The sequence below is a fragment of the Ochotona curzoniae genome, unplaced genomic scaffold (genome assembly GCF_017591425.1).
Source record: "Ochotona curzoniae isolate NIBS_2020 unplaced genomic scaffold, NIBS_Ocur_1.0 contig_2313, whole genome shotgun sequence".
In the NCBI taxonomy this organism is placed as follows: domain Eukaryota; kingdom Metazoa; phylum Chordata; class Mammalia; order Lagomorpha; family Ochotonidae; genus Ochotona; species Ochotona curzoniae.
The window spans coordinates 68,373-129,320 of record NW_024465417.1 but is presented as its reverse complement, the minus strand read 5'-3'; the positions used below and the strand labels follow the sequence as shown (position 1 = coordinate 129,320).

The 60,948-nt window shown below is 59.9% G+C and overlaps 1 protein-coding gene across 1 annotated transcript; it reads left to right on the top strand.

The window, feature by feature from the left end:
- The first annotated feature begins 2,709 nt into the window (after positions 1–2,709).
- On the top strand, positions 2,710–20,526 carry LOC121151251 (transmembrane channel-like protein 7). Its single transcript, XM_040972530.1, is given in 18 exon segments — positions 2,710–2,788; positions 4,601–4,844; positions 5,711–5,859; positions 7,502–7,666; positions 8,584–8,666; position 8,987; positions 10,286–10,430; positions 12,537–12,684; positions 14,189–14,362; positions 14,826–14,983; positions 15,924–15,961; positions 15,964–16,042; positions 16,360–16,455; positions 18,679–18,722; positions 18,725–18,787; positions 18,790–18,863; positions 19,180–19,304; positions 19,936–20,526. Coding segments are annotated over 18 exon segments (1,953 nt in total). The 5' UTR covers positions 2,710–2,781; the 3' UTR covers positions 20,096–20,526.
- Positions 20,527–60,948: the final 40,422 nt, after the last annotated feature.

Here is a 60,948-nt window from a genome sequence, read left to right as displayed (position 1 = left end):
TCCCTACCCTGAGGCACCCTCCTGCCTAAATAATGACCTTTTGATTGCTGCGATCCGGCTCCAATGGCCAAAAAGTTCTGGGCATTTCTAGATGGAGGTGTAAGCTTCCTCCCCCATTCAGATGGTCAGCAAGCAGCTGCATCCTGACCCCACAGCTTAAAGTGACTGTACTGATGGTGACAGTCCTGCTTGGACTAACTCCTTAGATGTTTAAAAAAAAAAATATTTATTTGATAGAGAGAGATCTTCCATCCACTGACTCACTCCCCAGTGGCTACAACAGCCAGGGCCGGAGCAGGCCAAAGCCCGGAGTCAGGTGCTCCGTTTGAGACTCCCACATGGGTGACAGGGTCACCTTGCCCATCCTCCACTGCCTTTCCAGGCACCTTAGCAGAGAGCTGGATGGAAAGCAGAGCAGCTGGGATTTAAACCCTGCTGTGCCGGCATGGCAAGTACCAGCTTAACCCTCTGTGCTGTAATGCCAGCCCACTGGTACACATGAGTGATCACCAGAAGATGTCTTCACTCTGCTTTAGAGATGGCAGAATCAAGACCCAGTGAGGTGGGGTAGACACACACACACGCACGCACGCATGCACACACACACACGCACACACACACACGCACAGCTTCCATCCACAAGTTCATTCTCCATGGTCACAGCCAGGGCTGAGCCTGACTGAAACCAGGAGTGAGGAATTCCACTTGGGTCTCCCAGGTGGGTGACAGGAACCCACCTACTTGGATCATCATTGCCACTTTTCTAGATTCATTAGCAGGAACTGGAGCCGGAGTGGAGGAGCCAGGACCCAAATTGGCACTCTGTTATGGAATGCTGGTGTTGTAGGTGGCGGGCAACCTGCTGTGTCACAATGCTGGCCCCTTCTGTAAATGTGAAAGCATGTTTTCTTTGTTTGGCATGGTATTAGTATTTCTGAGGGCTTCAGTGTATGCCTGTGTGGACAGAGCGTACTGTGAGATTTGGGGTCCTGAGTATTTCTGTCTCTCATCACATCACCACTTTGTGCTCATGGCCTTGAACTTCGTCTTTCAGTTACCCACAAGGCACACAACCTCTTGTAGTGGCCTGTGGTCCTCCCACTGTGCTGTGGACACCGCATTCCTTCCATGAGGCTCACTCCCTCCTTCCACACCCTTCCCGGTCTCTGCAGACTTCTAAGTCCATGGCACATTGAGTGATTTCAAAGTGCAGATTCGGATCCACTCAGGATCACTCCCTGAGAGCCAGCACTTTGTGAGGAAGCAAACTGCTTGCTCTCTCTCAATCCCAGTGTCTTAGTTGGAAAAATAAGAAATGTGTTCCCAGAGTAGTTACACATCCAGTGTGATGGATGGATGATATAAACCAAGTGCTTTGAATAGCCTGGTGCAAGATAGATAACTCCCTAAATTTTGGCCCCCCCAGGAGTATTATTTTTGAGGATTTATTTGAAAGCAGAAGTACAACAAGAGAAGGAGAAAGAGAAATCTTCCATCTGCTGGTTCACTCTCCAGGTGGTCACAACAGCTAGGCCTGGGGTCGGGCAGAAATCAGGAGCCCGGGAGCTTCATCCGGGTCTCTCACGTGGGTGCAGAGGCCCAAGCACTTGGGCCATCTTTCCCAGGTTGCATTAATAGGAGACTGGGACTCGAACCACTGCTTTGCCACAACAGTAGCCCTGATGGCAGTGTTGTGGTATGGTTTCTAAAACGTTCTGTTGTCTCTGTCACATGGATGAGGTCCTTTAGTTTCCAACCTTCCATTCCGGAAAAGATTCTGGTGCCAGGTTGACCCTCCTGTCCCGGGGGCATGGCCTGACTCCTAAGTGACAGCCAGTGTTGGAAACTGAGTCAGCCTGCAGCTGCAAGCCTGCGCCCCTGACCTCATCATCGTGGCCGAATATTCAGTAGGTCCATGCTGGTCTCTATTCAAAAGACCTTTTCTCCTGGTGCATAATAGTGTTTTGTGCTTTGAGAGGGAGGAGTGGCCTGGCTTCCACACTTGGACCCCTGGCCTCCAGGGCCCTGCCCCACTCCAGTGTTTGTGTGATGGGCCCTGCTGACTTAGCAGCAGCAGGGAGTCGTATCCTCAGGATGTGCTGGGCAGGGAAAGCGGGAGTAAGCTAGACTCACGCAGGCCGGTGGCGGCTCTTGGCCGAGCCTCGAGTGTACGCATCTGGGGTTCATCTGCACCCCACTGCTGTTCCCTCGTGTCTGAACTTAGCCATCAGCTCATCCATGTGAGGTGGAGATGATGTATGTGTGTGTCAGAGCGCCGCCTTTGCTGGCTCCCTTCCCAAGCCTCGCCTACCCACTTCTCAGGACCGCCCTGGGGCCCAGGGAGTACGGGCGGGTGCTGTGCGGATGTCTGCCACCCCGGAGCTCTGCCTCCACGGCTCATAGCTGGGCTGGCATGCTGGGTCCTGTCCTCTGCGGCGAGTCCTTAGGTGAGCCCGTTCAGGACAAGACGTGTTTGACCCAGAGCCCTTGTTGATCAACACACACACACACAGCGTGCAGTGCCCAGTCATGTTACATGTGTGCATACACACATACACACAGTCTGTGGCCACATCCCACCTCACCCCTGGCATTCTCCCGTCCCCTTTTGTTGCTGAGCAAGCTGCTTGCCCTGCAGCAGCGATCAGCTTCGGCCCGTTGATTCTGTTCTGCTGATTCTGTGCATTAGGAGTTCTGCAGGGCCCCGAGGAGACGGTCTGCGCTGCCGCCGCCTACGATGTCGGCCTGGGCCGGAGTGTGCAGGACAGCCTCTTCTCGGCGATGCCTGGTAAGCTGCCCCCCCCACTTCCCCGGGAGCTGGGGTGCACACCTGGGGCTGTGGCTCTCGCTCCCCCCATCCAGCTGGCTGCCCGAGAGCTGTCGGACTGCTTAGGCAGTAGCCCTGGGCTCTAAGGGCCACAGAGTGGAGGCTGCCCCAGGTCCTTTGAAGATGTGGAGTTGGAGCCGGCAGAACATCCCTCAGTGGCATCCTTCCCTTGAGACAGTTGATGTATTCAGCTTGGATTTAGGGCAAGGGGACCATGGAAGCGTCAGTGTGACTCCCAGGGGGCCCCAGGGAGACATCTGCCCAGACCCTTCGTTCACACCCTATCTTCTAGCCGCAGCAGTCTGTGTCCTTGTCTTTAGACAGGCCGCTGTCCCCTGTGTCCCCCTGCTCAGGATGCTTGTCTCCCGAATCCCCACTGTCCTTCCATTCATTCACCCCTAGCCGGATGGTGGAGTGACCCCACCTTAGTAAACACCATGCCGGATTCAAACCCAGGTGGCGGAGCACCCAGCAGAAAGCCAGAGCAGCTTTGCGCCCTCCACATCCCCTGCCCCCTCGTGGGACTGACGGCTGCCTCACTCCTCGTTCCCCCAAGTTTTGCCTCCATCCACATGTATCCTCCTTGTCACAAAAATCCAGGCAGGCAGAAGATCATCTTGAAGGTGGCTTCCCAGGGCCAAGCTGCAGTGGAAAGAATGTGGGTTCCCCCTGTTGCTAGCACCCCCAGTCACACGCTTGCTACAGAGTAGCGTGTTGACAGTGCCATGCGTTCACAGGACCATCTGATGGTCAGCATTTCCGGTGTGAGGACAGCAGCATAGCCCATGCCGCTCTGAGAAGTCCCAGTCTGATGGGGAAGAGGGACAAGTGGCTTGGCATGATTGCAGAAATGTGTGTTTACAGGTTGAGGGGAGGGCTGTCAGGGGCTTGCTGGGTGTGGGAATGTGTGTGACAAGGTACCTGCTGTGGTGTGGTGCCGGAAGGCCAAGGAGGAAGTGGCTGCTGAGTAGTCCATAGAGGAACAGAGTGGAGCAGGTTCATCCTAGGGAACACCTGCAGAGGTCTGGGGGAGGAGGAGCGAGCTGAACAACCACAGCAGTGTAGGAGGGGGTCTCCTGGGAGCCTGAGGAGCCACAGAGATGGAGTCAGATCATGCAGGCCTGAAGGGCTGGACATGTCATTGGGAAGCCCACCAAGGACTGTTTGGTCTTCTGTCAAAAATGGGGTGCTCACCTCGTACTGGGGAGTGTTGGGAAGGGGGCTCCGTGGACTAAAGGCTGATCTGCGATGGCCTTGGCCGGACCAGCATCCTCCAGCAGGTTAGCACGGGTTTATTCTAGCTGGCTGCAGGCAGGATGGCACCTGCAAGCCCCCTTGAGGCTGAACTCTTGGCCCTAGCACATGCATGGCCATTCAGCTAATGCCATGCTTGGCATAGAAGAAATGCCCAGGAAGTGGCTGTTGTTAGGGCCACGCATTGGCACGGTGCTTTGTGTTTTTCCTGGTTTGACTACGAGTATGATCAGGCCCTGCAGAGTGTGTAAGGCTCGCTGGAGCAGCTGCTAGCTCCACTTGACAGAGGAGACACAAACTTGGTAGACATGTTGCCCCAGATGTTGTATGTACTTGAACCACCCTGCTGAAAACACATCTCCAGCAGATGGCAGCCTTGAGCCCCATCAAGGCAGACAGAACCAGATCCAAAGGCCTTTTGTGGTTGACCCAGGCCTGTGACCCTCCTGTGCATGGTTGTTTCTTGGCTTCTAGGCTCACCAGGGTGGATGACAGGGTTTTTTTTTCCTCTCTGTTCAGAGAATCTCTCTCTGGACTCCAGCATCTTCTCCTCGCCGCCTCTGAACTTCCTTCAAGAGTTGCCGAGCTACCGCTCAGTGGCACGAAGGAGGACGAGCATCCTGGCTCGAGACAAGCAGAGTGGCACCTTGCTGAAGCCGATAGACTCCTACAGCTCCCACCTGGACGGGGGCGTTGCGGAGAGCCTCAACAGCCAGTCCATCCGGAAGTACGCCTTGAACATCTCGGAGAAGCGGAGACTCAGGTGGGCAGCCCGAGCCAGCGTGCAGGTGTACTGCGGGCAGGGTTGCACTTGACGCGTGGAGTGCATTCTTCACGGAATGAAGACTCTGTTTCTTAAGTCAAGCTGTGGGCACAAAGCCAACCCAGACATGGCAGAGCTCAGCACGTTAGAAAAGGAAGTTGTAGGTTCAGGTGTGTGGGGACTTTGCTGCCTTTTGCGGACCCAGCTTGTGGCTTTGCATCCTTCCGGCTTGAAAAGTTTTATTTGTTTTTCTTGGAAATTCAGAATTACAGAGGGGACAGAGAGGAGAGCTCTTCAGGCCGCTGAATCATTTCCCCAAGTGGCTGCAATGGCTGGGGCTGAGCCAGTCTGAAGCCAGGAGCCAGGAGCTTCTTCGGGGTCTCCCACACGAGTGCAGGGTCCAAGACCTTGGGCCGTCCTCAACTGCTTTTTCCAGGCCACAAGCAGGGAGCTGGATGGAAAGTGGAGCAGCTGGAATACTAATTGGGAACCATATGGAATCCCGGCAGATGCAAGGCCACAGGAGCCAAAAATGAATGAATGAATAAAAATAAATAAATAAAATGCCAGTCATAGCTGTGGCTGGGTCATGGTCCGAGCCAAGAGCTAAGAACCCAATACAGGTCTCCCACACAATGCGCGAGATTCGATTACTTAAGCTGATATTGTAGCCTCCCAGGTTGTGCTTTAGCAGGAAGGTGGAAATCGGAGGCAGAGCCAGCATTGGACCCCAGCTGTGTGTGTGGGATACTGATGCGGGCACTCAGTCCCTAAGCCACGCATCCCAGCCCTTGGCTGCGGTTGCAGTCGGTGCTGAAGCTTGCTGAAGCTGCTGGTGTCACGGTCACGATCATTTCATCACGCAGGGACATTCAGGAGACCCAGATGAAGTACCTGTCCGAGTGGGACCAGTGGAAGTGCTACAGCAGCAAGTCCTGGAAGAGGTTCCTGGAGAAGGCGCGCGAGATGACCACCCACCTGGAGCTGTGGCCGGACGACATCCGCAGCATAGAAGGTGCCGCCCCCCCCCCAGGCCTCCCCCGCACGGGCTGTGGGTGCAGGCGGGCTGTGTCCTTCCACTGTGAGCACCAGTGACGGCCCGCACTTGGGCTGCGTGGAGCCTGTGTCTTTGCCAGCAAGGGGAGACCTCGGCTCTTTACCTGCCCCTTCCGGTTAACAGCAGGTGTCCTAGGGTACCATGAGCAGGCATCCCTGTGATGCACTGTCACGGGGATGTTACTGCCGATGCTCACAGATGTGCTTGTTGCTGTTATATTGTATGTATTTAAGAGCATTGTATTTGAAAGATAGGAAGAGATCTCCCATCTGCTCATTTACTCTTCAAATGACCACAATGGCTGGCGCTGCACCAGGAGATGCTGTAAGCCTGGAACTCAGTTCAGGGTCTCCCATGTGGGTGTCTGCTTGTTCCAGCACCTGCTGTGCTTTCCCAAATTTGCACTGGAGGGAGGGAGAAAGAAGAAAAAACAGAGATCTTCCCATGTACTTGTTGAGCCAGCAGCTGGGGTTAGGCCAGGCTGGAGCCAGGAGCCTCAGCCAGGTCTCCCATGTTGGTCAACGGTCCAAGTACTTGGGCTGTCTGCTGCCTTTCCCGGCATACCTGGAGGAAGCTCGATTAGAAGTGGAGCAGCTGGGACTCCCCACTGGCACCTACATGAGATGCCAGCATTACAGGCAGCAAGCTTAACTCTTCACACCACGATGCCGGTTGGAGCCTCCCTTAATCTGGTAGAGAAAAAATTCTACAATTCTACAAGCAGGACCTCCCTGAGATTAAGAATGAAGCAGAAGGTGCTAGCTGTCACCCTGGATGTGCTAACCAATGTAGAGCAATGGAGTCAAATAGAATAACAAGGACCCGTGTTGTAGCACATCAGGTCAAACCCCTGCCTGCAATTCCAGTTCAAGTCCTGGCTGTTCCCACTTCTGATCCAGTTAATGTGCAGGAAAAGCAGCAGAAGACGGCCCAAGTCGCTGGGCTGTTGTTTCCACATGGGACACCTGGATGATGGTTCCGGCTCCTGTCTGTGGCCTGTCCCAGCCACGACCATTGCAGCCCTGCCGTTTGGGGAGTAAACCAAAAGATGAAACATCTGTTTCTCTGCCTTTCCCTCTCTATCGCTCTCTCTTTAAAATGAAGAAGTAAATCTTAAAAAAAAAAAAGAAAAATTTAAGAATTATAATGTAATTTTTTAGAGAACCTTATGATATATGTATGAAGTAGGAAAGACAAGCTGTTGGAAGTTAATGTATTTTTATATAGCAGTAATTAACATTTAGAAATTGATATTTTTTGGACAATCCAAGTTATAACACCCAAAATGTCAGATATACAAGCATATAGCTAAAAAAAAAAAAAAAAAAAGATTGCAGTAATTCTTCATGGGATACTATAAAATACTGTCAACAGTTGTGCCAAGATGGGAACTTCTTCTCAAAGCATCTTAATTTAAGGCTGGTTCTAGAGCGCTGTGAGGAGCTTGGAAGAGGGCATAGAAATCCAGCCGTGGGGAAATACATTTCTTCCTCTCTGCTTGCTGAGATTCCTCCACCTTCAGCTCTGCCTGGGTTATCAGTCGATACTGGGAAGTGGCCGGCTGTCCTGGTCAGTGATAGCCACATCTCTTGTTTTCCAGGGAAGTTTGGCACTGGAATTCAGTCATACTTCTCCTTGCAATTCCTGGTGTTGCTGAATATGGTGATATTTCTGATCATCTTCATGTTGGTTTTGCTGCCAGTCTTATTCACCAAATACAAAATCACCAACAGCACTTTTGTGTTCATTCCCTTCAAAGACACAGGTGAGTCCGCGGCCTGGTTTCCCACGATGATTGTTCTTTCCACTGGGAGCTCACCCGCAGTGCTGCTTTGCTAGGCAACTTTGTTCTCATCTTTGTTTGGCTGTTAGGATCAGTTATGCCACACAAATGATAACCTCCTAGAACTCTTGTTGCCTCTGAAGGTTTGTTTCTCACTCTTGTCCATCAAGGGTTGAAAGCTGTCACCCTGGATGCCAGGCTGATGGGGCAGCCTCTGTCGGGACCATTGCCAGTCCCTGTGGCCGGGGAAAAGGACTCAAGGCAGATGTGGTGCTGGCTCCCGAACCTTCTGTCCCGTCTCCTTGGCTATGAAGTCACTCTGCCACTCCTGCCTATTGTGGGCATTTGGGCAATAAACCAGCGACTATACTAGAAGATTCTTTCTCATTGTGACACTTTCAAGTAATTTTTAAAAAAGATTTATTTATATTGAAAAGGCAGATTTTTTTTTACAGAGAGAGAAGTAGAGACAGAAAGATCTTCCTTTCACTGGTTCCTTCCCCAAATGGCTGCAACAGCCAGAGCTGAGCTTATCTGAAGTCAGGAGCCAGGAGCCTCCTCCAGGTCTTCCACATGGGAGCAGGAGGCCCAGGATTGGAGCCATGCCCTGCTGCTTTCCCAGGCCATAGCGGAGAGCTGCGTGGGAAGTGGAGCAGTTGGAACAACCTGGCACCCATGTGGGAGGCTGGCACCTGCAGATGGAGGCTTCGGGTGCTATACCACTGTCAGCCCTTGGATAATTTTACAAGATAGCATGCGTTTCCCATGAACTGTTTGCAGAATTCTCACATGGATGACATGTGAATGTGTGCGCATGTGCTTATAAATACAGATTGTGGTAAGCAGAGTTAGAGCAGCGTCAGATATCCCGTCGATGTCCTTGTTATTTATTTTTACAGCTGTCCAGTGCACGTTATACCCGATCAGCAGCTCTGGGCTGATTTACCTCTACAGTTACATCATAGACCTGCTTTCCGGCACTGTAAGTCCTTCCCACGCTCCTTTGCTTGGCATCGAAGACTGCTTGGTTGAAAGCTCAGCTTCCTGCGTGTCTGCAGGAGGAACCAAGGCCAAAGTCGACCCAGGGAAAGGAGACAGACTTGTGGTTACCTGGTCAGCCTGTTTCCTGCTGTTCTGAACAGGAAATGTGCTTTATCTCCTTGTCTCTTTGCCCTTGGCCTAGTTTCCACCAACTTGGGATTGACCTGCAATAAAATACTGAGCCTCTCCCACCTGGAGGAGTGAGTGTGAGTGCAAACCGACGGAATGTGCCGTGCCGACATCGAAAAACCTCATCGTAAGGGTGAAAATTATGGCTTTTTTTTTTGTTTCAATATTGACTGATTTATTTGAGCAGACTGACACACCGAGAGAGATGCAAGTCTTGTATCTGCTAGTTTGCTCCCCAAATGGCCGTAGTGGCAGGGCAAGGACAGGAGCTTTGAGCTCCATCTGAGTCTCCAGTGTTGGGCCCAGGTACTTGGGCTGCCTGCTGCTGCTTTCCCAGGGCTGTGAGCAGGGAGCTGGATTGCAGCGGAGCTCACAGGAGATGCTGGCATTGCAGGCTGCAGTTCAACTGAGCTGAACCGAAGCCAGGAGCCAGGAGCTTCTTCCAGGTCTCCCACACTGGTGCAGGGTCCCAAGGTTTGGCCCCTCCTCGACTGCTTTCCCAGGCCATAAGCAGGGAGCTGGATAGGAAGTGGAGCAGCCAGGGTTTGAACCAGTGGTTGTACGGGATACCAGTGCCTGCAAGACAGGAATTTAGCTACTGGGCTGTTGCACCGGGCCCATTGTTCTTTTTGTTTTGGGGGGTAGGGGACAATATGGATATATATTTATTTTTCAACCACTCCAAAGGCAGAGATAGAGAAGGAGAGAGATCCATCTCCTATCCACTGGTTCCCTCCCCAAATGCCTGCAGTAGCTCGGGACTAAGCAGACTAAAGGTAGGAACCTGGAACTTTATCCAGGGCTTCCACAGGGTAGCAGGGTTGAACCTAGGCTGACATCTCTCTGGGGATGTGTTAAAACAAAGTTGGATTGGAAGCAAGCTCCACCCTCCTCCGGTTACCGTGGCAGCCATCACATGCTTGCTGCTAAACTAATGTTTATATGTGATGTGAGGTAAGGGTCCAACTTTTTTTGCATGTTGTCAGCACATTTGTTGGAAGCTTGTTTTTGTGAGAAGCAGTTTGAAATGTTTGTTGGCAGTCTGTTGAACCTACAGATGCTTGTGGACCTCCCAATCCGCGAACCTGGGATGTTCTCCTGGTCGTTTAGATTGTCTTTTGTATTTTTCAGCAATAGATTTCGGTGTGTAACATGTGCCCTTGTCCCTTTGCACTGAATTATGTTTTGTTTTGATGCTGTGCTCACAGACTTTTTAGGCTTTGGCGATTCTGCTGGGCTTCCTCGATGCTCAGGTTCTATGAGTGTCTTATTCCACAGTTAACTCATCTTTTCCCGGAAGACGCTGGTTCCCTGTCCGCGATCACCAGGGCTGAACAAGGCCACTGCAGTGGGAGGGACTGCTCCATCGTTTTCCTGTTGTGAGCAGCTGGGGCGGCCTGCTCTGACCTCACACCCTTGGCATTGTTTCAGGTTTCTTGGAGGAGACCAGCCTCTTTTATGGACATTACACCATTGATGGGGTGAAATTTCAGAACTTCACCTATGACCTGCCCCTGGCTTATTTGCTAAGCACCATTGCCTACCTGGTCCTGAGTCTTCTTTGGATAGTGAAGAGGTAAGGTTTATCCTGTCAGTGCCCCTACATGGCTGGAGTCAGTGGTATGCCCGGGTGGTGGAGGTGGGCTCTGGAAGCCATTGCCCAGGGATTGGGGGGATCTTGTGGGAGGGATTGGTGATAGTGTTGGAACTGGGGGGCCCTGGGTGCTGGAGTTGCAACCTTGGCTTCCTTATCCACTTGTCAGCGAAGGTATTAGTTGGGCTACCCAACTCCCTGGGCCTGGTGTAATAAACTTCCCTCTGGGCCTAAGCCTCTTTGGTAGAATGTGGATTTAGCTTGAAAACCTGAGATCTCCAGCTGGAGTGGCTCACCCTGCACTTCATCAAACACCGCATTCTTGAGACCCATCTGAGACCAACTGGACTTGAAATTCCAGGGCAGGAGCTTACTCATGTGGGCACCTGGATTTGGGGAAAACAGCGGAAGTGCTCTGCTGTGCCCCCGGGCAGAATAAGTTGCCAGGATTCCTTCCACTTCTGTTGTCTTCATGCCTCACTAGCGAATCCTAAAAGCAGCTTAGACTCCAGAGGCCTGTGGCTGCCAAGCACTTGGTGGTTTTTCAAATCGTTAAGTTCCAGGGTGTTTATTTTCCATGAAAGCGCGTTTAAAAGCATAAAAGTTAAAACATGTGCAACAGAATTGCATCTGGCCTAAACAGCTGTTCCCTAAATATTTCGTTTACTGCCGAAGTGATATGTTCATTGATTGAATCCATCGGTGGCATGCTGGCTATTCTGTGTTCTAGGCATTTGGGTTATGAAGTTGACAAGACAGCCAGAGTGCTGCCCTCAAGGGATTTGACGTTTCCAGCCTATTGGCTGGACAAAGATCAGTAAGCTAATCGCAGGTTGGATTCTTTGCTTTGAAAGAACCAGAAGGGACTGACTTAAAAGTGGGGATTTGTCATTTGAGCCCCAGAGGTGATGAGTTGTAGAGGGATGTGTAATTTGAGCTGGGAAGATGAGCAGTTCCGGAGGGGATCTTTGAGCTGAAGTCTGAGGGTAGGAAAGCAGCCAGCAGAATTGAGAAAAGCCATCCAAGCCGCGTGTGAAGCCCCCAGGCAGGATTGGAAGTTGTTGGAAAGGAAAGTGAGCCAGCTCAGTAATGGCAGTGTGTGGCCACTTGGGACGATGGCAGATCTGGACCTGCCGGGATTTGGATTTTATCCTGACTGTGATACAAGTTACTACATGGAAAAGGGAAATGACTTTCAACACTGAGGTGCCTGGTTAGCTGTAACAGATCACTTTTTAAAATTTTAATGTTTACTCATTTTTTAAAGATTTAGTTTTAATTTGAAAAGCAAGAGAGTTACAATGAAACAATGCTGAAATTACTGCCTTTAAAAAATATTGTTACTGGAAAGGTAGATCAGATTTACAGAGAGCAGGAAAAACAGAAAGATCTTCCATCCACTGACTCGTTCCCCAAATGGCCAGAAGCGCCAGAGCGTGGCTGATCTGATGCCAGGGTTCATATCTTTGGGTTTCCCACGTGGGTGCAGGGACCCAAGGACCCATCTTCTGCTGCTTTCCCAGGCTATTAGCAGGTGCTGGATGGAAAGTGGTGGAGCAGCCTTGACTTGAACCATTGTTCATAGGGGGATGCTGGTGCTGCAGGCAGAGGCTTAATGTGCTACACCACAGTGCTGCCCTCTAATGTTTGCTATTTATTTGAGAAGCTCAGAGATACAAAAGGCAGAATGAGAGAGCTCCTGTTCGCTGGTTCATTCCCCAAATGCCTACAATGGCCAGGGATGGGCCAGAGAGAAAGCCAGAAACTCACTCCAGGTCTCCCAGGTGGGTTGCAGGAACACAAGTACCTGAGCCATCACTGCTTCTCCCAGGGTCTACCTCCATCAGCTGGTGTCAGGGGCCAGGGATGGGGCTTGAATCAGGTATTGTGCTACGGGACACAGTGTCTCAGCAGGCATCTTAACTGCTAGGCTGCACTTCCACCCTCCCACATAGATTTACAATGATCTGAAATATGAGCTCAAAGTGCAGCTCTATCTGACTTTTTCAATTTTAGGTCAAGGGGAAACATGGACCTGTACTTCCTGGCTGTTCTTGTATAAATGGGGTATCTGTGCTTTGGGCTCAGGTCAGTGGAAGGATTCAAAATCAACCTGATCCAGAGCGAGGAGCACTTCCAGAGCTATTGCAACAAGATCTTTGCCGGCTGGGACTTCTGCATCACCAACCGCAGCACGGCGGACCTGAAGCACAGCAGCTTGCGGTACGAGCTCCGAGTGAGTGCTACGGGCCTCGCCCTGGCGGGGTCCCACCGGATGCTGCCTTGCAGGGAGGCTGCTGGGCAGCTGGCTTGGTAGCTAGGTGGGGACCAGGCTTCACAAGCTCCCTTTGTTTTGTTTCCAAGAGCTCTCTGCAGCCAGCAGGGAACTGGGGGTGATAGAGTGAACTCTAGGTGCTGCTAGTGAGCTGCAGCTGGGAAGGGAACTGGGGGGTGGTCACTTCCTGCTCCCTGATGAGAACCATTTATTTATTTATTTTTTAAATTTATTTATTGTATGGTAGACTTAGGGTGGAAGAGAGAGAGAAAGAGAAGCAGAAATGTCTTCTGTGCACTTGTTTACTCCCCAGATGGCTGCAATGGCTGGGGCGGGGCCAGGCCGAAGCCAGGAACCAGAAGTTTCTCCCCAGTCTTCCACATGGATTCAGAGGCCCTGAACCACTTTCTGTTGCTTTCCCAGGTGCATTAGCAGGAAGCCACATTGGACGTGGAGCAGCTGGGACTTGAACCAGTGCCCACATAGGATGCCGGTACCACAGGCAGTAGCTTAACTCTGCTATGCACAATGCCAGTCATGAGAGCCCTTTTATAAATAGCGCTTAAACCAGGAGAAACAGACTAAGGAGGGAGTATAAGGATGATAGGATGGAGAGGAGGGAACAGAAACAGTCTAAGAGAATTTCCAACTTCATGAGAGAGGAGTAATAAAAGAGCATCTTGAATAAACCTGCCCGAAAAAGAGAAAGAAAGAAGAAAATCAGCTTTAATAAAGGAATCAAATATGAACAGATCCAATTCTCTTCTTAAAAACAGTGACTACCAAATTGGCCTAAATTGGGCTAAATATTCAGGACTGGCACTGTGGCATAGAAGGCCAACCCTACAGCTCCAGCATCCCATATGGGTACCAGTTCATGTCCTGGCTGCTACACACACACACACACACACACACACACACACACACACACACACACACGCACGCACGCACACACACACACACACACACACACACACACACACACACACACGACCCAGGTGAAGCTCCTGGCTTTATGCTGCATGCCCATCTGGAGAGTAAACCAGCAGATGGAAAATCTCTCTCTGTCTCTCCTCTGCCCCTCTCCTTCCCTACTTCCTTCCCTCTCTGTAAGTCTTTTAAATAAATAGATAAAATCTTTCCCAACAACGAAAGACAGCTTTAAAAAAGCCTGTAGCCACTTACATGTTGAATCAATAGTATATACTAACTATAAGTGATATAAGTAGGTTATGTTTTTATGTGTATTGCAAAGCACAATTGCAGTTTAACATTGAAGAGCTTATGTTGGCTTAGACCTCTAGTAGGAAAGACAGACAAAGCACACCTTGAGTTGAGCTTAGTCTGGGAAGGTATCTTAGGGGAGGGAAATAGATGCCAGTGTGGCCAGGACTGGAGAAGGTCTCCCAGGCTCTAGCACTGAGTATCTCCTGCCTCCTCCTGATGCCTTTTCTTTGGTCCCCAGGCAGATCTGGAGGAAGAAAGAATACGGCAGAAAATAGCAGAAAGGACTTCAGAGGAAACGATACGCATTTACTCGTTGAGGCTGTTCCTGAACTGCATTGTTCTGGCTGTGTTGGCGGCGTGCTTTTACGCCATCTACATAGCAACCGTCTTCTCGCAGGAACATATGAAGAAGGTCAGTACTCCACCCGAGTCGGTCCCGTGGGCCCTCTGGTTGGACGCTATGCTAGGTGCGTGCTAAGCCCGGGAGGCAGATGCCATCGTTTCTCTGGGCAGGTGTGGATGCAAGTTGGCTTGATGTCTCAGAGAACTGAAAACAGCAAGTGTCAGTGTTGAATGAAGGGTGAGTTTGAGTTACCTGTTCCTTCTTGAGAATGCTTTAGATTGCCACTCAGAAAGTGTGGCTGATTTTCTATTTCACCTTCATAAATTCAGTGGAGCTCACGCATGGTAGCATGGTCGCGTGGCCCTGTTTGGAGACCCGAGGCGGGAGGTGGTTTATGTTCACAGTCCACAGTGAGTAAGAAGTGGTTGTGGTTGCTGTGGACAAGCACAGCCGAGTTCCCTTCAGTTCTCGGCGTTTGTGTTGCGAGTTCCCTCGCTCTGCCGCTGACCTGTAGGCTTTGCTGTCCTTTTAGGAAATTGACAAGATGGTTTTTGGAGAGGACCTCTTGATACTGTACCTGCCGTCCGTTGTGATCACGCTGGCCAACTTCATCACGCCCATGGTCTTTGCCAAGATCATCCACTGTGAGGATTATTCTCCGGGCTTCGAGATCCGCCTGACAATTCTCAGGTAATGCCAAGGTGGCAGGCATGCTCAGCGCACCGCCGCCTCGTCACTTCCTTGTCTGTGGCAGACATTGCTAATTAACGATGGCGCCTCGTCCTGCCGAGCCGAGAGTCCTCCTCACCCTGAGTCCCCACGACCGTGCAGAGTTTGTACAAACAATGACGTCTCTGACTCGAGAGCCTCATCAGTATTATGAGCATGAAACGCTACTCAGTGCTGTTCTTTTCAAGACAATAGAATGTTTAGTATGACTGCATCATCTTAGAATTTAGTTGGTTTTAATTCTTCTGTCCTTTGAACTGTTGCTCACTGGAAAGGCAGATGGTCGGAGGGACAGAGATTGGCCAGCTGCTGTTTCATCCCCCTGATGCCTGTAACATCAGGTCTGGGCAAGGTCGAAGCTGGGAGCTGAGAACTCATTCCAGGTCTCCCGTGTGGGTGGGAAGGGCCAGCTGCTTGGGCTGCCACCTGCTATCTGCTAGGGTCTGCAGGACGCTAGAGTTGGGGGTAAAGCAAGGACTTGGACCCAAGAACTGGAATGTTGGATTCAGTTGTCCCAAATGGCATCTTAACCACAGCTCCAAATGCTTGTTCTTTCCCTGCCTTTAGAAAAACGCACAGTAGAGCCTGGCGTGGTAGCCTAGCGGCTGAAGTCCTCACCTTGCATGTGCTGCAATCCCATATGGGCTCCTGTCCCAGCAGCCCTGCTATAAATCTTAGAAAAAAAAGAAAAGTAAAATGTACATGGCACATAAGGTCCCAGCTGTCACATTAAGCACACAGTGGGGTGGCACTGGGCACGTCCCCAGTGGTGTGTAACCGTCACCACCATTCAGTCTGTAGCATTTTCTTATCATCTCCAGAGGAAAATTTGTGCCCATCTGTTTTGAGAATAGAGGCCTCTGCCAGCCTGCCCCATGGGACTCCCCCGTCTCCCCTGCAGATGCGTCTTCATGCGGATGGCCACCATTTGTGTGCTGGTGTCACACTGGGCTCCAAGATCACCTCCTGTGACGGCGGCCCCTGTGAGCTCTGTGGCCACAACCAGAAGCTGTACCCGCTGAGCCACAGGGGTAGGGGGGATTGTTTTGGGCTTCCAGGCTCACGGTCAAGGAGCACAGCTGTCAAGATCACGGGCTTGCTTCCCAGTTGCTCTGCTCTCTGGCTCTGGCTGTGGAGTGGGTGTGGCTCCACAGGAGGCAATGGTCACGGGTTGGAAAGCCGAGGCCTGTGCTGTGCTGAGACGTAGCGTCAACAACATCCTTGTAGGTGGTGGTGGCAGGCTCCCGAGCAGGAAGGAGTGTTGGGAGGGGCCCTGGGTCCCGGCTTCCTGTGGCCCAAGTAGGGGCTCTCAGTTTCTCGCTTCTCTGGTTTCAGCGCTGGGAGACCCAAGTCGGGCAGGAAATGTACAAGCTAATGGTCTTCGACTTCATCATCATCTTGGCTGTGACGCTTTTTGTGGACTTTCCCAGACAGTAAGTGTGAGGGGTGCCCTTCTCCCCTGCCTCCCACCCCGGGACTGGAGGCTCCCCTCCCACCTGCTCCCCACAGAGGGCAGCCCCAACATCCACTGACGAGCGCCGGCTTGCAGGCAGTCAGCCCACAGGGCGTTAGCTGCTCCGTCTGTGGCCGCCGTGGGGAGCTTGCTGAAGCTTCTGTGAGGATGCTGTCCTGCCCTTGGCAGCCCGCAGGCCTGGTCCGTGTGGACCCCCAGGCTGTGGCGCTGCCTCTCGTTTCCCGATGGGCTCGAGTCCCGGCGCTGACATTGGCTGGTCCGGGAATTCCATCTGGGTCTCCCACGTGGTTGTCAGGGGCGCGAGTGTGGGCCGCATCCTCTGCCTTCCCAGGGAGCTGGGCCGGAGGTGAAGCAGCTGAGATTTGAACTGGCCCTCAGTTGGGGTGCTAGTGTCTGGGGTGCTCTCAGTTGGGGTGCTAGTGTCTGGGGTGCTCTCAGTTGGGGTGCTAGTGTCTCGGGGTGGCTTAAGCTGCTTTGCTGGGAGGCCGGCCCTTCACTGTTGCCATCCTGACCATTATTACCGTGTTGTTTTCTTAGATTCTTGTCACTTCCTGGAGTCTAGAGGGAACTTCTGTGTTTGCTTAAGCAGTTTTTTACTCACACACAGGCAGTCTGTGCTTAGCCCAGATGTCCAGTGAGCCCTTAAAAACAAGTGTTAAAGGAAACCACCATGGCTAACGATATCATATTCATGAGATTATTTTCATAATGATCAGTATGTACAAGTTTTCATTTATTTGTTTTTAAAACTACACACTGAGTTTTTTTTTAATATTTATTTATTGTTATTGGAAAGTCATATACAGAGAGGAGGAGATAGAGAAAGCTCTTCCATCTGCTGATTGACTCCCCAGGTGGCCACATTGGACAAAGCTGAGCTGATCTGAAGCCAGGAGCCAAGAGCTTTTTCCGGATCTCCCACGCACGTGCAGGGTCCCAAGGCTTTGGGCCATCCTCCACTGCTTTCCCAGGCCACAGGCAGGGAGCTGGATGGGAAGCAGGTCTGCCAGGACACAAACAGGCACCCATATTGGATCCCAGTGCATGCAAGGGGAGAATGTAACCACTAGGCTATTGCTCTGGGCCCTATCCTTAAAAAAGAATTATTTTTATTGCTATTGGAAAGTCAGATACACAGAGAGGGGGAGAGACAGAAAGGAAGATCTTCCATCTGATGATTCATTCCCCAAGCGGCTGCAATGGCCAGAGCTGTGCTGATTTGAAGCTGGGAGCCTGGAGCCTCTTCCTGGTCTCCCTGTCAGGGTTCCAAGGCTTTGGGCCATCCTCGACTGCTTTCTCATGCCCCAAACAGGGAGCTGCATGGGAAGCGGGGCCACTGGGATTAGAATCAGTGCCCATATGGGATCCCGGACACATGCAAGGTGAAGACTTCAGCCACTGAGCTACTGCACCAGGCCCTCCTTTTTGTGTGTGTTTTTGTAAGATTCGCTTTATTTGAAAGGCAGAGGAAGAGAGAGAAAGATGTATTTCATCTGTTGGTTCATCACCCCAATGGCAACAGTGACGTCTCAGGCTGAAGCCGAGAGCTGGAACTCCGTCTGGGTCTCCCCTGTGGGCAGCAGGAGCCCTGAGCACTCGGGCCACTTTGCTTGCTTTCCTCGGAGCAGCAGCAGGGAGCTGGATGAGAAATGGAGTGCTGGGACTCAAACTGGCTTTCATAGGGGGTGCCAGGCATTGCAGGAGATGACTTAACCCTCTGTGCCATGATGCCAACCCCTAGAATTTAGACATAGGTACAAGTCCCGTTCAGGCTGTGAGGTGAGCGAGGAACAGCTAAGTGCCTTGACACAGAAAGTGGGGGCAGTACTGGCTGTACCCCAAACTGCTAACGAGGGGCCTCTGTGGGGAAGTGACACTGAGGCATTGTGGGGACGGTGGCAGAAGAGGACTCCCTCATGAGTCCATCTTCCACTGCTTCCCCAGGAAGATCAGCAGGGAGCTGGATGGCAGCGGAGCAGCCAGGACTCAAACTGGTGCCCACCCAATGAGCAGCTTAACCTGCCGTGCCACAGCACCAGCCCCTCCGCTTAACGTTTTGTATTGATATTTTCTTCCAAGCCTGAGGACTTACCCGCTGCATGAGGAGATGCATGGACCTCGGCCTGGCTCCTGGCCTGGGCAGGTGCCAGCAGTCTGACTGCTCAGCTGTCTGGTGTTCCAGGCTCCTGGTGACCTACTGCCCGTCGTGGGAGCTGATCGAGTGCTGGGCCAGCAGGAGTTCGCCATTCCCGATAACGTCTTGGGCATCGTGTATGGACAGACCATCTGCTGGACGGGGCCTTCTTCTCTCCCCTTCTGCCCGCCATAGCCACCTTAAAGTTCATGGTCATCTTTTACGTGAAAGAGGTATGAGTGAGGACGGTGTGCGGCTAGTCTTTCTCTTTCTCTTTCTTGAAATATTTAGTGAGTTCTCAGGGAGGGAAGACTTCTACCTGCTGTCCTTAGGCTTGCAATGGCGAGGCCTGGACCAGAGCAGAAGCCGGGAGGTGAGACCCAGGTTTCCCACGTGGCTGGGTGGGACCCAGCTCCTGGAGCCCTCACCCACTTTGCCCTGCTTCACACGCGCATGGTAGCAGCAAGCTGGAATTGTCGGCGTAGCCGCAGGAAGCCTCTTAGAGGCAGTAAACTCAACACTCTTGTTTTTTTTCTTTTCTCCACCCAGCTGAGTCTGCTTTACACGTGCAGACCCTCGCCCAGGCAGTTCAGAGCGTCCAATTCTAACTTCTTCCTGTTGGTGCTGCTGATCGGATTGTTTGGCGATTATACCCCTGCAATCAGCATGACGCGGTAACTACGATGTGTTTCCTGCCACGTTTCCTCTTATTGTCCTTGTTCCTCTTCTGGGTCAGAGGGCACCATGGCTTTCCGGGCCACGAGGAGCGGCTGCTCAAGATGCTGTGTTCTCACGAACGCCTTGCGAGACGGTTTGCGCACACAGATGTGACTGCAAGCCAACAAAACTCATATATCAGGCAGTATGCTCCATGTGATAGGCATTCCCTTTTATTATTATTTTAAGCTTTATTTGAAAAGCAGAGTTCAGGAGAGAGAGAGGGGGGCGAGATCTTGTGTCCGCTGGCGCATCCCCCAGATGGCTGCGACCATACTGGCTGGAGCATAGAACTCCGTCCAGATCTCCCGTGTGGGCCGTCCTCTGCTGCTTTCCCAGGCGCATTAGCAGGGAGCCGGATGGGAAGTGGAGCGGCCAGGCATTGCAGGTGGTGACTTAACTTTCAGTGCCACAGTACCGGCCCTAGGATGAGCATTTCTGACCAGAACATTCCAGAAGGCTCAGGTGGTCAGACAGATCCCAGCAGGCCATTGTTACCAACATGTTCTGGACATGCTGGGGTGGACGGTGGGGCACACAGCCTGGGTGGCACATGGAGCCCTGAACCCCTGTGTCTCTCTTGGGCAGCATCCCTTCCTCAAAAGCCTGTGGGCCCTTCACCAACTACAATACCACTTGGGAGGTCATCCCCGCGACCATCAGCACCTTCCCCAGCTCGCTGCAGTCCTTGGTCCACGGAGTCACGTCAGAGGCCTTCGCAGTGACTTTCTTCATGATCATTTGGTGAGTGAGCAACCCCTCTGGGGCACTGGTAGGTGTGTCGTGTCTCTGAAATGGGCACAGTAGTCTCTCTGAGATCTAGACAGGTCACCCGCCTAGACAACCCAGGTTGGTACAAAGTCTCTTGCTGTTGGAAAGGAGAACAGGCTTCCGGGTGGAGGGCAGAGCAGCCGATGCAGAGCAGGTGCCTCAATGCTGATGAGCTGGGAATAAACGGGCAGACTCTGCCTTACCTGCGCTGACTCCTGACCCTCTACTACAGGCAAACCTCCCTTAGACAAGTTGGGAGCCTCTGAAACCTGCTCCTGGGGCAGCAGGTGCACCCTAGGTGCTCCATCCTTGTTGGTTGCCCAAGCTGTGGTTGGGCTGGCTCCCCCTGGTGGCCATCATGTTGACCTACTCTGACTTCACTGCCTGGAGATCATTCCTGTCCTGTGAGCATGCAAGGGCCTCCAGAGGAAAAGTGTTGATGTCAGTACTTGTAGAAACCTTGTTTCCTCATCCCTGCCTAGAGGGATTGCACAGGGATCCTCTCTCCTTCGGGGCATGGAGTTGCCTGCTGTGGTCCTCCACAGTGCTTGCCCCTCTCCCCTGTGGTCACAGGCCTTCTTTTTCTCAGATTCACACTCGGTAGGGTTTGCTCCATTGGCCCCATTTTGCAGATGCAGAAACTGAGGCCCAGGAGACATAGATCGGGCTCTGCTGCTCCTACTGAATAAAACTTGGGCTCATTCCTTCCACCTGGAAATGATGAGGGCTTTCTTATTTATTTATTTATTTATTTATTTATTGGAAAGTCAGATATACAGAGAGGAGGAGAGACAGAAAGGAAGATCTTCCATCCCATGATTCACTCCCCAAGTGAGTGCAACGGCTGATGCTATGCCGATCCGAAGCCAGGAGTCTCTTCCGGGTCTCCCACACGGGTGCAGGGTCCCAAGACTTTGGGCTTTCCCAGGCCACGGGCAGGGAGCTGGATGGGAAGTGGAGCTGCTGGGATTAGAAGCGGCGCCTATATGGGATCTTGGCGCATTCAAGGTGAGGACTTTAGCTGCTAGGCCTTGCTGCCGGGCCCAAAGCTTTGGGACCCTGCACCCACACGGGAGACCTGGAAGAGGCTCTTGGCTTCGGATTGGCATAGCATCGGCCGTTGCGCTCACTTGGGGAGTGAATCATCAGACGGAAGATCTTCTTCTCTGTCTCTCCTCTCTGTATATCTGCCTTTCCAATAAAAATAAATCTTAAAAAAAAAAGCTGAATTAAACCTTACCTAAAGAGATCATTAGCAAGCGATTCTTCCTTGGCGTGCTGAATTTGCACCTGTTGAAATGAACACACTTTCAAACGTTTGCTCAGGGGTGATATTAAGGACATGAATATCCAGGCTGACGCGTCACAGTGAGCTCTGGCCTCCCGACCATCTCCCCCTCCACAAATCATTTGTTTTCACTTCACACTGAGACTATCATTGCCCCAGTGCTTGAACAGAACAATTCTACCCGACCTGCCTTCTACAGGTGTCCAACACATATTATTAGTTTGTTGAGTTTTTAATTGATCTTTTCAGCAGAACCCTTCTACTGCATGGAATTCCAGTGCACTGACACAAGACCACTCATGAGCCTGAGATGGGGGTGCTTCCCCAGCAGCAAATGGGCTCCTTCCGTTTAGTCCCAGCTGAGCATGCTGAAGTGGCTGCTGAACTACCCCAGCCAGGCAGTACTTTTCCTGCTAAAGTCCTCAAGCTTCTAACACATTAAAACAGAAAAACCATGTGCTGAGGGCATTTCCTCAAACCCGCCTCTGATCTCTTCATTTGCCATCCAAAACCCTTCAGTGACTGAGTCTGACCCTTACAAGGTGCAAATCCCTGGAGAACCTGGCTTCCTGTCACCTTCCTAATCATATCCTGCATCTCCAGACCTGTTCTTGGGCCCATGTCTTCACATCACTTAGCTGTGGATGTTGTGGCCATTTGGAGAATGAACCAGCCGATGGAAGAACATCCTTCTCTGTCTCTCCTTCTCTCTGTAACTCTGCCTTTCAAATAAAAATAACATAAAGCCTAAAAATATGCAAAAGAAGTAGATAGCAATAAGACAGTTATGCCTTAAAGGTAGAGACCAATAAATAAGAAAAATATTTTAAAAAGCTATCACAGAGACTCTCCTAAAACGAAGCTTCAGAACTATATTCAAAAATCAGAACACTTATACAGTACTCTAGGAAAAGAAGTGGAGAACATTCGACAATGGTATATATTCTGTTTCCTACTGACTTTCAAGCTGAAGAAGGCTGACTTTCAAACACGCAAGTCATCCAGAAAGTGGAAAATTGGACTATCAAAAGGTAGAGCAGGGGAGCTGGACAGAGGCACAAACAATACCCTCTGTGTTTACAGCAGAGAGACAACAAATGACACACTTTCTGTGATGTTGGCAGGGACACCGAAGAAAACCCAAGGGGAGGATGAACTCAGCACTAAAGGGAGAAAGAAACAAACTACAAAACACAGGACAGACCACAGCATTGTGCGTGTCTCGACTCTGGCACCGGATAAAAGAAGGAAATAAAAATTTTACTGTAAGCTTCTGACTCCAAATACAATATACCTTAATGCTCCAAAAGCAAATATCACAAGAGACTGTAAACCCTAACCCCTAACCCTAACTTCTAACCTATGGCTCTTAGTTTCTTGCAGGCCCTTGCCGCAGGTCGACCAGGTGCTCCGTCGTTCCTCTGGTTTAGGACTTTGCTAAAAGCTGACCAGGTGCCCTGTGGGTCAGTGTCTCACTGGTCTTTGCCACAGGTCGACCAGATGCCCCGTTTTTCAGTCTCTCCAGTGCCTTGGCCACAGGTCGACAAGGTGTCCCGTTGCTGTTTGTCCTACTCCTTGGTTCCAGGTCGACCAGGTGCCCTGTGGCTCTTTGTCTCTAGTGGGGCTTCGCTGGAAATTGACCAGGTGCCCTGTGCCTGTTTGTTTCTTGCGGGCCTTTGCCTCAGGTCAATCATTTTCGCATTCCCACTTCATTTCTCCAGTGCCTTTGCCGCAGGTCGACCAGGTGCCCCGTGGCACTTCGTCTTTCCAGTGTCTTGGCCACTGGTCGACCAGGTGTCCTGTTGCTGTTCGTCTCTCCCACACCTTGGCTGCAGGTCAACTAAGTGCCCTGTGACTCTAGCCTCTCGCATGCCTTGGCTGCAGGTCGACCAGGTGCCCTGTGAGTCTAGTCTCGCGTCTTGGCTGCAGGTCGACTAGGTGCCTTGTGATTCTTTGTCTCTAGCGGAGCTTCGCCGCAGGTCGACCATTTGCACATTTGCACTTCATTTCTCGTATGCCTTTGCTGCAGGTCGACCAAGAGCCCCATTGCGGTTAGTCTCTCCAACGCCTTGGCTAGGGGTCGATCAGGTGCCCTGTGGCACCTGCTTGTGGGAATTTTGTCACCCCAGCTTCAGGGGCTGTTGGTCCACACTGGCCAATTTGGCCAGTGCCATCCATTCCTGGCCGGCTGTCACCATCTTCCTGTTTTTAGCATTAGCTTGGTCCTGAACATGACAGGACTTTCAGACTAATAACTGGATTGTCAGAGAGCTCAGCTGTCATTGCTTGCTCTCCAGGCTCTCAGGATAGTCTGGGCAGGAGGCAGGATGCAGCCCCTGGGGCCTGCCAGCTGTCTGGAACTGGATCAGTTGGGGGCAGTGGCTGGCAGCTTCTCCTGGCAGGTGGGGGCGGTGCACCGTGTCCGTGTTCTGGAGAGCACAGGAAGTTCTCCCAGGCTCGGGGGTCACCCCCCAGAGAGTTGCTGCTTTGTAATGGACAGAAGGGGCTGAGTGGGTGCAGCTGCCCTCTTGTGTGGTCACTTTCATGTCTGCTTGTGTCAGCTCTGCTCTCGTCCTTTGATCCACTAGTGAGAGGTGACCGAGTGGGGCAGGCAGTGCACACCGGCCTTCCTGGAGCCACTGCTCCTGCAGACTCCACGGGCTCTTGGGGCACACAGCCCCTTCGCCAGCTACGGTCTGCTGCCCGTGGCTCACATTCTAGCTCTCAGGCAGGACGGACTCCTTTGTTGCACAAGCTGCTCAGAGTGCCCAGCTCCCCCGAGAGGCCCTGCCCCCTCGCACATGATCCTGAGTCCCTCGGGCGGTGGGAAGGCAGGAGCTTGGCTGCCCCAGCCCAGGCCTCTGGCCTTCCCATAAGGGGCAGGCCCCATCCTGAGCTCCAGGCCAGAGCAGAGGCATGGTGGTGGGACCCGTCCACCTCGTTTGAGCACTTGGCCCCTCTGAGAAGGACAGGGGGATGGCAGTGGTCCAGCCCTGCTGTGACCTAGCCCTGCTGTGGTCCAGCCCTACTGGTCCAGCCCTGCCGTGGGCCAACCCTGCGGGGTCCAACCCTGCGGGGTCCAGCCCTGCCATGGTACAGCTGTCCTTCTGATGTCACAGCTGGGACGTGGCACGGGATAGAAGCAGGAATAGTCCCAGGGACAGAAGCTGGGCATGACAGCTGCTGCCCACGTCCATGGGCCCCAGGGCTCCGGTGGGTAGGAGTGGGAGTGGCCTTTGTTCTTGGAGCGGCTCCTGCTGTGTCTCCCCTGCTGCCTCACCCTGGAGGGCTCATGGTCACCTGTGGTGGGAATCTGTCTTTGCCCACCTGGCTGGCAGTCTCCTCACCGCCACCCTGTGCTCTGCCCTCATTCTGACCAGCTGCTTCCCGCTTGGACGCAGCTGTCTCCCTGCCATCCTGCCGTAGTTCAGTGGTCCTTGAGTCCCAGGCGCCTCTGGCCCTCTGCAGCACTGGCCACTGTGTTCGGGACCATTGGAGGGGCATGGTGACCCGTGTGCAGGTGATATGGCCACACTGGTGTCTAGAGGGCCTGATGGCAACCTGGGGAGGGGGTCTGTGCCCGCTTCTGTCATTTGCTCACTGCCTTGGGTACTTGGGCTCTTCTGCTGTGGCAACCACCTTGCCTACTGGCCTGCTCAGCCAGCCAGCTGTGCTGTCAGCGCCTTCATGGGGTGGGTGGTGCGGGCCTTGGGGGAACCCTGCTACCACTCACTGTGGCCACCGCACTGCAAGGCGTGGCACCCCCTTATCCCAGAGATCTGGGGGGGCCCAGCAGTAGGTTAGGGGCCACCTCTGTGAGCTCCACCCCAGCCTGAGCGGCCGGCGCTGTGTAGGGCTTCTCTGCTTCCACCCCGCAGCTGTGCCCACACTGCTGCCTTGCCTCCCTCATTTCTCTGCCCACTCCCTTGCCCGCCGCACTCCATGTTTGCTGGCTTTGCCATGGGCATCCCCAGGAGTGAGAGAAATTAGGCTGATGTGACCCAGGCCCTCTCGCGCATCAGGTGCTGCCACAGCAGAATGCTCAAGAAATCCCGGGGCACGGCAGTTTGCAGAAGAAATTGTTGAGAAACGACTCATTTGTCTCAGGTCAGATGGGGCCTCCTCGTTAGGAAATAAACAGCAGGAGGAGATACAGAAGTGGCAGGGGCAAAGGCAGCGGTGCTGTGAGCCGTGGGCCTGGGCCACGCGTACGGGCCTTGGAGGGACTGCTGAGCGCTGAGGGGTGCCACGCGCACGCATGCACTCCTGGTTTCCCGGGCTGTGCAGACATGGGCAGGGAGAGGAGCCCATGGCACCGCTGGTGTCAGCCTGCCTACGGCTGCAGGCGACATCAAGCCCAAGCCAGAGGACAGCTTGTCCCTTGGGGAGGAGCGCTGCCGGGAGACTAAAGGATGGAAATTGTGCTCCAGTTACCTTTCAGAAAGCAGGGTGTTTCTGATACATCCCACCGTGGAGAAATGCCGGTGAGTGGAGGTTTAGAGAAGCCAGCCTGAGGCTGGCATGATGGCTCAATGGGCTAATCCTCCATGGAGAAGCGTCATCATCCCATATGGACATCGGTTTGTATCCCAGCTGCTCCACATCCCTTCCAGCTCCCTGTTGGTGGCCTGGGAAAGCAGCCAACGCTGGAAAGGTGTGTCCTCTGTGGACACCTGCCCCCTGTTAGGACCAGCTCCTGTAGACACCTGCCTCTGTCACAGCTGACACCTGGGACGGTGTCTCCTTCCTGCCTGGCCCAGGGACAGTCCTGGCTTGTGTCTAGGCTCCCTGATTAGAGTTGGGTCTCCATTTTTGTTAAACTGTCTGGCATTTTCCTTGAATAAAAATTGATTCAGCAACAAACGCTTTGCTGCCTAGCTGTGATAACTGTGATAGTAACAGCTTAGCCGGGCTGACAGGCAGCACCCGCACTGTGCCCGTCACCCCCTGAGCATGTTGGGGGCACCTTGCCGTCCCACCCGCGAGGCCACGGGCTGGAGAAGCTTGAGGCCCAGAGCTGGGGGGCTGGGGTGGCATGGGTGCCCTGGGGCCCGCATGCTCCTGCACAGGCAGCTCACTGCCGCAGCGCACAGTGAGGGTTGTCGGGGTGCATCGGGGTGACTGGACCTGCGGCCTTGGCTGAGGAAACACTGCACCCCGCAGCACAGGCGACACCATCAAGGTCAAAGAGTCTCGTGGGGTTGTTGTGGAGTGGAGGCAGAGCAGGGCCCAGCGTCCCTCTGGCGACTGAATCTGTGGTGTTATTGCTGCTCTGTGCCCTTGGAACCTCTGCAGTGGGGTGCCAGCTCAGGGGAAGGGGGCGGATACGGGACTTGTGTGTGTCACCCTGACCCTGTGCGCTTCCCATGCCGGTGCACAAGGTGTGCGTCTGGGCCTCACATGAAGCTGGCAGAGCTCACCTTCCCGCCAGGGGCTGCCTGGTCGAAGGAGCTGCGCAGACCGTGGGTGTACTTGGTAGCCCAAGTGTCCTCACACAGGCGCCCTTAGAGTCGTAAATGTGGGGGTGCTGCGTGGACAGCTGCTTGCTTGCTGGTGGACGGGGGCTGTGCCTTGTGGTCTTGGCCCCGAGCCCCTGGAGTTCTGAGCTGTGCTACATTTCTCCCTGCAGTCATTGTGCGTGTGTGTGTGTGTGTGTGTGTGTGTGTGCGTGTGTGCAGGGGCATGGTCGAGGGGGGTGGAAGAGCCTGAAGCACAGAGCCAATGTGCAGAGGGTGGCAGGTGGCATTCCAGGGCCCTCTCACATCCCAGCGCAGGAGCCAGGCGCCCCTGGTACTTACCCCGGCTGATGCTGAGGCTAAGACTGCAGGAGCCATGCACTGCCAGCCCGAGTGACGTTCACATGGCACCATTGTCCCTGCACGGCCACGGCCCCCTCCACGCACCTAGCCACGGCTCCGTGACTCACGGCCCTTGAACCCACATCAGGTGGGTAGTACAGAGCAGCTCACTGCAGACACACATGCTGGGCGCCTCGGACCGCGCATAAATGAGATGAGCCTTTGAGAGAAAATGAAGTCTGTATTTAAGGATGCGTTCAGCTCGCCACAGAGGTCACATGGATAGATTTCCCCTCTCCAGCACTGAGGCTGTGCGGGGCTGGGAGGTTCTGTTCCCCTCCATCCACGGGGCCCAGGGACTAAATTAGATTCTGAAATTGAGTGTGCCATGCGGTCCTTACCTCCCCGTCACGGGAGGGCACTGCCGCTCACCTTGCTCATGGTGAGGGCTCCATAATATGAACCAAGTGGATTAAAAATAAAGCCAGAGGTATTTGTTTATGACCTGCCTGGAATTGGATTGGCATCCATGTAAGTTGCATTTAATGGTGAAAGACAGCGGATTGATGCTGATGTGTCTCTGGGGATGCACTGCCGGGAACATGTGCTCTGTGCGTTCCATTTCAAGGCCCCAAGAAAGTCCCCCCATGTACAGAGGGATGGAGCACCGCCAGGAAGACATGGCCCAGTGGGTAGCCCCAGGACTGGAGAGCACAGCCTGGACGGGGTCCCCCAGCAGCCGTGGGGCCTCGGGTCCTGAGTGCCTGCACAGTCAAGTGCTTCCCAGGTCTGCCTGCACACAGACCTTGCCGTCCTTGGCCGCAGGTGCCGGGAAGCAGGGCTCAGGTTGGACAGGGGGGACCTTGTCTGTGTGTCCTCACCAGGCAAAGTCATTCAAGTACTGACCCACGGCCCACCCTGTCACAGGCCCACCCTGCCACAGGCCCACCCTGCCACAGGCCCACCCTGCCACAGGCCCACTCTTCCACAGGCCCACCGTGTCACAGGCCCAAGCCATCTGGGAGCTGGTAAGGGGCAGCACCAGCATCCCAGGAGGGCACTGCCAACTTCCTAGATCTGGCTTCTGATGGGGCCGGGGTACAGGAGGAGGCAGCGGGTGCATGGCCTAGGCTGGGGCTGTCAGCCCCCTGAGTGACACAAGACAGGACTGGCTCTGAGCAGATGGCAACGATGATCTGGCCCCATCCTTGCCCATGAAGCCAGCCACCTCGGTCACACGGTCGGAGTCCTGCTCTGAGCACAACCCTCTGGGTGCCTTTGGCAGGTCACCAGCTGCTCTGGCTGTCTGCCAGCCCTGTGCTCAGGCTCTAGGGTCACCTGGGTCTCACCTGCCGTGCACTAAGTCATACTGCAGTTACCGAGTCACTCTCTCAGGGCATCCTATGCCTGCCCGCTGCAGCCCGGGCCAGGACAGCCCGAGGTGTCGCCTGCCCACTGCAGCCTGGGCCAGGGCAGCCTGGGGTGTCGCCTGCCCACTGCAGCCTGGGCCAGGGCAGCCTGGGGTGTCACCTGCCCGCTGCAGCCTGGGCCAGGACAGCCTGGGGTGTCACCTGCCCACTGCAGCCTGGGCCAGGGCAGCCCGAGGTGTCGCCTGCCCACTGCAGCCTGAGGTGTCGCCTGACCGCTGCAGCCCGGGGCCAGGGCAGCCTGGGGAGTCGCCTGCCCACTGCAGCCTGGGCCAGGGCAGCCTGGGGAGTCGCCTGCCCGCTGCAGCCTGGGGCCAGGACAGCATGGGGAGTCGCCTGCCCACTGCAGCCCGGGCCAGGAAAGCCCGGGGTGTCACCTGCCCACTGCAGCTTGGGCCAGGGCAGCCTGGGGTGTCACCTGACCGCTGCAGCCTAGGCCAGGACAGCCTGGGGTGTCACCTGACCGCTGCAGCCCGGGGCCAGGGCAGCCCGGGGTGTTCTAGTACCAAGGCTGTAACACAGAAATCCCCTTTCCTGAAATTTGGGAACCCAGTGACAGCTGCCAGCAGTGTGTGCCCAGCATGCTCAGCTCCCTTCTCAGCTGGCACTGGTTGTGCCACCAGGCATCTCAGGCATGTCCCTGGGGGCCAGCTGCTGACAGCCATGTTTAGGCCACTGTCAGGCCATGTTTACTGAGGAGGTGGAACCTGTCAGGCAACATTTCTACCTCAGAGCTCGGCTGCACCTGCCACAAGAAGCTGTTTTCTGGTGTTGGGCTGCTGTGGGCAGTGGGCCGGGTTGGGCCCTCAGGTGCTCCTGGGCTCCGTAACCTGGCAGGTGCCCAGGTCATGGCTGCAAGGGGAGAGTGTTGGCAGTCAGATGCTGGTGTATCTGTACACGCCTGGGAGATGCTGGGCTCTCACCTGACAGGTGCCTCCCTGACCAGCCTGTCCTCTCTCCACAGGAGCTGCTACTCTTCCTCAGAACCTGCCCACAGCCCTCTGGGATGACCAGGACGTCAGCCTGCTGTTGGCCGAGGCCTACCGCCTCAAGTTCGCCTTTGCCGATGCCCCCAATCACTGCAAGAAGTGAGCCCAGACTGCTGACAGGCGAGGCTCTGCTGGAGAGTCCTGTCCTGCCAGGACCGGCCGGGCCCAGGCCTGCTCCGGGGCGGGCAGGGAGGGAGCCACCTGCTTCTGAGATACCAAAGAGAGCCAGGGGGCAGGTCCTGGCCTCAGGGCTGAGGTGTGGCAGGTGCCACCCTCGTCCGGTCCCAGCAGTGTCCTTGCCAAATGACCGCCTCCTGGGCCTTGAGCCCAGAGGCCCCGGGCAGGGGAAGTGGCCGCCATCTCGTCCTTCCCTGGGAGTGCCAAGTTTATCTTGTTGAGTGAAAGAAAATAACATGCAGAGAGAGTGCACTTCTGGGCCCTGGCACCCCTGTGCCCACTGCCCAGGCTGAGGGCATGTCCTTGTCTGTGTTGGGCACACGCTCCTGAGGCTGTGGGGAGGAGGCCTGCTTTCCACTCTGGGGGCAGCTGGGCCTCTGTGAGCAAGCAGGTGTAGGGCATCCCACTGTGGCACCTGCACACTGGAGCTCTGCCAGGCCCTGTCCCCACAGGCTCACTGCCCCTTCCCTGTCCACCGAGCCTGCCTGATGGTGCTGGGCCCCTGGAGCTTGCCTGGTCTGAGTTTGCTACTACAGGGGCTCTGGCGCTCGCCTCACCTGTGTTCCGTGTGGTGGACACCTACACATGAGGCGGCAGCCTTGGCCTTGGCTTGAGGACCCACTGTCACCCCCATACCACCTGCCTTTGGGAGCAGCCATGCCCTGGCCACCGACCCAGGCTGTGGAGTGTGCAGGCGTGTGACGTGTGTTCCTGTTGCTATTTAAATATTCTGGGTCATTGCAGACAGCAGAGAGATTAGCACAGGATTCTTTGCTTGTCTGCTGCTCCCAGTTGGCAGGGCAGAGCGCGTCCCTGCTCTCCCACCTTGGCCCCACCCATCCCAGCACCCAGGGGACCCCTCCCTCTGCTCCTGGAGTCCATGTGCAGGGCTCCCCACCTCACTGAGCTGAGCTGTTCTCTGATGGCGGCTCTGCTGGAGGCAGCGGCCCCTCCCAGGCTCTCCCAGCTCCTGCGTGTCCCATGGGTGTGACACGAGGGGTGGACATGAGGGGTGTGGATGGCTGCCTGTGTGCTCACAGCTGCGGGAGACAGCGTGCGGGCCAAGCCCTCTGATACACCAGAAATAAAGACACAGTCATCAAGCCCGCAGCCTCAGCTTGTGATTCCAGGATCGTGCCCCTGGGGCTGGCACCTGTTGCCTGCTGATGCTCCCAAGGCATCAGAGATGAGCGCGAGGCCGGACCCAAAGCCCACAGGAACTGGCGCAGCATGGTGCTGCCGGCTGGCAGGCTCTGGGTGCCCGGGCCCCTTCGTGTGGTCACGTCTGTCCAGTGTCTGCCTGCACGAGGGCCTGGCTGGCTCCCCGTGCTGCAAGCCTCTCCTGAACACACAGAACATTCTCTCCTGACCCTGTGTCACTGAGGCAGTCCCCCAGGGCCCAGCATTTCAGGAGAGGTGTTGCACCATGCCCCTCTCCAGCAGAACTTGGCCTTCTGCTGATAGCCGATAGCCACAGGCTGTGGGCCTGCCCTGCCCCCGTGGGCAGGGGTGGCGTGGAAGTGTGGCCCAGTGCCTCTCTTGTCCCCAGGCCGGAGTGTGGAGTTGTGCAGGCTGCTGGCCTCTCTGTGGCTCTGTCGGTCACTGTCCCTCCCTCTAGGACCAGGCGAGGCTCCTGGGCAGAGCCTGTAGGTCCTTGGGCAGCTGGAGGTGCTCAGAGTCCCCAAGCACCCCACCCTACAGATGACACTAACCCTAGGGCCCCAACAAGAGCCCTGCCCAACTCACAGGAGAGGCCTGGCCTGTGGGCACCGCCGCTGCCCCCTCCCCAGTGCCCAGGGAGGCCTGTGGGGCAAGTGGGGTCCTGGCACGTGTGGGGGAGGCACCCTGGGGTGCCCTGGGCTTTGAGAAGCCCCATTTTGGAAAGGATTTGTGGGTGATTGGCAGGTCCAGGTGTGGGGACAGATTTCCCGGGAAAGGTCTGACTGCAAGCCAACCGCACCTGGGCCTGTGGGAGTGCCCATTCTGGGAGTGCCCGTTCTGGGAGTGCCCATGCTGAGGGTCCCTCTGGGAGTGCCCATTCTGGGAGTGCCCATTCTGGGAGTGCCCATTCTGGGAGTGCCCATGCTGAGGGTCCCTCTGGGAGTGCCCATTCTGGGAGTGCCCATTCTGGGAGTGCCCATTCTGGGAGTGCCCGTGCTGAGGGTCCCTCTGGCCCTGCTGTCCTGGCGGGCTGCCCTCTCACAGCTGCTAGCTGTTGTGGAGTTGGCTACAGGCAGAGGTTTGCTGGCTCTGCCCACTGGGCTTCCTGCTAGCTCGTGGGGGTCTCTGCCCAGTGCAGAGGCCTTCTCACACCACCTCAGCCCCAGGCATGGTGCCCCAGGAGAGTGGGCAGGGGCGTGCGTGGCCGTGGACACTACTGAACCCTGTTCATTTCATTGACAAGTGGCAAAAGTGAGTAGAGGCCTGTACGGTGCCAGAGGGATCCCACCCCGAGGTGGCTGGATGCTTGTGTAATTGGCATGGCAGGAGACTTCCAGAACACAGGACCCATGGCAAGAACAGAGAGGGGAGCAGGGACGGGTGCAGGGTGCTCCGTGGGAGGGGACCCGGTCCCAGCGTGGTTGCAGGGCTCCTGGGGGCGGCTGGGGGCTGTCTCAGGGGTGGCGGGACACATGGACGCCGTCGTGTCACCGGGCCTGTAAGCTGCGGTTCTCATCTTCAAGCCATGGAGGGCAGTGCTCACAGATGAGGGCATGACTGAACAGGGACCTGGTGGGTGCAGTGGCCTGCCCCGCTGCCGACAGACACCGGCCCTGTAGGGCTGCCCCCAGGTTAGGACAAGCCCTGCGGCATAGGCTGCTTCTCCATCACTCTGGGGTGCCTGGCCTCTGGCTGCCCCTGTCGCATCCCTCCGGGGGCCTGGAGCAGCTCTGGGGCCTCTTAGGACATCTTGCTCTGCTAATATCCGAGGCATTCTGTCATTAAAATTCTGCAAGAACATGGCTTTAATGGTTGCATAATATCCAGTTGCATGAATTAACATAATCTGTTTATTCTTTTCCTCTGCCTCAAGTGGCTCCCTTTTTTCCCTGCTGCCAATGTGGCTGGGGTGTTTTGAGTCCCAGAGGTGGGGTTCCCCAGCATGGGTCCATAAGAACAGACCCCACCCACCCCTGCCCATACCCACGGGACTGCAGCGATGGCCCCGCCCACTGGCTTCCTTTGGAAAGGCCTGGAAACTACAAGCCCAAGAAAGTATTTGAAACTGAAGTGTATCTCTTTAAAGGATAGAACGCCTGCAGAACTTGTGGCAGTGTAGGGGGAAGGAGCAGAGCAGAGAAGGCAAGGCCAGAGGTCCTGTGCATGCCCCGTAGGTCGGGGCTCACATGTCACGCTGTTCAAAACCCCTGTCACCCTGGCAGCAAGCCGCTGGCCGTGTGGCCAGGACAAGGACCGGAACCTAAACAGGACGAGAGCTCACCCCAGGGGAGTGTGGTTGGGAACGTGCATATTCTCCCGCAGAGCATGCTGGGAAAGCGAGGGCATAGTCGTCTCATCGTCCATCATGGACCCAGAGCACACGGCAGCGTGGACACGCTGGGACGAGGCCCGGAAAAGCCAACTGCAACCAGCAAGGAGCCCAGAGCTTGGTGCAGAGCAGGGCCTGTGCCCAAGGAGACCCATTGTGGCAGGAGCACAGAGGGGATCAGTCCAGGAGTTGAGGCTGTGGGTGCTCAGCGGTGTGCTGGGGCCGTCAGGGCAGAGCCAGAGTCACTGAAGCCAGCACGGACTCGGGAAGCGGGACTCGGGAGTGGGGGGAGGCTAGCAGAGTGGACAGGGAGGGGGCTGCTGGGCTGCTGCTGATGACAGCTGTGTGCTGAGGTCAGGGCACCTGGTCTAGCATTTTGGTCACCCCCACCTCAGCCAGGAGGACCCTGGGGACTCCCACCTGGGGCCTCCTGGTCACCCCACATTACCCCCAGCAGGGAGGTGCCCCTCTTTCCATGTAGTGAAAAGATGGGAGGCTCAGACGAGTAATGGAGCTTGCTCAGGAAGGTACCACTCCTCCTGGCGGGGCTGCTGTGGGCCGGGGCTGCTGTGGGCCAGGGCTGGGGTTCCAGGCCCACAGGCCCAGCCCCGCTGGGGCCACTGATGACACACCTGTTCCTGTGTGCAGCACATGGACACGGTGCCATGTGCAGCCAGCTTGTGTGAGCAGTGTGTGCGGAAGCACTCGGCCCACAGTGCAGGGCTCGGGGGCAGAGAGGACTGTGAGGGCTGGAGGTGGCGGTGCTGTGCCCGCACTTGGTCACAGGTCTGCACGTCAAATGATCCAATATGCAATGTTCTCGTGTACTTTTAAAATCATGTTTCATATGCGACTTACATTTGTGCTCTCTTCAGCTTCTTCAATACGTGATGATTCAGATGTTAACAGCAGCTAATTCTGGATTGTGGCTAGGGGGTATTTGCGAAATTATTCATTTGCTGTGATTTCCAAATCTATCAAAAACAAAACAAGAGAAACTTGGTCCTGGGAGCTGCGACCTGTGACGTGGGAGACTGTAGCACCTGCCACTTCCTCCTGGGGGCGACTCACACAGGCATGAAGGTGGGTGTAGGCTGAGGGGAGCTGGGACCTTCTCCCCACAGGGCAGCGCCCCGTGCCCTCCCCAGCCAGCGCTCACACCCTGCCTTTCTGTCATCATATTTTCTTCAGAGCACAGCAGCACCCACGGTGTCACGGGTTCATGATGCCCCCAGTCCGGTGTCTCCGGCATCAGAAATGGGTCGGCCCGGACCTTGGAGAGAAGGGTGAAGTTGAGATGTCTGGGTGCACTGGGGTGTGGGCAGGGCTGACAGCTCATCCTACAGCGACCCTGGGCAGCCCAGCAGGTGCACCTCACCATCTCACCTACCTAACCCTAACCTTCTCCTCAGCCTCAACAACACCAACCAAAACCCCAGCCCTAAGTCTAACCCAAACTATCCACAAACCCAATTGTAAATCCAACACTAAGCACAACCACAACCCTAACCACAACCACAACCCTAACCACAACCACAACCCTAACCCTAACGCTAACCACAACCCTAACCACAACAACCACAACCCTAACCACAACCACAACCTTAACCCTAACCACAACCCTAACCACAACCACAACAACCACAACCCTAACTACAACCACAACCCTAAGCACAACAACAACAACAACCCTAACCCACAACCACAACCCTAACCACAGTCCAAACCTAAACCCCAAACCTAACCTGAAACGCAACCCAGCTGCAACCTAACCTCAACTCCAATCCAACCCCAGTCCTAATCACACCACATTCCAACCCCCACCCAGCCCAGAAGCTGTGTCTGTGCCCTGGAGCAGGGAGCTTACTCAGGCAGTGGGATGAGGCTGGCCCAGCAGTATGGAGACTGGTTGGTGGGGCCAGAGCCTAGGCCTTTATTGAACACCTACTGTTGGCCCGGCGCGGTGGCGCAAGTGGTTAAAGGTCCTCGCCTTGCACGCCCGGGATCCCATATGGGCGCTGGTTCTAATCCCGGCAGCCCCGCTTCCCTTCCAGCTCCCTGCCTGTGGCCTGGGAAGGCAGTCGAGGACGGCCCAAAACTTTGGGAACCTGCACCCGCGTGGGAGACCCGGAAGAGGCTCCTGGCTTCAGATTGGCATAGTATCGGCCCGTTGCGCTCACTTGGGGAGTGAATCATCGGATGGCAGATCTTCCTCTCTGTCTCTCCTCTCTGTATATCCGCCTTTCCAATGAAAAAATAATAAAAATAAATCTTAAAAAAAAAAAAAAAGAACACCTACTGTTTGCAGCTGGCCCCTGGTCCTCCAGGCTACCCTGGAGGCAGGACGCTGCAGACCACCAGCCAACTAGTGGAGACAGGCTGCCAGCCATACCCTCCTGTTGGCTGGTGACACCTGGGCCAGCCCAGAGTTGCTCTCCCAGGTGCCCCAGAGCCTCTGCTGTCTTGGCTCCCACCATAGCTTGGTCTCTTAATGAACTCCTGTGGCCACTGCCTCACGTGGCTGCTGCCTCATGTGGCCCTGCCTGGGGTGCTAACGAAGACTGGGGGCGGCTGATAGGACGGCCAGCACTGACCTGGCTAATAAAAATAATTGGACACCCATAATGTGGGGGAGAAGAATGTTCACCCTCAGCTGGGCTGCAAAGCTGGGCAGGTTGCCATAGAAACCAAGATCAGTCCTCACATCTTTCAGATCTTTAATTTTGTGAGTACAGCAAGAACCACTGTACTCTCTCCAGAGAAAGGGGGAGGAGGTGGCCCCCGGCCCTCGCTGCCTCAGGGACGGGGGTGCCCTAGCCAGCAGCCGCCCCAGCTGGGCATAGGGGCACTCTGCTTCCTGAAGTTTCGCTGGGAGGATTCCACTTCTGTCTCTGTGGCCCCAGGAGCCCTGCCGTGCTGCCCCTTTCTGCCTGTGGGACAGACAGGCTCTGCCCTGCTCCCTCCCCTTACCCATGACCAGCACACCTGCCATCCAGCAGAGCCCCCACCCACCCCTGCCTTGCCTCTGCCAGGAGTTCTCCATCTGGACCCATGGTGAGGGGTCTCCAGGTCCAGCCTTGCCCCACGCTGGAGAGCCAGGAACCCTTCTTGGCATACCCAGCCCCTTGCACTTCATCTCTGCCCCTTGCCCCTCCTGGCAGCGACCAGGCCCTGGCCACGGCTGCCACAGTCCCAGGTATGGGCCTAGGAGTGCTGGGGGGTGGGCTGTTTGCTGGGCCTGACGGTGGAGGGGCAGGAGGATGCATCAGAGGCCTCCCAGCAAAAAGGGTCTCCCTGGCTGCAGCCCAAGGGTGCCCAGGGTCTGCTGGGGCTAACTCAGCCAGGGGAGAGTCCCAAGGAGTGGGGGCGTGGCCTCATGGGGGCGTGGCCACACACCTGCCCTCCTTTCCCCTAAGCCCCTCCCCTGGCTCCCTGTGTCCTCTGAGACCATTTACTGCTTTTAGTCCTCTTTCAGATAATTTGCTCAGGTGTTCTGCTGATAGTGGTAGAAAGAAGGGGGAAAATGATCAACTTCTGGAATTGCAAAGCCTAAATTGCACTTGTTTTGGTAACACCATTTCCTGATTAGAGGCAGGTTGGAAGTTATCAGAACACATCCACAAGGTAGGGTGTGTGTGTGTGTGTGTGTGTGTGTGTGTGTGTGTGTGTGGTGGTTGTGAGGGCCTGGAGGGGAAGGGGCTGTCTCCTGAGGAGACGGCGAAAGCTCACAGCCCACTCTGGCGTCTGGCTGTGTCCGTGGCTCTGACCTGTGTGTCCCCATTAGAGATTTGGGAACCAGGGGACATGGCCATTCCCTCGGCCGCTGCGGGGGCGTTTCCTGCTGCCCTTGAGGTCCTCGTGTAGGGTGCCTGGCGTCCAGGTGGGCTTCCTGTCTGGCTGCAGGCTGTGTGTGCTGCCTGGGGTGTTTGTGGCCGAGTTAGGGTCCCCAGGATAGGGCCTGTCTCCCATCCCTCCCTGAGTCTCCCCAGAACCAGGTGGGATGAAGCACCTGCCTCCTGTGGCCGCACCACAGCCCACTTCACAAGGAGAGCACTGAGGCACGGGCTCAGCCCCATCCCCTGGACACATGGTCAGCTGGAGACCGAGCAGCCGCTTGGGGCTGGTGCTGGCACGACCCTATTACCCATGGCAGGGACTGAGGATCTAGCATGCTCAAGGTCATGTGCGGGACCAGTGGGGCAGGCAGGTGGTTAGGAGCTGGGGTCTTGGGGAGGGGTTGGCTGCTTCCTAGAGTGGAGCAGGCCAGGCCGGCCCCCTGTGGCATCCACATAGAGGGGTCTCCCTTGCCTGGGGGAAGCCGGCTCCAGGCCTCAGAGGCTGAGCTTGGGCACAGCGGCGCCTGGAAGATTCCCATCACTTCGCCAAATTAATATTCTAGCTTCTCGTGTCACAGGAGTCGTAATGAAGTGTCAGCAGGCACATGAGGACGGAACGGATGAATGGAACGTCTTTTATAGTGTCATTACACTTTTATAATAAGATTTACTTGTCAACCTAATGTGTAATAACGTAATAATTTATCCGGTAACCCGAGGACAATGTGCGGCCATTATGCCTGGTGAAGGTCAGCTTCGGGTTCCCCCTCCTCACCTGGGGGCGCAGGGGGTGGGGTGACTCCACTGCGGGGCTAGCTCCCCGGCTGTGGGAGATGATGTGCAATGCCCAGCCTGAGCTGAGGCTTCAGGGAGCTGCGAGCTGTTGAAACTTGGTCTGTGACCACGGGGCCATGACTGCTTGGGTGGAGCTGCCTCGAACCCAGGATTCTGGGGGCTCAGTGACCAAGCAGGGCAGCTCCCCCAGCACCCCAAAGGACGTCTGCTGGGCAGGACAGTGTTTGGGAAATGGAGGAGCAGGACCAGAGGTGGTCCAGTGTGGGACACAGCAGCAGGCAGCCTGGAGCCAAGCAGGGATGCTCAACGGAAAGTTCTGGAAAAGTCAGTTGGGGCTAGCCCCGGATGCCCCAAGGCCAGGAACACCCAAGCTGAGGGTGTTGTGGTGCATGGTACTAAGTTGGACAGAGCAGATTCCAGCACCCTGCAGGAGTGAGGCTGGCATTCCCACTAGGAATGTTTGCAATGCCCAATCACCCTGACCTGGTCTCTGGATTAGGTCAGCACCCTGTGCCACAGGTCACAGGCATGCGCAGACTGAGCAGCTGCTGCCAGCTCCCTTCCCCCACACCTCAGATGTATAAATGCTTAGTGTGTGCACTGTGCACGGGTATTTTCCTCATGCAGTCGCCCGCCACGTGGACGGGGTCCTGGGCCGTCTCCCGCCAGGGAGCAGTCTCAGCCTTTCTCCTCTCACAAACCCCTCTGCTTGAACCTTGAGTCTCTCTCATTCGCCTCCTAACCTAACAAGTGGTTGCTGCTGGGACCCTCCTGCCCTGAGCCATGGGGGGTTGGGGGGAGCCCTGAGAGGGAGGGGCGTCCAGGCAGGGCCCATTGCACTCCCCCAGCCCCTGCCGGGAGCCTGGAGCCTCCTGCCCGCCCCATGGAACTGGGAGGGCTTCTGGCAGCAGCGGTCCCCACAACACGCGAAGTGCATGCTGTGACAGGAACTGACGGAGGCAGGCCGTGTGTGGCCTGTGCATTTGTGGGCGGTGTGTTAGCGTATGGTGTGTGTTGGTGTGTGATGTCTGTACGTGGGGTGGGAAGTGGAGACTGGGGCCCCGCCCACCGTCACAGCAGCCCCTCTTCCCCTGCTTGGCTGCTTCTCTGCATCCCCGGCCATCCTGGCTGCATTCAGACTGACTCTCCATGTCGGCCTCCGCTTCGCTGAGCCAGGCCGAGGTCCCCTGGCCTCACTTCTCACATCCCAGCCATCACCGTGCTGGTCCCCGCCCTGGCGCCCCAGGACCTCCGCCGTCCCTCTGCCTGGGCCGCCGCTCCCCGCTGCCTCCTGTAGCTCTCTGCCCAGGAACACCCCGCATCACACGTCTGCTCCTCGGTTCTTTCCCCACGGTGGCATTCACCACATTTCCTTGTCACATCCCAGTGCCTGCACGTGGCAGGCGCTCACGTAATGTGTCTTGATCAAATCCGATTCTTTCACTTGGGGATTTGAACTGGACAGTGAAGCAGGAACCTGTGGGCAGATGGGTGGGAGGCAGAATGTTCTAGAAGGATCACAGGTAGCAGTCAGAGCCGCAGCAGAGAGCACCACAGAAGTCCTCGGGCAGAAGGATGCTCTGAACAGAGGCACAACCAGCCCCCGGGGTGAGGGCGAAGCCAGGGGTCTCTGTTCCAGCGACCCCACACTGGCACGTCCTAGCTCCCAATCCTGAACTGACCACCCCGTCCTGCCCAGGTATCCCCATTTTCCCTGACTCTGAGACGCCTGGGCCTGCCACCCTCTCTCCTGCCTGTCCTGTCCTCCCACCCTGCTGACCTGCGAGGGGAAGACACCAGTCATGCGCCTGAAGTAACTGGGTGTGTGGTCCAGGACTCCCACCTCGGCCTGCCAGGGTTTGTCACATGGTCACTTGGAGGTGGTACCGGCGGCTGTCATCACCCCTGCCAGGCACATGGTTCAGGCTGGGGGATGAACTTCCTGGTGATTCTGTATGGGCACAGCATGCATAAGATGGGCATGTGGTGTGTGTTACATGTGTGATATGTGATGTGTAAGAACATACATATGACATATGTGGGGTGAGTTACGGCATGGTGTGTGGTGAGGTGCATGTGTGGGGTGTGTGATATGTAAGGTGTGTGTGTGGGGTGTGATGTGTGTGGGGTATGTGGTATATGTGAGGTGTGTGGGGTGTGTATGTGGTGTGTGGGGTGTGGTATGTGTGATGTATGGGGTGTATTGGGGTGAGTGTCTGTGGTTGGGACAGCTGCTCTTCCTGTGTCAAGCACTGCGCCTGCGTGCCGGGTACCCCGGGGGCCTGAGTGTCCTGCCGCAGCCCGGCCGGGGACAGCTCCTGCTCACCTCATCTCCCACGTCGGCCCTGCCGTCACTGCCCGGTGTCCCGGTGAGCAGATGAAGCCGGGCTGGGCGCTAGTGGGTGGAGCCGGGTTGGAGGTGGGGCCTGGTACCTCTGCTCCCCCGGGGGGCCCACGTCTCGGGGTGGACCCCACCACTGCAGGGAAAGCGAGTCTGTTGGCCTGGCCGTGTGAGGCTGTTTGTACATTAATTGTGACACGATATTTATGACAGCGAGCAAGCTGAGGCAGCAGCGAGACACCGCGTCGTGAAAACAGCGTTCCTCCTGTCACCAATTGTGAAGCTGCCTTGTTTCCTCTCACACACCAGCGCACATCCTCCCGGGCATGCGCAGGTGCCAGCACATCCTCCGGGCATGCGCAGGTACCAGCGCACATCCTCCGGGCATGCGCAGGTGCCAGCACATCCTCCCGGGCACGCGCAGGTACTAGCGCACATCCTCCGGACAGGCGCAGGTGCCAGCGCACATCCCCCGGGCACGCGCAGGTGCCTCACCTGTGCACCTTTGGGCCTCTGCCTGGTGTCTGACGCTGCAGCTTCCGGACTGAGGCGGGCTGTGGTGACCTCGCTTCTTGGTTTTATCGGTGATTGGCATGAAAATGTGCCTGGAGGACAGGGAGGTGAAGCTCCCCGCGGCCTCGAGCTCTGCCTCACCTCACCTCACCTCGCCCCGCCCACCTCACTTCCCCTGCCCACCTCACCTCACTCTACCCACCTCACCTGGCTTCCTCCACCTCCCCTCCCCTCCCCCACCTCACTTCACCTCGTCCCGCCCACCTCACTTCACCTTGTCCCACCCACCTCACTTCACCTCCCCCACCTCACCTCACTTCACCGCCCCCACCTCACTTCACCTCAGCCCGCCCACCCCACCTCACCTCGTCCTCCCCTGTGCCACCCACACCTGCTCCACCTGCTCCTGACTGACCCCAGCCTTGGAGCTGCCCCAGGGCACCTTCCGTTGTGGGTTCAGACATCCCCCCTGGACCCCAGACTCCTGGGACACGGAGTTGTGCGGGAGGGGGGCTGTGGGGTGGGCACCGAGCGAGAACGGCCCAGGCCCGGGCACCTGGAGAGTGCCGCCCTGCGGGAGGAGCCCAGGAGCAGGGCGGACCTCGCAGCCAAGCAGGTGAGCTGGGGCAGTGCAGGTGCCTGCAGAGCGGTGGCCTCGTCCCTGTGCCCGTGGAGGGCTGGCCTCTGGCCCCTGCTCCTGCGCCCTGGGCCACCCCGGAAGTGTGAGCTACGGTCAGCATTTCCGCGTCTGTGCCCCAGCGTCCTTGGGGCGGCGTGGCCGCCCACGCATGGCCGGCCTCACCAAGGAGCCGCCTGGTTCCATGTGTTCATTAGCGCTGTACTCTTAGGATGCTGCTCCATACCACCTCTGCACTGCACTCGAATCCATCAGATCTGCCCCCGCAGCCCTCCTTGCCGTGGCCTCGAAGGGCTGGGTGTCGCCGGGTGGCCATGCTGAGCAGTTCTTGCTGTGTGTCTGGGTTTTCTGTCATGAGCCATCACCGGTGTGTAATAGAGTGTGTGTGTGTGTGTGTGTGTGTGTGTGTGTGTGTGTGTGTGTGTGTGCAGGTCTGCTCTGGGATGCTGTGGAGTGGGGGTGGGCTGCGCAGGAAGCCACAGGCCGGCCTGGCTGCAGCAGGTGCACACAGCGCAAAGGCCTTGGTCCAGGTGGGGCTGGCTGATTGCAGGGGGCGCCTGGGCCAGGATTGGCTGGGCTGCCTGGGAGCCAGGCCAGACCCCCAAGTTTTAGCAAGTGGTCATATGCCTCCAGGCACCCCTTCCTGGTTGGATGGTCACCAGTCACAGGCCATGCTTGCTGAGCCCGCTGGGTTGAGCATGCCTGCCCTGCCCCGTGGGCTGCCCCACAGGAATCGGGCCTGTCCATGCCTTTACTGTGGACTGGGACCAAAGCCCACAGACGCCCGCTCCCCAGCTCCCATGGGTGTTTCCCCTGTCCTCAGAACTGGCTTGGGGCGTCAGGTGCCGGGGTGTCAGGTGCCAGGGTGCTGCTGGTGGTGTCCTGAGGCCAGAGCCCTCTGCCAGTGAAGATGGGTGCCAGGGTGAGAAACTCAGGCTGGGGCCCCTATGGGCAGCAGGGAGGCACAGCCCCATAGCACAGCCGGGCGGCTCCAGGCCAAGGGCCTCGCGCCCCTCCCTTTCTTCCTGAAGTAGAGGTGGGGCATGGGCTGCTCCCTGGGGCAGGGGCCCTGTGCCTTAGCCCCAGTGCAGGCTGCAGAAGGGGTCAGCTTAGCAGGTGACAGCAGGGCCTCTGCAGCGCACTCATGATCCCGCAGCGTGGCCTACTCTCTCCAACTCTTAGGGAGAAGTTTCTTTTGCACACCGAGTGGTCACTTTAGGGTCTAGGTGTTAATTTAAACCTGTGCATTGTTGCTAAGCTCTCCTCTGATGTTTCTGCTAGAAGCCATTGGGGCACCTGCTGTCACACCTGGCATGCGCCCACAGGGAGCTCGCACTCTCCACAAAGGGGCGCTCACAGCTCTCGTCCTTGCCCGCCTCCATATGCCTGCACCAGGTTCGAGGGCCTGGTAGGGAGCCAGCGCCCCAGCGAGCACCGCTTCTGCATGGCCTGCCTGGCTGACTAAATCCAGGGAACTATGCGTGAGCTTGGGTGTTCTGGGCAGCCAGGGCATGGACTATCAAGGTCCCTAAGGTTCTAGGTGCCCTGCTCAAGTTGCTCCCTTGTCAGCCCCCATGGTGTAACTGGGTCAGGCCCGCCCGTGCCGCCAGCCTGCTGGTTCTGGAGGGGACACTCGACCCAGCTGCCACTCAGGCTGCCCGAGGGTTTTCGTGGCCAGAACTGAGGAGAGCTTGGCATTTCTTTGGGTGCCAATGGAGCACTGAAGGAGATGGGGGCCCTGGCCTTGTGCCCCGGTGCTTCTGGCATGGTTCCACTGCAGTGCCTTGCAACTACAGCCCCACACCGTCACCAGGCTGCTTCCTCATGTTTGCGGCTGCTCGGAGGACACGGGGTCTCTCCTGCACACCAGCAGGGACCCTCTTGTCGCCAGTGGCGGTTAGGGCTCTGCTGGTTCCAGGCATGCCTGCTTGCCATTGCCTCTGGTGCCTGCGGACACCCCCTTTCTTCCTTTCCTTCTCCTTGTGCACCCCACAACTGCTTTCCTAGAATGAGCTGCATGCACACACAGCCATGCCAGAAAGTTCATGGAAAATGGAGTCAGAAAGTAAGGATATTAGAACACAGGGCTTTTTTTTTTTAGATGTTTTCATAATACACCTTTTCATTAACATTTGAAAACTTCTCTTATGGTTACATTTCAAAAGTTTTTGGTGCCAGGTAAAATTTCCTGTTGGTTCGTTTTCCACAGGCACTTGGAGTGTTCTGATGTGCCTCCTCTCCGGTCCTACGGGCAGGCCGGCAGGTGTCGGTGCTCGCCCGGGGCTGCGCTCTGTCTGCCCAGCTGCGCAGTCGGCGTCCTCAGGGCTGTGTGCCCAGTGAGCCAGGCCTGTGTCCCGGCATTTTTGGCTGTGGATAAAAACGACAGGGCTTTATTCTTTTGAAAAAGGCAATCTATTTTGTTTTTATGCTGTGGACGCTGGCAGGACTTTAATCCGTTGAGTCCTAGATTTCCCCATGAGCGGTGTGGGAGTCACGCTCCTGTGCCCGCGTCCGTGCGGACTCGGGATTTGTCGTCTCCCTCCTGGGCGACGGGGCCTAGGGACTTGGGCCGACTTTCCCTGCAGAGGTGTGGCTGGGAGAATGTGGACGTGTGCCCAGGAGCTCCAAGTGCTGCGGCTGTTGCACACCACCAGGGCTGTGGCCCTGACACCCCGACTTTGCCTTCTGCCTTCTTACTGGCTGCTCAAGGTGCTGGCTTGGGCACATGTTAGGCAGCCTAGGGGATGCCACTGTCAGATGCCTTGCATTCCTGACCTGGCCCCCCACCAGGGATCCTCTATGCCTTTGTGCCCAGCTGTACCATGCTCCCTGCCCCATCAGCCCTGCTCACCTGCCAACCTCTGCCCTCCTGCCCCACACAGCCCCCTCCCTGCACAGGTGGCCTGCTGTGGGTTTCTGGAGGCTGTCCCTGGCTCCTCAGTCCTGGCCCTGCCATGATGTCCAGAGTGGAGTGTGGTTGATGGCCAAGGGACTAGGCATGTTGATCAGCAAGTGAGGTGGCCTGGGCCTTCGGGGAGACTCACTGACCAGCCTCGATTTCAAAATAAGCTCCTTAGAGCAGGCCGGGTGGGGCATGTGGGCTCTGGCCTGGGACCGACCTCCTGGCCCCGGGTGAGTGGAGGTGGGCTCTGGCCTGGGACCGCCAGCCTGGCCCGGGTGAGTGGAGGTGGGCTCTGGCTGGGACCGCCCGCCTGGCCCTGGGGTGAGTGGAGGTGGGCTCTGGCCTGGGACCGTCCGCCTGGCCCCGGGTGGGGAGCAGGTCGGCTCTGGCCTGGGACCGCATGCCTGGACCCGGGTTGGGCATGTGAGCTCTGGTCTGGGACGGCACCCCTGGACTCGGGGTGAGTGGAGGTAGGCTCTGGCTGGGACTGCCCGCCTGGCCCCGAGGTGAGTGGAAGTGGGCTCTGGCCTGGGACCGCCCGCATGGCCCAGGGTGAGTGAAGGTGGGCTCTGCTGGGTCCACACACCTGGCCTGGGTGGGGTGGACATGGGCTCTGGTGTGGAACCACCCGCCTGGCCCCGAGGTGAGTGGAGGTGGCCTTGGCCTGGGACGGCCCTCCTGGCCCCTGGTGAGTGGAGGTGGGCTCTGGCTGGGACTGCCCAACTGGCCCCTGGTGGGCATGTGGGCTCTGACCTGGGACTGCCCGCCTGGCCATGGGTGAGTGGAGGTGGGCTCTGGCCTGGGACCACCAGCCTGGCCCCGGGTGAGTGGAGGTGGGCTGCAGCCTGGGACTGCCCGACTGGACCCGGGTGGGGCATGTGGGCTCTGGCCTGGGACCACCTGCCTGGCCCCGGGTTTGGCATATGGGCTCTGGCCAGGGACGGCCCGCCTGGCCCGGGGTGAGTGGAGGTGGGCTCGGGCTTGGGACCGCCTGCCTGGACCCGGGTGCTACATGTGGGCTCTGGCCTGGGACCGCCCGCCTGGCCCGGGGTGAGTGGAGGTGGGCTCTGGTCAGGGACGGCCTGTCTGGCCCTGGGTGAGTGGAGGTGGGCTGTGGCCTGTGACCGCCTGCCTGGACCCGGGTGGGGCGTGTGGGCTCTGGCCTGGGACTGCCCGCCGGGCCATGGGTGAGTGGAGGTGGGCTCTGGACTGGGACCACGAGCCTGGACCCGGGTGGGGGATGTGGGCTATGGCCTGGGACCACCTGCCTGGCCCCGGGTTTGGCATATGGGCTCTGGCCAGGGACGGCCCGCCTGGCCCGGGGTGAGTGGAGGTGGGCTCTAGCCTGGGACCACCCGCCTGGACCCGGGTGGGGGATGTGGGCTATGGCCTGGGACCGCCCGCCTGCCACCGCGTGGGACATGTGGGCTCTGGCCTGGGACCGCCCGCCTGGCCTGGGTGGGTCATGTGGGCTCTTGCCTGGAACCGCCCGTCTGGCCCCGGGTGAGTGGAGGTGGGCTCTGGCCTGGGACTGACACCTGGCTCCGGGTTTGGCATATGGCATCTGGCCTGGGACGGACCTCCTGGCTCCGGGTGAGTGGAGGTGGCCTCTGGCTGGGACCACCGCCTGGCACGGGTGAGTGGAGGTGGGCTGTGGCTGGGACCGCCCACCTGTCATCGGGGTGAGTGGAGTTGGGCTCTGGCTATAACCTCCCGCGTGGCCGGGTGTGAGTGGAGGTGGGCTCTGGCCTGGGAAGGTCTGCCTAGCCATAGGTGATTGGAGGTGGGCTCTGGCCTGGGACCGCCAGCCTGGACATGGGTAGGGCATGTGGACTCTGGCCTGGGACCGCCCTCGTGGCCCCGGGTTTGGTTATGGGCTCCGGCTTGGGACGGAACGCCTGGCCGCGGGTGAGTGGAGGTGGGCTGTGGCCTGGGACCACCCGCCTGGCCTGTGGTGAGTGGAGGTGGCCTCTGGCTGTGACTGCACGCCTGGCCTGGGTGGAGTAAAGGTGGGCTCTGGCCTGGGACCACCCGCCTGGGCCCAGGTGAGTGGAGGGCGGTCTGGCCTGGAACGGACCCCCAAGCTCGGTGGGGTGGAGGTGGGCTCTGGCCTGAGACTGCCCGCCTGGCCCCGGGGTGAGTGGAGGTGGGCTCTGGCTGGGACTGCCCGCCTGGCCCCGGGTTAGGCATATGGGCTCTGGCCTGGGACGGACCTCCTTGCCCCGGGTGAGTGGAGGTGGGCTCTGGCCTGGGGTTGCCCGCCTGGCACCAGGTTTGGCATATGGGATCTTGCCAGGGACGGAACACCTGGCCCCGGGTGAGTGGAGGTGGGCTCTGGCCTGGGACCACCCGCCTGGCCTGGGGTGAGTGGAGGTGGGCTCTGGCTGGGACCAACCGCCTGGCCTGGGTGGAGAAAAGGTGGGCTCTGGCCTGGGACAGCCTGCCTGGCCCCGGGTGAGTGGAGGTGGGCTCTGGCCTGGGACCGCCCGCCTGGCCCTGGGTGAGTGGAGGTGGGCTCTGGCCTGGGACCGGCCGCCTGGCCCCGGGTGAGTGGAGGTGGGCTCTGGCCTGGGACGGACCTCCTGGCCCCGGGTGAGTGGAAGTGGGCTCTGGCAGGGGACCCCCAGCCTGGAGCTTTGTGGGGCATGTGGGCTCTGGCCTGGGACGGCCCGCCTGGAACCGGGTGAGTGGAGGTGGGCTCTGGACTGGGACTGCCCGCCGCGCCATGGGTGAGTAGTTGTGGGTTTGGCCTGGGACCACCAGCCTGGCCTCGGGTGAGTGGAGGTGGGCTCTGGCTGGAACTGCATGCCTGGACCCGGGTGGGTCCTGTGTGCTCTGGCTGGGACTGATGCCTGGCCCCGGGTTAGGCATGTGGACTCTGGCCTGGGACTGCTCGCCCGGCCCTGGGTGAGTGGAGATGGGCTCTGGCCTGGGACCACCCACTCGGCCCGGGGTGAGTGCAAGTGGGCTCTGGCCTGGGACCGCCCGCCTGGCCCCCGGTGTGGCATATGGGCTCGGGCCTTGGACGGCCCGTCTGGCCCCGGGTGAGTGGAGGTGGGCTCTGGCCTTGGGACACCAGCCTGGCCTCGAGTGAGTGTAGGTGGGCTCTGGCCTGGGACCGCCCGCCGGGCCATCGTTGAGTGGAGATGGGCTCTGTCCTTGGGCCATCAGCCTGGCCTCGGGTGAGTGGAGATGGGCTCTAGCATGGGACGGCCCGCATGGCCCCGGGTGGGGTGGATGTGAGCTCTAGCCTAGGACCGCATGCCTGGACCTGGGTGGGGCATATGGGCTCTGGGCTGGGAAGGGCCGTCTGGCCCCGGGTCAGTGGAGGTGGGCTCTGGCCTGGGACTGCCTGCCTGGACCCGGGTGCTACATGTTGGCTCTGGCCTGGGACCGCCCGCCTGGCCCGGGGTGAGTGGAGGTGGGCTCTTGCCAGGGACGGCCTGTCTGGCCCTGGGTGGGTGGAGGTGGGCTGTGGCCTGTGACCACCTGCCTGGACCCGGGTGGGGCATGTGGGCTCTGGCCTGGGACGGCCAACCTGGGCATGGGTGAGTGGAGGTGGGGGCTGGCATGTTACTGCCCGCCGGGCCATGGGTGAGTGGAGGTGGGCTCTGGCCTGGGACCACCAGCCTGGCATCTGGTGAGTGGAGGTGGGCTCTAGCCTGGGACCACCCGCTTGGACCCGGGTGGGGGATGTGGGCTATGGCCTGGGACCGCCCGCCTGGCCCCGCGTGGGACATGTGGGCTCCTGCCTGGGACCGCCCGCCGGCGTGGGTGGGTCATGTGGGCTCTGGCCTGGGACCGCCCGTCTGGCCCCGGGTGAGTGGAGGTGGGCTATGGCCTGGGACCGCCCGCCTGGACCCCGGTGGGGAATATGGGCTCTGGCTGGGACCGCCCGCCTGACCCTGGAGTGAGTTGAGGTGGGCTTTGGCAGGAAACGCCCTCCTTACCCCAGGGTGAGTGGAGGTGGGCTCTAGCCTGGGACTGACACCTGGCTCCGGGTTTGGCATATGGCATCTGGTCTGAGATGAACCTCCTGGCTCCGGGGGTGAGTGGAGGTGGCCTCTGGCTGGGACCACCGCCTGGCACGGGTGAGTGGAGGTGGGCTGTGGCTGGGACCGCCCACCTGTCATCGGGGTGAGTGGAGGTGGGCTCTGGCTGTAACTGCCCAAGTGGCCCCGGGTGAGTGGAGGTGGGCTCTGGCCTGGGACGGTCTGCCTGGCCCCGGGTGAGTGGAGGTGGGCTCTGGCCTGGGACTGAACGCCGGGCCATGGGTGAGTGGAGGTGGGTTTTGCCTGGGACAACCAGCCTGGCCTCGGGTGAGTGGAGGTGGGCTCTGGCTGGAACTGCATGCCTGGACCCGGGTGGATCATTTGGGCTCTGGCTGGGACTGACGCCCGGCCCCGGGTTAGGCATGTGGGCTCTGGCCTAGGACTGCCCGCCCGGCACTGGGTGAGTGGAGGTGGGCTCTGGCCTGGTACGGCCCGCCTGTCCTGAGGTGAGTGGACGGGGGCTCTGGCCTGGGACCACCCACTCGGCCCGGGGTGAGTGCAACTGGGCTCTGGCCTGGGACCGCCCACCTGGCCCCGTGTGTGGCATATGGGCTCTGGCCTCGGACGGCCTGTCTGGCCCCGGGTGAGGTGGAGGTGGGCTCTGGCATGGACCGCTTGCCTTGACCCGGGTGGGGCATGTGGGCTCTGGCCTGATACGGCCCGCCTGGCCCTGGTTGAGTGGAGGTGGGCTCTGGCCTTGGGCCACCAGCCTGGCCTCGGGTGAGTTGAAGTGGGCTCTAGCCTGGGACCGCCCTCCGGGCCATAGTTGAGTGGAGGTGGGCTCTGGCCTGGGACCGCCAACCTGTCCCCGGTGAGTGGAGGTGGGCTCTGGCCTGGGGCCACCAGCCTGGCCTCTGGTGAGTGGAGGAGGGCTCTAGCCTGGGACCGCCCGCTTGGACCCCGGTGGGGCATGTGTGCTCTGGCCTGGGACCGCCCGCCTGGCCCTGGGTTTGACACATGGGCTATTGCCTGGCACGGCCCGTCTGGCCCATGGTGAGTGGAGGTGGGCTCCGCCCTGGGACCATCCTCCTGGCCCTGGAGTGAGTGGAGGTGGGCTTTGGCTGGGACTGCCCACCTGGCCCGGGGTGAGTGGAGGTGGGCTCTGGCTGGGACTGCCCACCTGGCCCCGTCTTGGGCATGTGAGTGTGGCCTGGGACGGGACGCCTGGCACCGGGATGAGTGGAGGTGTGCTCTGGCCTGGGACCACCCGCCTGGCCCCTGGTGGGACATGTGGGCTCTGGCCTGGGACCGCCCACCTGGCCCCGGGTTTGTCATAAGGGCTCTGGGCTTGGAAGGGCCGTAGGGCCCCGGGTGAGTGGAGGTGGGCTCTGGCCTGGGACCGCCCACCTGGACGCGGGTGGGACATGTGCGCTCTGGCCTGGGACTGCCCGCCTGGCCCTGGGTGAGTACAGGTGGGCTCTGTGCTGCGACGGCCCGCATGGCCCCGGGTGGGGTGGCGGTGGGCCATGGTCTGGGACTGCCTGCCTGTACCCGCGTGGGGCATGTGGGCTCTGGCCTGGGACTGACCGCCGGGGCATGGGTGAGTTGAGGTGGGCTCTGGCCTGGGACCACCAGCCTGACCTCGGGTGAGTGGAGATGGGCTCTAGCCTGGGACCGCCCGCCTGGGCCCAGGTGGGGGATGCGGGTTGTGGCCTGGGACCACCAGCCTGTCCTGGGGTGAGTGGAGGTGGGCTCAGGCTGGGACCACCCGCCTGGCCCCGGGTAAGTGGAGGTGGGCTCTGGTTGGGGGGCCCCTCTGGCCCCGGGTGAGTTGAGATGGGCTTTGGCCTGGGACTGCCCGCGTGGTCGGGGGTGAGTGTAGGTGGGCTCTGGCCTGGTACTGCCCGCCTGGGACCGGGGTGAGTGGAGGTGTCCTCTGGCTGGAACTACATGCCTGGACCCGGGTGGATCATGTGGGCTCTGGCTGGGACTGCCCACCTGGCCCCGGGTTGGGCAGGTGAGTGTGGCCTGGGACCACCCACCTGGCCCCTGGTGAGTGGATGTGGCCTGGGCCTGGGACTGCTCGCCTGGCTCCTGGTGAGTGGAGGTGGGTTCTGGCCTGGGACTGCCCGCTTGGCCCCGGGTTTGGCAAAAGGGGTCTGGGCTGGGACGGACCGTCTGGTCCAGGGTGAGTGGAGGTGGGCTCTGGCCTCGGACTGCCGCCTGTCCGGGGTTGAGTGGCGGCGGGCTCTGGCCTGGGGCTGCCTGCCTGGCCCGGGGTGAGTGCAGGTGGGCTCTACCTGGGACGGCCCGCATGGCCCCGGGTGGGGTGGATGAGATCTGGCCTGTGACCGCCTGCCTGGACACGGGTGGGGCATATGGACTCTGGGCTGGGAAGGGCCATCTGACCCCGGCTGAGTGGAGGTGGGCTCTGGCCTGGGAAAGCCCGCCTGGCCAGGGGTGAGTGCAGGTGGGCTCTGGCCTGGGATATCCCGCCTGGCCCGGGGTGAGTGGACGTGGGCTCTGGCCTGGGACTGCCTGCCTGGCCCTGGGTTAGTGTAGGTGGGCTCTGGGCTGGGACGGCCCGTCTGGCCCTGGGTAAGTGGAGGTGGGCTCTGGCCTGGGACGGCCTGTCTGGCCCATGGTGAGTGGAGGTTGGCTCTGGCCTGGGACTGCCCGCGTGGTCGGGGGTCAGTGGAGGTGAGCTCTGGCCTGGGACTGCCCGCCTGGCACCGGGGTGAGTGGAGGTGGGCTCTGGCTGGAATTGCCTCCCTGGACCAGGGTGGGTCATGTGGACTCTGGATGGGACTGCCCACCTGGCCCCGGGATGGGCATGTGAGTGTGGCCAGGGACGGCCTGCCTGGCCTGGGGTGAGTGGAGGTGGCCTGGGCCTGGGACCGCCCGCCTGGCCCCTGGTGAGTGGAGGTGGGCTCTGGCTTGGACTGCCTGCCTGGCCCCTGGTCGAAATGCAGGTGGGCTCTGACCTGGGACTGCCCGCCTGAATATGGGTGTGTGGAGGTGGGCTCTGTCCTGGGACCGCCAGCCTGGCCCTGCGTGAGTGGAGGTGGGCTCTGCCCTGGGACTGCCGGCCTGGACACGGGTGGGACATGTGGGCTCTGGCCTGGGACCGCTTGCCTGGCCCCGAGTTTGCCATATGGGCTCTGGACTGGGACAGCCCGTCTGGCCATGGGTAAGTGGAGGTGGCCTTGGCCTGGGAACGCACGCCTGGCTCCAGGTGAGTGGAGGTGGGCTCTGGCTGGGACTGCCCGCCTGGCCCCTGGTGGGTATATGGGCTCTGGGCTGGGAATGCCCGCCTGGCCTTGGGTGAGTGGAAGTGGGCTCTGGCGGGGACTGCCAACCTGGCACCTGGTGGGAATGTGGGCTCGGGGCTGGGACTGCCCGCCTGGCAATGGGTGAGTGGAAGTGGGCTCTGGCGGGGACTGCCCGCCTGGCACCTGGTGGGAATGTGGGCTCTGGCCTGGGACTGCTCGCCTGGCCCCGGGTTTGGCATATGGGCTCTGGCCTGGGACGGCCCGCCTGTCAACTGGGTGGGTGGAGGTGGGCTCTGGCCTAGGACCACCCGCCTGGCCCCGGGGTGAGTGGAGGTGGGCTCTTGCCTGGGACGGCCCCCCTGGCCGGGGGTGAGTGGAGGTGGGCTCTGGCTGGGACCGCCCGCCTGTCACCGGGTAAGTAGAGGTGGGCTCTGGCTGGGACTTCCCTCCTGGACCCGAGTTAGGCATGTGGGCTCTGGCCTGGGACTGCCCATCTGGCCCCGGGTTGGCATGTGTGTGTGGCCTGGATTGGCCCGCCTGGTCCGGGTTGAGTGGATGTGGCCTGGGCCTGGGACTGCCCGCCTGGCCCCTCTTGAGTGGCAGTGGGCTCTGGCTGGGACTGCCCGTCTGGCCACTGGTGGGCATGTGGGCTCTGGCCTGGGACTGCCTGCCTGGCCCCGGGTGAGTGGAGTTGAGCTCTGGCTGAGACTGCCCGCCTGGACCCGGGTAGGCATGTGGGCTCTGGCCTGTGACTGCCCGCCTGGCTCCGAGTTTGCCATATGGGCTCTGGGTTGGGACGGCCCGTCTGGCCCTGGGTGAGTCGAGGTGGTTTCTGTCCTGGGACTGCCCGCCTGGCCTGGGGTGAGTGGAGGTGGCCATGGCCTGGGATTGCCCGCCTGGCTGGGCGTGAGTGGATGTGGGTTCTGGCTGTGACTGCCCTCCTTTCCCTTGATGGGAATGTGGGCTGTGGCCTGGGACTGCCTTCCTGGCCATGGTTGAGTGGAGGTGGGCTCTGGATCGGACTGCCCGCCTGGCACCTGGTGGGAATGTGGGCTCTGGCCTGGGACTGCCCGCCTGGCCCTGGGTGAGTGTAGGTGGGCTCTGGCCTAGGACGGCCCGTCTAGCCCCGGGCAATTGGAGGTGGGCTCTGGCCTGGGATGGCACGCATTGCCCCGGGTGGGGTGGAGGTGGGTTCTGGCCTGGGACTGCCTGCCTGGACCCGGGTCGGGAATGTGGGCTCTGCCTGGGACGGCCTGCCTGGCCCGATGTGAGTGGAGGTTGAGCTCTGGCCTGAGACTGCCCGCCTGTCCCTGTTGAGTGGAGGTGGGCTCTGGCCTGGGACCGCCTGGCACTGGAGTAAGTGGAGGTGGGCTCTGGCCTGGGACTGCCCGCCGGGCCATGGATTAGTGTAGGTGGGTTCTGCCTTGGGACCACCAGCCTGGCCTCGAGTGAGTGTAGGTGGGCTCTATCCTGGGACGGCCTGCCGAGACCCTGGTGGGGCATGTGGGCTCTGGCCTGGGAAGGCCCGCCTGGCACCGGAGTAAGTGGAGGTGGGCTCTGGCCTGGGATTGCCCGCTGGGCCGTTGGTGAGTGGAGGTGGGCTCTGGCTGAGACCGCCTGCCTGGCCCGGGGTGATTGGATGTAGGTTCCTGCCTGTGACGGCCCGCATGGCCCCAGGTGGGGTGCAGGTGAGTTCTCGACTGGGACAGCCCGCCTGGCCCAGGGTGAGTGGAGGTGGACATGGCCTGGGACCGCCTGCCTTGCCCGGGGGTAGTGGAGGTGGCCTCTGGCTGGGACTGCCCACCTGGCCCATGGTGGGCATGTGGGCTCTGTCATGGGAATGCCCGCCTGGCGATGGGTGAGTGGAGGTGGGCTCTGGCCTGGGACTGCCCGCCTGGCCCGGGGTGAGTGGAGGTGGGCTCTGGCCTGGGACTGCCTGCCTGGCCCCAGGTGGGCATGTGGGCTCTGGCCTGGGACGGCCCGATGGCCCTGGGTGAGTGCAGGTGGCCTTGGCCTGTGACCGCCCGCCTGGCCCTGGTTGAGTGGAGGTAGGCTCTGGCTCGAACTGCATGCCTTTCCATGGATGAGTGGAGGTGGGCTCTGGCCTGGGACTGCCTGCTTGGCCATGGGTGAGTGGAGGTGGGTTCTGGCCTGGGACCTTCAGCCTGGACCCCGGTGAGTGGAGGTGGGCTCTTGGCTGGGTCCGCCTGCCTGGCCAAGGGTTTGGCATATGGGTGCTGGCCTGGGACGGCCCGTCTGGCCCGGTTGAGTGGAGGTGGGCTATGGCCTGGGACGGCCCGCATGGCACGGGGTGAGTGGAGTTCGGTTCTAGCCTGGGACGGCCCGCCTGGCCCAGGGTGAGTGGAGGTGGGGTCTGGCCTGGGACGGCCCGGCTTGCCCCGGCTTTGGCATCTGGGCTCTGGCTGGGACGGCCCGCCTGGCCCTGGAGTGATTGGAGGTGGGCATTGGCAGGGACCGCCCTCCTTGCCCCAGCGTGAGTGGAGCTGCCTTTGGCCTGGGACTGTCCGCCTGGCCCCTGGTGAGTGGAGGTGGGCTCTGCTTGGGACTGCCTGACTGGCCCCTGGGTGGGTCATGTGGGCTCTGGCCTGAGACAGTTGGTCTGGCCCCGGTTGAGTGGAGGTGGGCTCTGGCCTGGGACGGACTGCCTGGACCCTGGTGGGGCATGTGGGCTCGGGCTGGGCCTGGCTGGCACTGGGGTGAGTGGAGGTGGGCTCTGGCTTGGGAGTGCCCGCCTGGCCGCAGGTGAGAGGAGGTGGGCTCTGGCTGGGACTGCCCGCCTGGCCCCGTATTTGGCATAATGTCTCTGGCCTGAGTGGGACCTCCTGGCCAAGGGTGAGTGGAGGTGGGCTCTGGCTGGGACTGCCCGCCTGGCCCCGGGTTTCGCATATGGCCTCTGGCCTGGGACTGTCTGCCTGGCCCTGGGTGAATGCAGGTGGGCTCTGGCTGGGATCACCCGCGTGGCCCGGGGTGAGTGGAGGTGGGCTCTGGCCTGGGACTGCCTTCCTAGACCGGGGTGAGTGGAGGTGGGCTCTGGCCTGGGGCCTCTCCGCCTGGACCGGGTGAGTGGAGGTGGGCTCTGGCCTGGGATGTCCCGCATAGCCCCTGGTGGGGTGGAGGAGGGCTCTGGCCTGGGACTGCCTGCCTGGACCCGGGTGGGGCATGTGGGCTCTGGCCTGGGACGGCCCGCCTGGCCCTGGGTGAGTGGAGGTGGCCTTGGCCTGGGACCGCCCGCCTGGCCCCTGGTGAGTGGAGGTGGGCTCTGGCCTGGCACGGTCTCTCTGGCACGGTTGAGTGGAGGTGGTCTCAGGCCTAGGACCGCCCGCCTGGCCCGGGGTGAGTGGAGGTGGGCTCTCGCCAGGCACGGCCCCCCTGGCCCCTGGTGGGGCATGTGGGCTCTGGCTGGGACTGCCTGCCTGAACCCAGGTGGGGCATCTGTCTCTGGCCTGGGACGGACTTCCTGGCCCCGGGTGAGTGAAGGTGGGCTCTGGCCTGGGACGGCCCGCCTGGCCCGGGGTGAGTGCAGGTCGGCTCTGGCTGGGACCGCCAGCGTGGCCGGGGGTGAGTGGAGTTGGGCTCTGGACTGGGACCGCCAGCCTGGCCCCGGGTGTGGTAGTTGGGGTTTGGCCTCGGACTGCCCGCCTGGCACCTGGTGAGTGGAGGTGGGCACTGGCCTGGGACTGCCCGCCTGGCCCGGGCTGAGTGGAGGTGGGCTCTGGCCTGGGACTGCCCGCCTGGCCCCGGGTTGGGCATGTGAGCTCTGGCCTGGGATGGCCTGTCTGGCCCCGGGTGAGTGGGGGTGGTCTCTGGCCTGGGACCGTCTGCCTGGCCCGGGGTGAGTGGAGGTGGCCTTGGCCTGGGACCGCCCGCCTGGCCCCTGGTGAGTGGAGGTGGGCTCTGGCCTGGCACGGTCTCTCTGGCACGGTTGAGTGGAGGTGGGCTCAGGCCTAGGACCGCCCGCCTGGCCCGGGGTGAGTGGAGGTGGGCTCTCGCCAGGCACGGCCCCCCTGGCCCCTGGTGGGGCATGTGGGCTCTGGCTGGGACTGCCTGCCTGAACCCAGGTGGGGCATCTGTCTCTGGCCTGGGACGGCCTGTCTGGCCCCGGGTGAGTGGAGGTGCGCTCTGGCCTGGGACGGCCCCCATGGCCCCTGGTGGGGTGGAGGTGCGCTCTTACCTGGGACAGCCCGCCTGGCAGGGGGTGAGTTGAGTTGGGCTCTGGCTGGGACCGACCTCCTGGCCTGAGTGGGGTGGAGGTGGGTGCTGGCTGGGACAGCCCGCCTGTCGCCGGGGTGAGTGAAGGTGGGCTCTGGGCTGGGTTCGCCCGCGTGGTCGGGCGTGAGTGGAGGTGAGCTCTGGTCTCGGACTGCCTGCCAGGCCCCAGGGAGAGTGGAGGTGGGCTCTGGCTTGGACTGCCTGCCTGGACCTGGGTGGGTCATGTGGGCTCTGGCCTGGGACTGCCTACCTGGCCCCGGGTTGGGCATTTGAGATCTGGCCTGGGATGGCCCGCCTGGCACCTGGTGAGTGGAGGTGGGCACTGGCCTGGGACTGCCCGCCGGGCCCGGGCTGAGTGGAGGTGGGCTCTGGCCTGGGACGGCCCGCCTGGCCCGGAGTGAGTGGAGGTGGGCTCTGGCCTGGGACTGCCTACCTGGCCCCGGGTTGGGCATGTGAGCTCTGGCCTGGGATGGCCTGTCTGGCCCCGGGTGAGTGGGGGTGGTCTCTGGCCTGGGACCGTCTGCCTGGCCCGGGGTGAGTGGAGGTGGTCTCTGGCCTGTGACGGCCCGCCTGGCCCCGGGTGGGGTGGAGCTTGTCTCTGGCCTGGGACCGCCTGCCTGTACCCAGGTGGGGCATGTGGGCTCTGGCTGGGCCTGCCTGGCACCGGGCTGAGTGGAGATGGGCTCTGGCCTGGAACTGCCCGCCTGGCCCATGGTAAGAGGAGGTGGGCTCAGGCTGGGACTGCCCGCATGGATCCGGGTTTGGCATATGGGCTCTGGCCTATGTCGGACCTCCTGACCCGGCGTGAGTGGAGGTGGGCTCTGGCCTGGGACGGCCCGCTTGGCTCGGGGTGAGTGGAGTTGGGCTCTGGCCTGGGACTGCCCGCCTGGCCCCGTGTGAGTGCAGGTGGGCTCTGGCCTGGGACGGCCCGCCTGGCCCGGAGTGAGTGGAGGTGGGCTCTGGCCTCGGACCTCCTGCCTGGACCCGGGTGGGGCATGTGGGCTCTAGCCTGGGAAGGCCCGCCTGGCACCAGGGTGAGTGGAGGTGGGCTCTGGCCTGGGACAGCGAGCTGGGCCATGGGTGAGTGTAGGTGGGCTCTGGCCTGAGACCACCAGACTGGCCCCAGGTGAGTGGAGGTGGGCTCTGGCCAGGGTCCACCTGCTTGGCCAGCGTTGAGTGGAGGTGGGCTCTAGCCTGGGACCGCCCGCCTGGAACCGTGTGGGGCTTGTGGGCTCTGGCCTGGGACCGCCCGCCTGGCCCAGGGTGAGTTTAGGTGGGCTCTGGCCTGGGACCACCCGCCTTTCCCGGGTGCGGTGAAGGTGGTCTCTGGCTGGGACCGCCCGCCTGGCCTGGGTGGGGTATAGGTGGGCTCTGGCTGGGACTTTCCGCCTGACCCCTGATGGGCGTGTGGGCTCTGGCCTGGGACCGCCCGCCTGGCCCTGGGTGAATGCAGGTGGGCTCTTGCCTGGGACCACCAGCCTGGCCCCGGGTGAGTGGAGGTGGGCTCTGGCCTGGGATCGCCTGCCTGGCCCCGGGTTTTGCGTATGGGCTCTGGCTTTGGATACTCCGTCTGGCCCTGGTTGAGTGGAGGTGAGTTCAGAACTGGGATCGCCCGCCTGGCCCCGGGTGATTGGAGGTGGGCTCTGGCCTGGGACCGCCCGCATGGCCCCTGGGTGGTTGGAGGTGGGCTCTGGCCTGGGACTGCCCGCCGGGCTGGGGGTGAGTGGAGGTGGGCTCTGGCCTGGGACAGCCCTCCTGGCACCGGGTAAGAGGAGGTGGGCTCTGGCTGGGACTGCCCGCCTGTCCCCGGGTTTGGCATATGGGCTCTGGCCTGGGACGGACCTCCTGGCCCCGAGGTGAGTGGTGTTCGGCTCTCGCCTGGGACGGCCCGCCTGGCCATGGGTGAGTGGAGGTGGGCTCTGGCCTGGGACGGACTTCCTGGCCCCGGGTGAGTGAAGGTGGGCTCTGGCCTGGGACGGCCCGCCTGGCCCGGGGTGAGTGCAGGTCGGCTCTGGCTGGGACCGCCAGCGTGGCCGGGGGTGAGTGGAGTTGGGCTCTGGCCTGGGACCGCCAGCCTGGCCCCGGGTGTGGTAGTTGGGGTTTGGCCTCGGACTGCCCGCCTTGCCCCTGGTGAGTGGAGATGGGCTCTGGCCTGGGAGCGCCCGCCTGGACCCGGGGTGAGTGGAGGTGGGCTCTGGCTGGGACTGCCCGCCTGGCCCGGGGTGAGTGGAGGTGGGCTCTCGCCAGGCACGGCCCCCCTGGCCCCTGGTGGGGCATGTGGGCTCTGGCTGGGACTGCCTGCCTGAACCCAGGTGGGGCATCTGTCTCTGGCCTGGGACGGCCTGTCTGGCCCCGGGTGAGTGGAGGTGCGCTCTGGCCTGGGACGGCCCCCATGGCCCCTGGTGGGGTGGAGGTGCGCTCTTACCTGGGACAGCCCGCCTGGCAGGGGGTGAGTTGAGTTGGGCTCTGGCTGGGACCGACCTCCTGGCCTGAGTGGGGTGGAGGTGGGTGCTGGCTGGGACAGCCCGCCTGTCGCCGGGGTGAGTGAAGGTGGGCTCTGGGCTGGGTTCGCCCGCGTGGTCCGGCGTGAGTGGAGGTGAGCTCTGGTCTCGGACTGCCTGCCAGGCCCCAGGGAGAGTGGAGGTGGGCTCTGGCTTGGACTGCCTGCCTGGACCTGGGTGGGTCATGTGGGCTCTGGCCTGGGACTGCCTACCTGGCCCCGGGTTGGGCATTTGAGATCTGGCCTGGGATGGCCCGCCTGGCACCTGGTGAGTGGAGGTGGGCACTGGCCTGGGACTGCCCGCCGGGCCCGGGCTGAGTGGAGGTGGGCTCTGGCCTGGGACGGCCCGCCTGGCCCTGGGTGAGTGGAGGTGGCCTTGGCCTGGGACCGCCCGCCTGGCCCGGGGTGAGTGGAGGTGGGCTCTGGCCTGGCACGGTCTCTCTGGCACGGTTGAGTGGAGGTGGTCTCAGACCTAGGACCGCCCGCCTGGCCCGGGGTGAGTGGAGGTGGGCTCTCGCCAGGCACGGCCCCCCTGGCCCCTGGTGGGGCATGTGGGCTCTGGCTGGGACTGCCTGCCTGAACCCAGGTGGGGCATCTGTCTCTGGCCTGGGACGGCCTGTCTGGCCCCGGGTGAGTGGAGGTGCGCTCTGGCCTGGGACGGCCCCCATGGCCCCTGGTGGGGTGGAGGTGCGCTCTTACCTGGGACAGCCCGCCTGGCAGGGGGTGAGTTGAGTTGGGCTCTGGCTGGGACCGACCTCCTGACCTGAGTGGGGTGGAGGTGGGTGCTGGCTGGGACAGCCCGCCTGTCGCCGGGGTGAGTGAAGGTGGGCTCTGGGCTGGGTTCGCCCGCGTGGTCGGGCGTGAGTGGAGGTGAGCTCTGGTCTCGGACTGCCTGCCAGGCCCCAGGGAGAGTGGAGGTGGGCTCTGGCTTGGACTGCCTGCCTGGACCTGGGTGGGTCATGTGGGCTCTGGCCTGGGACTGCCTACCTGGCCCCGGGTTGGGCATTTGAGATCTGGCCTGGGATGGCCCGCCTGGCACCTGGTGAGTGGAGGTGGGCACTGGCCTGGGACTGCCCGCCGGGCCCGGGCTGAGTGGAGGTGGGCTCTGGCCTGGGACGGCCCGCCTGGCCCGGAGTGAGTGGAGGTGGGCTCTGGCCTGGGACTGCCTACCTGGCCCCGGGTTGGGCATGTGAGCTCTGGCCTGGGATGGCCTGTCTGGCCCCGGGTGAGTGGGGGTGGTCTCTGGCCTGGGACCGTCTGCCTGGCCCGGGGTGAGTGGAGGTGGTCTCTGGCCTGTGACGGCCCGCCTGGCCCCGGGTGGGGTGGAGCTTGTCTCTGGCCTGGGACCGCCTGCCTGTACCCAGGTGGGGCATGTGGGCTCTGGCTGGGCCTGCCTGGCACCGGGCTGAGTGGAGATGGGCTCTGGCCTGGAACTGCCCGCCTGGCCCATGGTAAGAGGAGGTGGGCTCAGGCTGGGACTGCCCGCATGGATCCGGGTTTGGCATATGGGCTCTGGCCTATGTCGGACCTCCTGACCCGGCGTGAGTGGAGGTGGGCTCTGGCCTGGGACGGCCCGCTTGGCTCGGGGTGAGTGGAGTTGGGCTCTGGCCTGGGACTGCCCGCCTGGCCCCGTGTGAGTGCAGGTGGGCTCTGGCCTGGGACGGCCCGCCTGGCCCGGAGTGAGTGGAGGTGGGCTCTGGCCTCGGACCTCCTGCCTGGACCCGGGTGGGGCATGTGGGCTCTAGCCTGGGAAGGCCCGCCTGGCACCAGGGTGAGTGGAGGTGGGCTCTGGCCTGGGACAGCGAGCTGGGCCATGGGTGAGTGTAGGTGGGCTCTGGCCTGAGACCACCAGACTGGCCCCAGGTGAGTGGAGGTGGGCTCTGGCCAGGGTCCACCTGCTTGGCCAGCGTTGAGTGGAGGTGGGCTCTAGCCTGGGACCGCCCGCCTGGAACCGTGTGGGGCTTGTGGGCTCTGGCCTGGGACCGCCCGCCTGGCCCAGGGTGAGTTTAGGTGGGCTCTGGCCTGGGACCACCCGCCTTTCCCGGGTGCGGTGAAGGTGGTCTCTGGCTGGGACCGCCCGCCTGGCCTGGGTGGGGTATAGGTGGGCTCTGGCTGGGACTTTCCGCCTGACCCCTGATGGGCGTGTGGGCTCTGGCCTGGGACCGCCCGCCTGGCCCTGGGTGAATGCAGGTGGGCTCTTGCCTGGGACCACCAGCCTGGCCCCGGGTGAGTGGAGGTGGGCTCTGGCCTGGGATCGCCTGCCTGGCCCCGGGTTTTGCGTATGGGCTCTGGCTTTGGATACTCCGTCTGGCCCTGGTTGAGTGGAGGTGAGTTCAGAACTGGGATCGCCCGCCTGGCCCCGGGTGATTGGAGGTGGGCTCTGGCCTGGGACCGCCCGCATGGCCCCTGGGTGGTTGGAGGTGGGCTCTGGCCTGGGACTGCCCGCCGGGCTGGGGGTGAGTGGAGGTGGGCTCTGGCCTGGGACAGCCCTCCTGGCACCGGGTAAGAGGAGGTGGGCTCTGGCTGGGACTGCCCGCCTGTCCCCGGGTTTGGCATATGGGCTCTGGCCTGGGACGGACCTCCTGGCCCCGAGGTGAGTGGTGTTCGGCTCTCGCCTGGGACGGCCCGCCTGGCCATGGGTGA